The 72,089-nt window shown below is 42.7% G+C and overlaps 1 long non-coding RNA gene across 1 annotated transcript; it reads left to right on the top strand.

The window, feature by feature from the left end:
• The first annotated feature begins 32,783 nt into the window (after positions 1-32,783).
• On the top strand, positions 32,784-62,109 carry LOC143442225 (uncharacterized). The gene is made up of 3 exons (XR_013110235.1): positions 32,784-32,880; positions 39,590-39,767; positions 59,919-62,109. It is a non-coding gene; the product is annotated as an uncharacterized LOC143442225 (long non-coding RNA).
• Positions 62,110-72,089: the final 9,980 nt, after the last annotated feature.

Raw genomic sequence — 72,089 nt, 5'->3', positions numbered from 1 at the left:
ATGTATCCTTAAACAAAAAGGAGCAGGAAGAGAGCTGTAGAGGGTACCAACACTTAAAAATTGAACAGAGAGATAATTAGAAAGACTACACTTCTGACGGCCTTGGAAAACTACAGAAGAGACTGTGGAAACAGACTAGCAAACTGAGGTGTCCCAGGACAACACTCCCCTGAGGTTCTGGGTTCCCTAGGAAGCACTGAGCTAAGACTCTCACCACATATGTACAGCACACACCCTGGTTGCCCCAGGACTCACAGGTGTGTTCCTCATGGTTGATTTATAAATCTATGTTGAATGGGGTGGATGGAAGGAAAGAAGGGGTACACCCATGAGCAGAAAGAACAAAACTTCCACCTCATGGCTGCTGAACATTGGAAGAGAATACTAGCCACTACCTTCAGTTCCACCATCCTGCAGCAAGCAGTATCAGATCACTGAAGTCCTTGTCATATGGTAGCTGAGGGAGAGGATGCCAGGAACTCTGAATCTAGAAAGCTGCAGCCAGAAGGCCTCTTGCCTATTTGGTAAATGTGGTTGTGTGAGGATACAGTCACACCCACTCTCTTGGATGGAGCCTTTGGCTGCTTTCTGGAACAACAGAGACAGTTCAATGACAGGTCTAGAATATTTATTTTCTGGATCTTTATTAAAAACCATTTTATCAGGCCAGGGAGATAGTTCAGTGGGCAGACCTACCTTGAGTAGGCCTGCCAACCCAAGTCTGATCCCTAGATCCCAGGGTCAACTCCTAAGAACTGTGCTCTGAATTCTACATGTATGTAGTGGCGTGTACATTTCTGAATGTATATACAATTAATATCATTAATAACCATATTAAAAATGTTTAAATGGCAACATCTGGATGAAGAAAAAAATAATAACTCTTTCAAACTCTTTGCCTTCTGAACTTAGGGCTGATTTTAAGTGGTCAGAGTCGATGGCACCCAACTCAGCATTAATGGTAACAGGGCTAGATGGCAGAGAGGTAAGTGCTGGGTGTGTGTCTTTCTTTTAACCCTATCTGAGAGCCTCCTGGAGACGGTTTTAATGCATGCACCATGTGTTCTGTCACTTGGCAATGTCTACTCCCAAGGCAACTCCAGAATACAACATTTAGGTTAAATAATTAAATAGAGACCAGCAACAACAGGGCTTCGAGGCTTTCTAACCAAGCACACATGGATCCTGAATCTTAGAGATGGAAAGGTTAGCTAATCCCTGAAGCCCAGGGTAAGTCTCTACTAGTTGTGGCCTGAAAAAAACAGTCCTTTCTGTTGTGATCATGGGTGAAACACCACAGAAACTGCTAACATTTGGCCAGGCTTCACACATGGAGGGTATGAATGCTTCCTGCATTTTAACTCATCCCGTGTCAAATCCACCGTAGGAAGCAGGCACAGTTCTGATCCTAGCTTCCCTACAAGACTGCTGGTTTCTGTGAGGCTTGCTGCCTTTCTTGTGCTGCGGAGCCAGTGAGTAGCAATGCTGTGATCTGAACAAAGAAATCTACTTCCAGAAACAGGGCAGAAGACCCCCAGGTGGTTCTGGCTTTTATTTGAGGCAGTGGTTCTCAGCTCCACGCAGGCTTGCTTCACCTAGGGACCTTTCCAAAATGCTGACGCTCTGTTTAATTAGGAACAGAGCCTTGGTGTCAGTGTGTCGTAAATCTCCACACAGAGAGGACGATCAGAAACAGCAACGTAACGAGCTGCCTGAAGCGGGTGCAATGCCTCTCTGCTGGTGCTGTCTCCTCGAAGCCAATGTCCCACGAATCCCCACAAATAATTCCTGTGGCTCTTGTTGGCTGCTTCCAGCTTATGAAGGCAATGTTGGCTTTCACCAAAGTTTCTATGGCATCCTGGAGCCTCTGGCTTGTCTGAACTTACAGGTTCTCTTAGCACCGCATTTGGAGAGAACTAAGGAAAACAAGTCCAATACATTCCAAATCACTGTTGGTTAAGAATAGCTGTCATTTATTGTGCTAGTAACAGTACCAGGGCAACCCAGACTTTGCCATTAGATTTCCTTCCTGGTGTTTGAGGGTAGCCTGAGTAGCAGAACCCCTCTTTCTCACCTCTTTCTAAACTGATTGAGATGAGCAAACGGCTAGGGTAGATGAGGTCAACATGTCAGCTTGACTGCAGATGAAAGTTAGGGAAATTACAGGCTAAGTGTGAGCCATAAATGAGCTTCCGTGTATTTGCACCTTAGAATTAGACACTGTGCAAAGTTCAGCCAGTGGACAGATGTCCTTAAACCTGGAAGCGACATGCCACTGCTGTGGTAATCATGTTCACAAGGCATTATACAGTTGAATGGCATTATCACAAAGCAGAGACCGCAATAGCCACTTTATTCTGTGCAGGCACCATGCTTGGTGATCATTAAGGCGACTACGGTGCAAAGCCATTTACAAATTTCTCTCAATTTACATGTATCCACCATCTGCAGTATTTCTCCAAACTAATTCCCCAGAAAAGTGAAAGAATGAGATTTTGCTGTATTTCCATCTTGTAGGCTGCACTTGTGGGTACCATATGCAAGACACACATGAAAGGCACAGCTATAGGATACCTCACGTGGGGTTTGCAAGCCATTTACCTTAGGTTTTCCTGTTGCTGTAGCTTTGGGCACATAAAGTGTTTCTTACTGTTGTGATGCTGTTGTTTCTGTCCTCCATGTATCAGCTGCTGAACACATGGCTCTGTGTTGAAAAGAATGGGAACACGTTAATGATTTTTGCTGGTGTTCTAGGTCCCTCCTCCTCCTCCTCCTCATCTTCCTCTTTCTCTTCCTCCTCTGCCTCCTTCAATAGTCCCTAGCTATTCCTGCCATTCTTCTCTTGACATATTCAGAGTCTTTAATAGAGTAACCCTACAAAAAGGACTCATAGACTTAAAAGAGTCAAAGAAACAAAAGCAGGCCTTTCTAATATCTTGGCAATCACTTTCTAAAGCAGTGGTTCCCAACCTGTGGGTCACAGTTCCTTCGGGGGTTGAATGACCCTTTCACAGGGGTCACCTAAAACCATCAGAAAACACAGATATTTATACTATAATTCATAACAGTAGCAAAATTACAGTTGTGAAGTAGCAATGAAAATAATGTTATGGTTGGTATCACCACAGCATAAGGAACTGTATTAAAGGGTCACAGCATTAGGAAGGTTGAGAACCACTGCAACAGAAACAAGTAGGTGAGGTTTTCCCAAGGAGCTGGTAACTGTTCCAACATCAGTCCGTTGCGTTCCACCCAAGCTACTATACATCTCATTGGTCCTATCGCAGATGCTTCAATTGCTAGACGTTCCTCAGATGCTTAGGTCCTGAGGTACCTAATTGTTGTCTTTAGTGATTGGAAGGAAGCTGAGGTCTTTGTGTGGAATATTAATTAAGTAACAAAAATGAGATGTGAGTTGTGTCTTGAAGTCAATCAGATATTGGTATGGTTTTAATATTAAATATTTCTCAGAGTCTTGTGTCTTAAAAGCTTGTTTCCCAGCTAGTAGAACTATTTCAGGAGACATTGGATCCTTCAGGAAGTGGGGTCTCCCTAGCAGAAGTAGAATACTCAGGCACATCTTTAAAGGTTATGATCCTTGTCCCATGGTTAGTTCTCTTTTTGCTTCCTGGTTCATCTCCATGTGATCATCTCCATCAAATGCTCCCACAACCATGGACTGGTTTCTCAACACTCTTCTTGCCATAATGATGGACTTAAACTTCTCTGAGACCACGGGTCAAAATAAATAAATCTTCCCCAATTAAGTTGGGTCATAATAATGCAAAAAACAATTAATATCGATGTGAACTTGAACTTTAATGCTACTGTCTGTCACCTATGTGACTTTAAGCAACTTGAAAAAGTATTTATTGCTCTGGTGTTCTTCGGCAAAATGGAACTTGTCACAGAAGATGGCTGCCAAGAAAGCATAATGCCATTTGACTATTCCTAGGAGATACCTGTCATCAACACCAAGGGAAGACATCTCTCCAGGGGGAGTGTAGCCTCAGTGAGACTCTTGTGATCATATGCCAGCTGTCGTGTGAGTGCTGGTAAGGAGTCATCATCTCAGAATTGAGAATTCTGATAATCATACAAAATTCAGTTTTGAGAATGACTTAGAGTTGGGCAGTTGGAGGATGAAGAAGACCTGGCAAGTAAGAAAATAGCTTCAACCTGGGCAAAGAAGCAGGAGTACTCACACAATAGTTTATGACTAGTGAGGATAGACACTTGCATGGTCAAAGGGTTCACATGGGGAAAGAAGAGTGAGGTGCAGTCTGGGTGTTGTAGTCAAGTTCACTGATGAGGAGCTCAAACTCTACTGGTCCTCCTGAGGAATCTTGCACAGGAGGGCTGCTATAGTTAACAATACCACATTGCATGTCTCAGACAGATAGAATACTTTGGGTGTTCTAACATCAAAGAAATGATAAACGTGATGTTAGAGAGATGGTTCAGACATTAAAAAGCACTGGCCACTTTTCCAGAGGACCCAGGTTCAATTCCCTGGGTCCCACATGTTGACCTTCAATCTTCTGTAGCTCCAGTTCCAGGAGATTTGACAACCTCTTCTGATCTCCTGAGGCACTGCATGGATGTGGAACCCAGACAAAGATGCAAGCAAAACACCCATACACACAAAATTTTTAAAAAGGAGGAAGAGGAAGAGGAAGAGGAAGAGGAAGAGGAAGAAGAAGAAGAAGAAGAAGAAGAAGAAGAAGAAGAGGAGGAGGAGGAGGAGGAGGAGGAGGAGGAGGAGGAGGAGGAGGAGGAGGAGGAGGAGGAGGAAGAAGAGGAGGAGAAAGAAGAAGAATGAAACTAATAGACATGCCTATTTGAACAGAGGAAGGATCATGAGGCCTTAACCCTAGACAAAGAACTACAGACAACTAGGGAAGGCCGAGAGTGGGAGAAATAGTCGGCCTCAGGAAGAACACACCAACTGGTTATCCAACACCAAGTATTCAGCCCTGAAAACATATATACAAGTAATGGTATATAGACTGAGCAGGTTGTATTTATGTATTTAGAAATATATGTGTATGTGTATAGCAATAATTAAAGAAAAAAGAGGAAAAAGATCACGAGTTTGAAGGAGAGCAAGCAGAAATGGGTACATGGCAGGGTTCAGAAGAAGAAAAGGGAAGAGAGATGCTATTATAGCCTTAGAATTGTTTTTTAAAAAGGAAATTATAATAATTTAAAGTAATAAATATGTTAATTATCCTAATTTGATAATCACATTGGATACGCTGGCTATGTGTATCAATGTATCACATTATAGCCCATAAAATGTGCAATTATGGAAGCTGGAGATTTAGCTCAGCAGTTAAGAGCACTGGCTGCTCTTCTAGAAGACCTAGGTTCAATTCCCAGCACCCACATAGCAACTCACAGCATAACTCCAGTTCCAGGGGATCCAACACTCTTCCACGGACATATATACAGATAAAACACCAATGCACATAAAATAAAAGTAACTAAATGTGCAATTATAGTTTATTAAGAGGAATTCCACAAACCCTCAGTTTTCCATATGTAAAACATGGATAAAAGTTCGGTGTGACAACTACATGGTAGAAATTAGACCAGCTCAGCATTACTTTTGTCAAACATTCTGAAGTATTTCAGTGCCAGGGCTCTCTGGCCATCATTTATCCTGCACATGAATTTGTCAAGAACCCACTATGTGTCGGGGGCTTTTTGTCAAGCACTTACTATGTGTCAGGGGCTTTTCAAGGTGCAAAGGTAATTAATTGTGTTCCACTGATTCTTGAAAGCTCGGTGTTGAGAACAATGACAGGCAATTCTCAGAACTCAGTATATTTGATACAAATGAATAAAAACCAATGGCTGAGTAAATGTTTAACCTACAGAGATATGAAAGGGAATGTTGGACCCTGCCTATCAAAACTTACCTGTTCTACAAACACTGAGTCCTGTTCTCAGCATGATTCTGAATGCTGTAGAAGACACTACAATAAACTAAAATGTTTTCTACGTCAAAGAGCAGCAGGGTGTGGAAGCCTGGGGATGTGTGACGTCAGAGGATGTGCATCTACTCCTTGCTGGTTAGTCATTTTGAACAGATTTGGGGTCTTAGTGTCTCCAACCTACGAAGTGAAGGTAATACTAATTTAAGTGCATGTTGAGAAGAATTGTGTTTGTAGAAGTGCTCTGAAAGTTAGCATTCGAGGCTGCCATTTTTATGTAAGTGTGCCTCGAATGTCTACTGCTAGAGATAGCATACAGAGTCATTCAAAGATGACTGAGACTTGCCCTGATACCCAGTTTGTGCAGGCGCTGAAGACGAGGCTGATGGTAGGAAGTAATGAAACAAATGCCATTGTCATTGTCCTGTGATGCTTTCTTCTCTGGAATCCACTCAAGACAATCACAGAAGAGTTTGCTTTAAAGAGCTAGTTAAGTAAAAAGAAATGTTTGCTGATCAAATATTACGAGCCAGTAATAAGTCTGAGTCTCTCTGTCAAAAGGTCACTAGTAAGTTGTTGCTTGCTGGGCCACATTTCTATGCCTTTTTGCCTGTCTACCTCAGGGTCAAGTTAACAAAGGTTTATCAGTTACTGATGAGTTAATTTTCTTGTTGCTGGGATAAAATGTCTGAGAAGCAGCAGTATAAGGAGAGGGTTTCTTTTGGCAATTCTTTCAAGAGGACACAATTTAAGCATGGTGGGTCACGGTGTCTCTGCAGTCAGAAGGCAGAGAATGAAAGGGGGTAGATCTGGGATGCAAAACCTCAAGGCCTGGCCCCAGCGACACACCCCCAACAGACAGGTTCCACTTCTCAAAGCTTCTACAACTTTCTCAAATGGTGTCACTAGCTGGGGACAACATGTTTAAATACATGAGTCCATTGGAGAACCTGTTTCATTCAAACCACAGTAGTGACCTTCCAGGGATCAATTTAGAGGATACTCTACTATGACTTCTATGGGGAATGATACATATGTCATTGCTCCTTGACCTGAAATGAGGTCAGGTCCAGTAAACCCATCATAAACGGAAAAGGTCTAAAGTTGGAAAGATGTTAAGCCTCAAATGCACTTAATATACCCAATCCCCAAAACATCATAGCTTAGCAGCATGGTCTTCCATAAAGTCCAGTTTTTTATCATATTGATCCTGCATGTAGCTGGGAGCTGAGGTCACTGCTGCTGAGACTACTGTACACTTCTTGTTACTCTTTGCTGCCTAGGAAACAATTTAAGTTACATTTCACGTGTGGTTTCTGCTGAACACATATTGCTTTTGTACCCTTGTAAAGTCAAAAATTAGAAGTTGAACCATTGTGAAGTTGGCAGTTGTGGGTATACACAAAAGGTTTGTTATCAGAATTGGTCCACAGGTTACAAAACCTAAGAGGAGCTCTATGATCTGCTTGCTGCAAGCTGAAGAACTGGGAAAGAAAGTGATGTAATTCAATTGAAGTTCCAAAACTTAGAACTATCAGAGTGATTACAAGTTCTTGTCTGAGCACAGTTGCCTTGAAGGCAGGAGAAGATGGGTGCCTCAGAGCAGAAAAAGAGTGAGAAAGCTTCCCTCCCTCTGCTTGTTTGATCTCTTCGGGACTCCACAGGTTTGGGTGAGGGCCACTTACATCATGGAGGACAGTGTACTGACTTCATCAGTTCAAGTGTTAATCTCTACTAAAACCATTCTCATGGTTGTACTTAAAAATGTTTTATCATCAACCTGGGCCTTCCTTAGGCCAGTCAAGTTCTGAGTCAGATATAAATATAGATTGACATGCAGGCCTGGTGAGATGGCTCAGCTGGTAAAGGTGTTTGTTATCACGTCTGATGACCTGGGTTTAATGTCTGAGACTCTCACAGTGGAAGGAGAGAATATGCTATTGCTGATTATTCTCTGGTCTCCACTGTCACGGTGATATGCACATGCATACACATTTGTGCATACACACACACACACACACACACACACACAACAAATAAATGTAATAAAAATTTAGAAAATAATTCTTGTGTGGTCTGAATACTAGACAACAGAAGTATGAATGGACAGTAATGACAAAAAGAACCATGAAAGACTAGCTCTCCACAAACAGCAGGGATGGTTTTATAAGGGAGGTGACATGTGGAGAGGTTTTAACATTAGAAATTTACTAGTACAGGAAAGACAAATGGTTTCCCATTCACCCAGATGCCCAGGTCTCCAACCCTGTTGACTCAGGAAGGAGAGACACTCGGAGGAAAACAATGGATGGCATTGGGAGAGAAAGAAAAGCCAAGTTGGGGAGGTGGGGCAGAGGATGGTGCAGAAGAAACCTGAAGAAACCTTTCAAAACCTGATGGTGTGGGCTTTGTTGTTGCACACTCCGGCTTGGACCACCTTGCCTCAGCCAGCTGGGAACAAGTTTCCACAGTGGGGAGAAGGAACATCTGCAGAAGTACTTGATGAGGGGCCATGCTGGGGTGCTAGAGCAGTTTAGGTGCTGCAAGACTTGTGCACATTTTGGAAGAGCCCGAGGCCATTCAGTGAAGTTAAGGGTCCTGGGTGGAGGCTGGGGACTCACACATGGACCAGGGTCATGGAACCTCACAGAATGGAATGGCTGATTCCTGTTTCTGAGAGCAGTGGGTCTGGAGGGGCTAGAGACTCACACATGGTCTAAGGACATGGAACCTGACAGACAGGGCTGGCTGATTGTGTTTCTGAGAGCAGTGAGTCTTGCTAACACTCAAATGATTGCCATTTCCCTTGTCAGGCAGTGACAGGAGTTAGTTGACCTGAAAATTCACTAATAGTTCCATTAAAGAGGCCTTGGAATAGCCATCTTCTTACTCATCCCGGTCAATTAACAATGAATTAATGCCAGACATATTTTCAATTGAACTGAATCCTGAGTCCCTCTCATTTTGCCTAAAAATAGCCCTTAAGAAGGACTGTCAACCAGGTCTGCTTTCTTTCCAAGGCAGCACTGGAGCTTCTATGAACCAGTGTTTCCCCCTAGACATTGATAGGAAGTGCATAAAACCCTGAACTGAAGACAGGAGACCTGAGGAGGTTTCCCAGCTTCTATGCACATAGGCTTGATGTATTTGGGCAGATGACAAAAAGTCTCTGAAGTTCAGTGTTTTCACATGTACATTGGAAAGACAGATGGATGCTGAAGGGCCTTTTAATGATTAACTTAAGGTGGTTTCAGGGCTAGGGACTGGACAGACGGCTCAATGATTAAGAGTACTTGTTGCCCTTGAGAGGCCATTGGTTCCATTCTCAGCATCACATGGTGGTTCACAATGGTCTATAACTCCAGTTCCCAGAGATCTGGTGCCCTTTTTTGGCCTCTACTGGTACTCATGGTGGATGGACATATATGCAGACAAAACATTCATACACATTAAATAAAATAAGTGGATGTTTAAAGTGTTTTTAAGGAGTGTTGATAGGATGGCAAGCTGGACTGGAGACTGCAGGAGAGACACCAGGTCTTCTGTCTCTGAACCAACAAGCAGGATGCCCTTAACCCTTGTTCTTGTCCAGTGGTTCCTAACAAGGGTAGAAGATGCTAGAAAAGTGAGTGTTTTTCAAAAGACATTTTCCAATATCTGGAGACATTTTTGATCATCACTAGTGGGTGACACTATTGGAATCTAGTGACTAAAACCAGGAATTCTACTAAACACTACGCACAGGGTAAGGTGGCCCCCTCAGTGAAGGACTGTCAGAAAGACACTGACAGCCTGCATAATTCACAATATCCATAGAGTAGAAACAGCAGAGGCAATGGAGGATGCTGCTTACAGGCTTGCTCCACATGGCTTGCTCAGTCTGCTTCCTTCTAGGGCCCTCTGCCCAGGTTTGGCACTACCTGCAATGGAATGGGCCCTTCCACAGCAATCATTAATAAGAAAAAGTGTCACAGGCCAGTCTGGTGGGAGCACTTTGTCAGCTGAGGTTCCCTCTTTTCAAATGATTCTAGCTTGTGTCAAGTTGACAAAAGAATAACAGCAAAACAAAACAAACAACCCAAAACCTAACCAGGACAGGGTACTAGGGGTCAAGTTCATAGATATAAAAAATAGAATGGTAGTTGCCAAGAATGGATCTTGGAGAAGCTGGAGAATTAACTTTTCAAGGTTCATTTCAGTTTGGGAAGATGGGTTCTCGAGGTGGAAGGGACAGTGGCTGTTTTTAATGCTGCATGCTATACTTCAAATATGTCTTCCTAAAGTCCACTTGTTTAAAACTTTGTCTCCTAGCCCATGGTGCTGCTGGGAAGTAATGGGATCTTTAAAAGGTGGGGCCTGGATGGAAGTCTCCAGGCTGTTTTTCGTTGCTCATTGGTTAGAGCTGAGCATCCTTTCCTGCCCAGCACTCCTGATATGATGTGCTACCTCACTGCAATCCCCAAAGCCACAAGCCAACAACTGTGGGATAAAACCTCTCTAAATGCACAAGCCAAATAACCCCCTCCCCCTTTTAAGCTGATTATCTCAGGTATTTGTTACAGTAGTGGGAAGCTAACTCTCATGCCATAGACATGCACATAGATAGAATGATAATGGTTCCCATTTTTTATGGGTGCGGTGAACTTTATTAATGGTATTCAAGAGAGTAGGGTTCCCTAGGTCCCTCCTGTTATTATGGGGTTCCGGGATGGAAACTGTGAAGGAGATGCTTAGTGTTGGGGGCTGAGTTGGGACAGGGGCTCCACAGCAACTGAAGGCCTCTCTCTCTTGCTCTCAGGGTCCTTGCTGGGGTGGGTGGTCCAGGATTTCCTACTCCCTAAAGAACACGTAGGCCATGGGGTCCACCACCCTGTTGCTGTGGCCGTATTCATTGTCATGCCAGGAAATGAGCTTTACAAAGTTGTCATTGACAGTAATGTCACCCCAGCATCAAATGTGGAGGAGTGGGAGTTGCTGTTGAAGTCACAGGGGACAACCCGGTCCTCAATGTAGCCCAGGATGCCTTTTAGTAGGCCCTCAGATACCTGCTTCATCGCTTTCTTGATGTCATCATACTTGGCAAGTTTCTTCAGGTGGCATGTCAGATCCATGATGGAATACATTGGGGGTAGAAACACAGAAGGTCATGCCAGTGTGCTTCTCATTCAGCTCTGGGATGTCCTTGCCCACAACCTTGGCAGCACCAGTGAGTGTAAGGATGATGTTCTGGGCAGCCCCACAGCCATCACACCTCAGCTTTCCAGGGGCCATCCACAGTCTTCTGGGTGGCAGTGATGGCATGGACCGTGGTCATGAGCCCTTCCATGATGCCAAAGTTGTCATGGATGACCTTAGCCAGGGGGCTAAGCAGTTGGTGGTGCAGGATGCATTGCTGACAATCTTGAATGAGTTGTCATAATTTTCATGGTTCACATCCATCACAAACATGGGGACATCAGCAGAAGGGGAGATGATGACTCTTTGGGCCCCACCCTTTAAGTGACAAATCTGTTCACACCAACCTTCACTGTCATGTCTACAGGATGAGGCTGGCACTGCATGAGAAGATCAGCAGTCTCTGAAACAGGGTGGAGCAGAGAGAAAGTACTTTCCATTTTTAAAGTTAATTTGTTTAGCTGGTATACAAAATAATGTGTTTCATTATGATATATGCAATATATACACACATATATACATACATACACACATATATATTTGAATCTTGCTTCTCATATCACAACCTCCACACCCACTGCTTCACCAGGGTCCTCCTCTTTCCTCCTCCTGCTTTCATGTCATGTCTATGCATACATGTGTTACATCATCAAATCTAGATTGTGACAGGATATAAAGCATGTGATATTTTGTTCTTCTACCCAGTACCTCTCTTGTGCCTCTCTCTATCTACAAACTTCTTCTACTCCTTTTAAAGCCCCTCTTCTAAGTTCATGTCATTCATGGATGGATAGATAGATGATAGATAGATGAATAGATGATAGATAATAATTGATAGATGATAAATAGATGATGGATAAATGAATAGATGAGAGAGAGAGAGAGAGAAGAGAAAGGGTATTATTATCTGAGTTTGGCTTATTTTGCTTAATATGGTTGTGCTCATCAGTTCTGTCCATCTTCCAGCAAATAATATAATTTCATTCTCTTTTTACAGGTGACTAAAGCTTCATTTTGTATACATGCCACATTTTCTTTACCTGTTCATGTTTGATAGACGTATTGGCTGCTTCTAGATCTTTATTATTGTGAGCACTGCAGCAATAAACCCATGATCAGCCTCTTTAGCTGACCTAGGTAGCTCCTTTTGGGTGTATTCTAGAGTGCTCTAGCTGGGTCCTGTGACAGTGCTGTTCCTAATGTTTTGAGGATACTGAGATCCATAGTGGCTGCAGCAGTCCATGTTTCTCTCCACCACATATAAAGTCTCCTCTTCCCATATCTTCTCCCACATTTGTTGTCAGCTTCTTGACACCACTGTGACATGGCGAATCTTATGTTCTGTGAAATGTATCACTATTCATCTTTTTCTTCTTTTCTTTTTTTGGCCAATTTTACTTCAAAACACAGATGAGTGAAAGAAAGACAGGCTTCACAAGGAATGGTGGAGCTGCTAAAATGAAACAAAATGGAAGTTATTATTTTTTAAAAACTTCATTAACTTGTAAACCTATTCTCCTGCCTTAAGCTCATTCAAAAAATAAATAAAAGGATTTGTTTGTTTTCAACAGGGATGTTGAATTTTCTTGTCAGAAGGGGGAGTAGAACCATCCTTTATGGTCAGTGGGGTGGGTCATTCCCTCCCTCCCTCCCTCCCTCCCTCCCTCCCTCCCTCCCTCCCTCTTTCTCTCTCTTTCTCCTTCCCTTCCAGGCTTCATCTCTCCCGTATGTCACACCTCCGTTTCCTGTTTTAAAAGGCAGTTCTCTAATAAAAAACAACCAATCAGCAGTTCGGACATCTTTGCGCACTTTTGTATTTCAGCTTCCTCATCAGTAAGCTGAAATGGCGATGGAACTGGGAGGATTAAATGAGTCACCATGTTTGAACAGAAGGTAAGTAGGCCTGACACAAGGTGCTACACCTTCCTCTCCCTCTCCATCACGAGCCTTAGAAGCCTTTGTGAGGTACGGGAGGCCTGGCCTGGGTAGACTACACCTGGAAAGAGAACCACCCCTTTCTACGCTCACAAGCCTTCACACGAGTTCCATCCACTGGATTCAGGACATCCTATCGTGGCCAGTTTCCATTTATCCATGCATCCATCATCAACCATGCTTGAAGGCCCATAGAAGAAACAGGCAACCCGGTTGCCACTACCGTATGGTGAACACTGAGGTGGAGGAATGGAATGTCCCAGCAGATGAGGCAACTAAATGGAGAATAACGTTAGTTTGTTGAGACCTTCTCCATGCTTGATTCTTTGAGAAAATGTTCTCATTTAAACGAGGAGAAACACTACAGTTCTATTCCGGTTGCTGGATCACCATCAAGTAGGGTGTACAGGCAGAAAAAAATTCCACAAATGCCCCTTTGGGCCCTTAGACCCCTCATTACACACAGGTCTCTAGCCCCACCTAGAGCCCCACCCATGACCCCACCTCAGGCCCACTGAGTCTAACTCGCGGGAATCTGGGGAAGCCTTATTTGTAACATGTTCTTTGGGCAACAATTCTCAACCAAGCAGTGTTGGCTGGACAGCGTGGAGGACATCTTGAAAAGCTGAGAGGAGGGAGTTGTCACACAACTGAAAATTTACACTTGCTGGTCACAAATGCAACGAGCAAAGAGGGCAAGAGCCAGTATCACATGACAGTCTCTCTTGTTGCCTTCCTGGGTCTTAGGGGCCCTCGCCCTGGGCCATTATAGCCCCAGAAGTTTTCCTCTCTCTCAGGGAGGCCTGATCTACACGGCCTGAGCTTCAGTCTCTACAGCAGAATCCATGGATTACTTGGGTTGGTTCCATTTAAACCTCTTTGAGCGCGGTTCTCACGCGCTGTGACGTCACCAGATCCCCAAGCCTGAATTATAGCTTTGCATTCAATCAAGGATCATGTATTATTCTCCATGTTATCCATCACTGCTTCCCGACTGCTTGGAAGACAGAGTGACAGCAATGCACACAACGGGCAGCACCTGAGGGGCTTTAAACCTATCAGTGGTAAGCATTGTTCTCAGAAAGATTTCGCTCTGTGGAAAAGGCAGAATGGGACTGCCTTTGCAATGGCCAGCAGAGGTTTTGGACCGGTTTCCCATTAACTGCGCATATTCCGAATTCACAGAATGCAGCAACCAGCTCATTTATGTCCTAGGCATTTGGTTTGAGCTAAATTTTTAAAAATCTATTTGTATTAAATATAAAATGATCATTGGGTGCCCTGCCTGCTTCTCGCATTGCACAGCATAACGAACACTAAAATTCAATCTATGTACAATTATTTAGAGGCAACTCTCCTGTCTGTGTGTAATCAGAAAATTATATTTGGAGCCTTGAAAGCATATTAATTGGAGTTTATCATGAAGGCAGTAAGCATTTAGACACAAACACAAATATGAAATATATCAATACTCTTACCAGCAATTAGCTACCACAGCAGCCTTGGAATTCTGATGCCTTTAATAAGGAGGAAGCTCAATAAATGCTGAGGCCATTGTAGACATTAGAAACATTGGCATTTTTTTCTCTTAAACTTTGTTGAGCTGCACATAGAGAGAACACACTTGTGTTGTTCTATTGAAGAGAAACACTAGTGTTGGCATGAAACACCTCCCAGCACTAGCAGCTGGAATGAATGCAAAAACATGGTTTTAATCTAGCTTGACTCCCTGTGTAAATAATTAGAGACAAACTCCAGACAAATAGCCCCATAAATGATATTGTAATAACAGAGCATATTCACAAATCAAATAAGGAAACGTGCAACTTTGTCTTTGAACTTGTTTCCCTGCCTTTAGCCCTGAGGAAATGCCATGAGTTCAGATGATACTTATAGCACCTGAAATGTGGGAACTGGGATTCCTTAACAGTGTCTCTTCCCTACCCCACCCCCACCCCTAATGATCTGAGTTCTGTCCCTCCTTTCACATTTGAGATTTTCCCCCAGCACTCACCCAACATGGCTTAGAATAAAGCAGCAAGAAACTCAGAATGTCCAAAGTCCTGAGTGCTTGTCACTGAGGATATTTAAATACTCAGCGGTTGTGTGTTTCCTGAGCTCCCTGGACACTGGGGTAAGCAGCCCCTTCTGGGCCTGGGAGACTTACTGCCTTAGGAATTGGTAATTTGTTCTTGTTTACTAAATGAGGAGACTGGGGCATGAGAAGTGATGTCACTTGCTCCAGAGTCAGATGCAGAAGATGACTGAGATGAGGAAGGCATGGACTAGAAATGACAGAGCTGAGATCTGAACCCAGGTCCACCAGCTTCCTGACACCCTTGTGTTATATTGTGCTGTTTCTTTATGAAGATCAATGCTATGGCTTTTCCTATGGCCTGTGTGTTTAAAAAGAATCACAGATTGGCGATGAGCGCCATGGTTTTGACTTTTTAATCTTTCTTCTTGGGAGAGAATCAGCATTCTTAAAAATGGTTTGTTTCGAGGTTCTGGGCAGTGAACCTTCTCCAAGGACGCAAGTTTCTTCTTCTTAAGGACAAGTTATCACTTGTGTTGTGATTCCTCCATTTTCTTTGTAGAGGGTTTCCCACAAGTCATTGTCTAACAGTATAGCAGCTCAGTGTTTGTAACAGGAAGTCTCAAGGCAAACTGACAAGCTTCAAAAGCACGTGTTCCAATTATTATTCCATTCTGAGCAAACTGCTTGGGCTCTTTAGGTCTTCTTCAGTCAAATGAAGGTGCTAATGATGATTGTAGCTCATGGCAATGCACAATGCTTGGTAGCTGGGAACCTGAAAGCATTAGCTGCTTCCTGGTTCTTTCAGAAGCGTCAAGCTTTGACTCAAGGATACACAGGGTGGCTCACCTACTATGGGCCAAGGTCTCATCATTCTAGTTAGTTACAAAATGATTAAGATTCCTAGATCCAGAAGGAGAACAAAGTCATCTCTTACAATTAGCCAAGTAATGGAGTCATAACAAAATAGAAGCAGACGGATCTTAGTTCTGCCTCAGGCCAGCTGTGACGATCAGCTGTTCGTTGCTGCAACAAGAACATGGCCTGACCAACTTATAAAGTCAACGGGTTTATTTCGGCTCACGGCTTTGTGACTGTGGTAGTTCTGTTGCCAGCAATAAGCTAGGGGTGGCATTTGCCTTTAACCCCAGTATCTGGGAGACAGAGGCAGGTGGATCTCTGTGAGTTCAAGTTCAGCCTGGTCTACATAGCAAATTGCAGGACATCCAGAACTACATAATGAGAGCCTATCAGAAAGAATATATTCCTTTCGAGGGCCCCTCCCCCAATGACCAGAAGACTTCCTGTAGGCCCAACGTTAATGTTTCCACCACTTATTACCGCCATGCTGGTAGCTAACGCTTTAACACCTTTGGGGGAACATTTTACATTCAAATTCTAAAACTTATCATCAGCGACACTAGGCAAGGCGCTTTCTCCAACTTGGCATTCAATATTGCCTTCTATTTAACAAGGGGAAATTCATGTACATGCCTAGACAAATTCCTGCCAGTTTTGGCATCCTAGGAGGCACCCAGGCAATCATAAGTTAGCCCTGGCTCCTGAGAGCTTGTCCTTCCATGTCCCACCAGAATACCACTAACCAGTCCAGGGAGCCTGGAACCTGGGCCTTACCTGCACTTAGCACTTGAATGCCTGGAGCAGCTGCTAACACCCTCCCAACAACCCCCCACCCCCACCCCCAGTGCCCAACAGAACCCCACACCTCCTTAATCTGAACTCCTCATTAGTTCCAACTGCAAGCCATCCATTATTACCTTATGCCCATAATGAGAGTTAATTTCTGTTGGTATCAGATGGTCTTCCCCCTGGACATTTTTATTCATATTTCTTTCCTGTTTTGTGATTCTCAATTGGAGTTTTCTAATAACAGATCATTTCTTTTTGTCTAACTTTAATCTGGTCCTGCTTGACAAGTCCCATCCTTTTCATTGAAGGGTAAGACCACTTAAAGGAAGGCCAATAAGCCCTTCTGCTGCTCGGCCAGCTGGGGTGATTTGTCACCCGGTGCAGTGGTGGTCACACCAATGGATTTATCTCAAGGTAAATGGAGATGCTGAGACCCGGGACCTGGAGCTTTGATTAAGGCGCCCTTTTTGTAGTGTTGATAGATGTTGCTTGTGTTTATCTATTTGAAATGCCACTAAATCTGTGAATACAATGGGAAAAGAGAGTACTTTGCCGCGGAAAACATATTAGTGATTTATGTTTCTGTAAGAAGCACAATAAAGAGACAGAGGCTATTAAAGGCAGCGATTTCCATGAGAAATAGTTGTGCTTTAAAACATTATTAACCCCACCTTGATAAAGACTTACATGCATGCATAATCATGTTTACTTACCCCTTTAGTCTGGTGCAATGTGCTCTGGGAAGCATACGCTCTCCAAATATTGATAAGTTGGTCAGCAGAATATTTACAGCAACAGACGTCTTACCCGGGACTGTTCTGCATGCAAATTTCCTTCTCTGGAGATGGGGACACATAATAAACTTATCTCAAAAGCTCTGGGGTTTATATGGACTTCATGTTGCTCACAGCGCTCTCAAATCCTCCTCACCGTCGCCGGCGGTGTCTCCCCACCCCCGCCCTTGCGTTGTAGTGGAAATAACCAGGGGGTGACATATAAAGACTATAATGCATGGATATAACTTATAGCATGAATCAATGTCATCAAGACGCACCCATTTAAATGAATAGGGTCAGAGGAGAGCGCTGTATCACCCTGACTTGTGTGACAGTTACAAATGCATCACCTCGTATGCATAATAGGAGTGTACAAACCAGAAGAGATTTGTAAACTTGGTTCATTTCGAGCAGAACTGACCTGCAGAAGTGGAAAAAAAGCAGCCCGTGTTGGGGCTGTCTGTCAATAAGTGGGTTTTGGTTGTCTCCTACACGCGCGCGCGAATACACACACACACACAGACACACACACAGACACACACACACACACACACACACACACACACACACTGGATTTCAGATCCAAGTCAGCTCACTGTTTAAAGGGTGCAGAGCTGCCACGGTGTAGAGTAAGACTCATAACGCTGTGTGTGGGGGTGGGTGCATTACAAGCTGCGGAAGGGGGTGGTTAGAGGTGTGCGATTCATAGCAAGTCTGGGGAAAAACTGAGAAACAGAACCCGGGCGATGTGGACCTGCCAGAGTGAACCGTACACTGATAGCAGTTTGAGTGGAAGGCTCTGTGCAGTGTGCTCTGATTTACGACTTGGATTGGGGCTGATCTCTTCAGCTGCTGAGGGGTTGGGCTGAGTGGAGCAGGGCCGTGGGCGTCAGTCCCCGGCCTTGGCGCTCCGGGTGCGAGCTTGGCACTGGCTGGGTGGCGAGCTCCCCGCTTGGCAGTGGCCACACCTGCACTTCATTTGCTTGGGAGCAGCACCGCGACCCGCCTGCTGATGGGGAGCCTTCTTCGCATCCTCGCGATTATGACAAGTTATTAATTGCCACCATTAGCTGCAGCAGCCTGCCCGAGATCTCTGCTGCTCTCTGGAGGTGAGAGTCTGCGCATCTGAACGCCCAGGGAACCGGCGGCGAGTGGCGCGGGGCAAACCAAGCCACGATCTGCCCAAAAGGGATTGTGAGACGGTGAATAATTTATTAGAAAACATTTTTCTTTGTCCTTCCCACAGACCCACAAATCCTCCCCAAGCGCTCTTTAGCAGCCTTGTGGATAACGTACTTACACATCTCAGAGCCTGCTAAATAGGCTGCTGAGGCTGCGGGCTTTCACCTCCCTGCAGCTGCCAGGACCGCACACCCGCGTGGGCCTTGGGCCTGTCCACCATGCCAGGAAACCAGCCGGCTTTGCCCAGATAGACCAGGAGAGCCAGTCAGGGTTGCCCGCCTCCTCTAAGCCCTCTTCCCAGAACGACAGACCTACACACGTGCCCAGAACCCACAGTTTCCTTTCAAATCACAAACACTGAATGGGCTTTTCCTCTTATGGAATTGGGAACCAGCTCTAGAAGATCTGTCGAGCAAAGGCAAAGAGATAGAAATTAAACAGGAAATAATATGCAGATAAGTAATTGCAGTATGCAGAACCAAGCGGTGAGCGCTACACTGGGCTGCAAAGGGGCATGCAGGGATCAAGCCTAGCCTTGTGGATTAGAGAGTCTATGGGGATTCAATGATTTTTAAGATGGCAACCATCATTTGGAATCTGAGAACCTTCTGAATCACATTTTCCTCTTTAAAGATGCAGAAGCTCAGGAAGTGATGCTTTAATGTGTATATTTGTAGGGGCATGGTAGAATGACTATTCCATCATGCAACAAATCTTTAAAAAGTACTGACTATGTGACTTATCTCATAATAGGCTTGAGGATGCAATAGTGAGTTCCCTGTCCTCCTAGAGGGCTGCTCAGTCTCTGAAACAGTGGCATGAGGCTGCAGTTGCCACGTGAGCACCTTCACTGAGAGGGAATGAAGCAAAGCTGAGTGAAGACTGCTGCCCTCATTCTTTGAATGTTTTAATAACAAGCATGATAACTGGTCCAATCCTCCTGCTGTTAATGACAGCCCCAGTGTTAGGAGTGGATTGCATACATGGGAGCACAAACGTTTTGAGCCCCACCATGAGTTAGCCATCTCACATGGATTCATCTCTGATCTGTGGGTTCTCATAGATCACAATAGATGATGGTTTCATGTATAAGACAATTATAATTATATGTGGTCAGAACCTTCTTAGGGAAGTGATGAATGTTTCAGAAACTAAAGAGACGTGGCTAGTTTCAAGCTTGGAAGGGCAAAGGAGATGGCACAGCAGAGAGAGGATGCTAGCTGCCTCCTGACAGATGGATGGGCCTGGAAAGAGCACACAAGCCTAGTGTGTGGGAGAGAAGTGCAAGAGCAGAAGGAATATTGGCAGCCAATTGGAATCATTCATTTAGAAACACCGAGGTCTATTAGGCTGTGAGATACACGGTCCCTAGTTTATATGTTGAGACCCTACTGGTTTGTATGATGAAATCCTAAACTCTAGTATAGCTATCTTTGAATAAAAATATTAAAATTAAGATTAACTAAGATCAAAAGGGCAGGGCTCAGACCTGATAAGATTAGTGCCAAAGACCTCGTTCTTTAAACTGTGTGCTTGAGAAAGGACAAGGACAGGACATAGGAGGACTGTGACCATGAACAAGGACAGGACATAGGAGGACTGTGACCATGAACAAGGACAGGACATAGGAGGGCACAGCAGAAGGTAGCCAAGTGGAAGCAGAAAGAGTCCTCAGCAGAGACCAGTGGTATCCATAGCCCCAGCTTGCTCTTTCAGACTCTACAACAGTGAGAAAATAGCTTCTGCTATTCAGGCTACCCAGTAATGACATTTCACTATGGCAGACCAAACATAACTGTCGATAGCCCTGGGCAATCAAAGATGAGACCTCTTACCACCCCCAAGAAGCTCAGGACTGAGAGAGACAAATTTGGAGAGAGTGGAAAATTGTCTGCTCAAAATAATCACAGATTATTTTATTAACTAAACAGCTTTATCTGTTCTGATATAAAATACTGGCTATGCCCGGAGCAGTTGAAATTAGAGCCGGTAGTGTTGTTTACCGATGTTTCTACTTTGTATTCCCAGCTAATCCCTAGTTACACACACACACACACACACACACACACACACACACCAACACACACTCAGAAATTAGTTTGAGGATATGGTTTTTTTTTAATGTAAACATGTGTCACATGTTGATTGCAGACAGAGCCCTTTAAGAGCCATGAAGTAGGATTTGCCAAGTTCCCCTCTCCATACCAGTCCAGACAAGGGAAGCCACAAGAGGCAGAAGGACCTCTGAAGAGCAATCAGCCAAGAATGACCTGGAGTGCTTGAAGCTACTGACATGTAGAGTTTATTTGCTACAGCAGCCCAACATCCCAGGGACTATTATAAGAACCACAGGCTGCTAACATTTCCCCTGGGTGACACTATGAACACTGGCTTGGCTGTTTGAAGTCTCAAGAGCGACCTGCTCAGAGGACTAAGAGACTAAACTTGCAGCTTCCTGTCTGGGTGTTATATGTAAGATTTTACTTCTTTGACTACCTTCATCCTTCATATAAAAATCTGTGAGCAAAGGGGTTCCCGTGTGGTGTCACATCCTTTAAAGACCAAAATTATCCAAAGGTAGGCTTGCTAATCTTCCTGATGTTCCCATGTCCTATTCTTGGGCTTAAAAGTAGAAGGTTCTGAGAATCAGGCATCTGGCTTTAAACCCTCAATTCACTACTCATTAATCCTGTGGCCTTGCTAACTTCACTTAATCTCATTAAACCTCAGTTTTCTCACCCACAAAATGCAGATAAAACAGTGCCTACCTCATGAGTCTGTTTTGTGAGTTAAAGTGCATAAAGCTACCAAAAGGTAATTACTAGTGGTGGCATTATCGTTATTTCTTCGTCAAGAATAGCTTATAACCACATGCCTAAAATCCTTATCACAGAGCTAATCAGAGTTGCACATGTCTATAATCCAGCACCAACAGACTGTAGGAACCCAAGCACAGCTACAAAATTGGCCCAACACAAAACTGTAAAGTTGCACAAAAATTATGAGGTTCATTTTTAAACTCAATCGTGTGGTTCTCCAGCATGAACTTTGTCTATGACAACATCATGTCTCAAGATCCAAAGGAGGGGGGAGGGGGACACACCTGCAGTCCCTTCAGGATCAACTTCTAGACAGGACTTTGGAGTTACGGGTCCTTCAGTTTCTGCTTGAGGTTTCTTTTTCTCCAGCATCATGGAGGTTCATGAAAACATCTCAGCATCAGTCAGTGGTGCAGAAGGCCCAGGATAAAGGCTGAAGTAGAGTCAGCCATGCCTCTTCCATGAGTTCTGTGAACTAGCCTCCTTGTCTTGTGTGGCTTCTCTTTGCAGTACTCAGCAACTCACTCCTGGAGAGATTCTCTCTCTCTCTCTCTCTCTCTCTCTCTCTCTCTCTCTCTCTCTCTCTCTCTCTCTCTCTCTCTCTCTCTCTAAGTAACCTGACCACCTGTCAAAGCTGGACTTCAATGAAGAGCTGAGCAGCTAGCCCATGGCCGGGTGGCCTGGCTCTCATCTATATCTGAGTAATTATACAACGTTGGCTGCTTGCTCTCCATCAACTTGGCCTCTCATGCCAAGCCTCTTCTGAGGCTCCAATGCTGTGGCTGAAGAGCTCTGCAGTCTGCCCCACACAGCCAAGGGCACAGCAGTGTGACTGACACACAAGCTCCGTGATGGCCACTTGTGATTATGGATTATGAGTTTCTATTCAAGGGAAAGTGGTGACTGAAGAGAGGGACAATGGAGGAAGTGCCAAGTGTCTGAATTCCCTCCTGTCACGAACATAGAATTATACCTAACACTAGGCTTCAAGACAAATTATTTGAGCAGTGTGGTGGTGGTGCACGCCTTTAATCCCAGCACTTGGAAGGCAGAGCCAAGCAGATCTTTGAGTTCGAAGCCAGCCTGGTCTACAGAGTAAATTTCTGGACAGAAAAACCCTGTCTCAAAAGCCAAAACAAAAAAATAAATAATTTGATAAACTTCAAAATATCTCTCTGAAACAGAGTCTCACTCACTACATAGTTCAGACTTGAACTGTGTCGTATACAGTATAACTACGTAGTATCCCCTTGCACTTGTTATGTAGCCTAGGTTGGCCTGGAAGTCAAGGGCCTACCTCTCAGCCTCCTGAGTACTAGGATTACAGGAGTGTACTTTCATGCCCATAATCCTTTGCTCATTCAATACACATTTGCTGACACCCACCTTGTGCCAGGCATAGTTGTTCTGACTATATAATGACGAAGCAGACAGAAAGCTTCCTGCCTTCATGCTGGCAAGTACAAATAAACACGTAGAAATTGTTTTATGTCAGCAAAGAAATGCATTGGTGGGCAGAACAGAGGATGGCATGGGGCCCCAGAGTGCAGTGATGGCACAGGAAGGGGAGATTGTACAGCCATCACGCCATAGCCTATGTGCAGCAACCTTCAGAATATGAAGGTGGAACAAAGGTGGGCAGCTATTAGGTAGCATCTGTGGACCCCGGTGGTAGCTTGGTTGGCTCAGAGCTTGAGCAGCACAGGTGACTAGGCCTTCAGGTGAGACTCAGAATCCTGCCATGGCATCAGGGACACAGTAAGGCATTGATTGGGTCTAGAGCTGTGGTTCTTGGCCTGTGGGTCATGACTCCTTTGGCAAACCTCTATTCATAACAGCAGCATATTAAAGTTGTGAAGTAGCAACAGAAACATGGTTGGGGTTACCACAACATCAGAAGCTGTTCTAAAGGGTCATAGCTTTAGGAAGGTTGAGAAATGACTGGTATAGAGAAGCTGGGCACATTCCCAGAGATATTTGTCTCTGCAGAAATTGTGAGTAGAATTGCTGTGTGGAGCAAGAAGCCATTTTGAGTTCTCATGTGACCAGTTTCCATGCAACCAAATCCTGGTTTGGGAGGAGCTTCTGCCTCTGCCTTCTCAGTTGCAGGTACGAGGCTCATTTTACACACTTGCTTGGAACCAAATGAGCCGAGTGCATACTGTTTGTGCAAGATAGGTAGTAGCCATGCAACATCTTGTCTGTTGTCCTGTAGGGTCAGAAACAACCGTAAGGAAAGGCCAGAGCCTCCTTGGATCTCTCTGGACTTTTGGAAGCTCCTTCTGGTTCTTTCTGTTTAAAGGTGGCAGTGACCTCATAGTCAAGGACTGCACTTTAGCAAGAGCTTCTTGTGGCAAAACCCGTTCGTGGCCTAAACCAATAAAATAGCATTCAACGTGCCATATATCCTCAAGGGGAAGGACTCTAGGACAGCAGATGGTGATACCAATGTGCCCTTCTGTACAATGCTTGGAGCACTAAAATAGTGGAGAGGACTGCAGATTCTGGTGTCAGCTGACCCTAGTCCTGTGCCTCTGTGCCCCTGCTGGTATAGCGAGGAGGGAGGGTCGTGGCCATTCCCAGCTTCAAGTGATACTGAAAAGCAGGTCACTCTGTGGAGCCTTTTGAACAATGTCCTGCTCTTTAGATGGATCCCAGGACTCTAGCAACCAAAGACTAATTGGCTGTGGGGATTGGAATGGGGTATCAGAGAGTATGAGGAGGAAGACAAAGAGATGGGTGAAAGGGACTTCTTAGCTATTGAGCTGCTAACTCTTTTGTGAAGAACAGGTTAGAAGAAAGAAGCATGTGGCCCATGATTAGTCCTCACTACTCTCCCACATAGCCTCACACTGCAAGTTTATAGCACAGAGCGCGCATGCGCGCGCGCGCGCGCGCGCGCGCACACACACACACACACACACACACACACACACACACACTTCTCAATCCCATTGTGAATTCCTTGGTGGTAGAAAGCACAGAAAGCACGGATAGAATTTCTTTGAGTCTTCCCTAGTCACTGACACCTCCCTAGTCCCTTGTTGGCATGTGATTGGGTCCAAATGAATCATGTCTCCACATCCATTGCCTACTCTGAATCTTGAGGGTATTTCCCATCACTTGCTAGGGAACCCAAGACCCTGCCTTGCTCTCACCCAGCATTTCAACCACCAAGGACCTATTCTGTGCCTCTTACCCTACGATTATGAGCAGAACTTTCCAGAACTCTTTACTAGGGACAATTGCTTCAACTCCTCATTCTCATTCCCTACAGGACATCATCTCCACTCACCAAACCCTTCCAATCACTCCCAAACCAATTACTCTGTCTGGACCAATGGCTGGAGGATTTTATTACAATAGAGTGTGGAATGTTGATGGTCTTGGAGCCATCCAGATGTGAGCTTGAATCCCACCTGATGGCTGTGAAGTCACTCAATATCTTCATTCCTCTTGTCTAAAGAATGGAACCAATTCTAGTTATTCTGGATGGTTTTGAGGACCAAAAATGGTTACATGTTAGCACTGCTGACAACAAACACAATGTGTACAGTTTCCAAAGTACTAAGCTCTCTATGGCTACATTTTCTTTTTGTGGTAACTGATTCAGTTCCCAGAAAGTTTGTGAAATAATTCATTAGGGTAAATGGAAAGTAATTCCTTGGTACCAAGAGTTCCCTTTTCAAAACTCACCACGTGTAAGTTACTCCCATTCTAAGCTGCTACAATATTTCTCCAAATATCCTGTAGATAGCACTCCCAGACCATGGAGAAATACCAGCAGTATTATAAAGGAGAGTAAACTATGCAATGGTCCCCCCCCCCCTTTTTTTTTGGATCAACAAGTGTAGTACATCTAGATCCTGTTGAAGCCACGTTTCCATCAAGACACTGGTAAGTGTCTGGAGCATTGTTTGAGTCACTGATGGAACCCACAGCTGCTTTCAAGCCCGTGGTAGAACTAAGACCTTATAATTACATGAATCTGTTCATTATCATGGGCCAGGTATGTGCATAGGAGAGAAAAAGAGTGAGGGACATGGAAACAAATTAAGAAGTGTCAATACAAATGAAGAGAGATAAAAACCACTTAAAATTCAAGTTAATTACAGGACCTTCTTAACCACATAGCAGAGTGTGGGACACCCAAATTGATTTCAGAGACTTAATGCAGGGCCATCTCAGAAAGAGCTGTGATGCACATTAACTGTCTTCTGTCCCTTTTCTAATTATCTCTTTGTTTCCATGTTCTCACTATCTAGACATCGAAGATGGAGGACAAGAAGGAAGAGAGAGAGAGAAGAAAGAGTGTCTTAGTTACAGTATCTATTGCCATGATAAAAACACCATGACCAAAAGCAACCTGGGGTGGAAAGAGTTTGTTTCAGCTCCTGCTTCTTAGGTCATGCTCTATCACTGAGGGAATCCAGGGCAAGAACTCAATGCAGAAACCTGGAGGCAGGAACTAGAGCAGAAAGCATGGAGGAGCTGCTTACTGGCTTGTTCTCCATGGTTTGCCCAGTCTGCTTTTTTATAGAAACCACCAATCCAGGGGTTGCACTGCTCACAGTGATAAGGGCCCTCCTACATCAATCATGGGTCAAGAAAATGTCCTATAGGCTTGCTCATATGCCAATCTGATAGAGGTGTTTTCTTAATTGAGGACCACTCTTTCTAGATGACTCTAGCTGGTGTCAAGTTGACAGCAGCAACCACAACTGAAATATGTATATAGTGCCCTCTGGTAAGTGACTTACTGTTAAGAAAAAAATATATAGCCCAAGCCAACTGAGGCTCAAGCTTGATAAAGCACTCCCTATACTTGCTTACCTCGACTGGCCTGTCACCCAGAGGCTGACTCTGAACTCAGGTCTGATGGCCCCCATGCCTCCATGCTAATAGATAAGAAACAGCCATAGCTGGCAGAATTCCCAACACCCAGGGTAGATAGTGCTTTATGAAATCCTTGTGTCCTTCCATGCAGGCTAGTGACACAGAGTCATTTGGAAAGAGGAGTCCTCAATTGAGAAAATGCCTTCATCAGAGTGCCCAGTGGGCAAGCCTGTAGGACATTTTCTTAATTGATGATTAAATTGGGAGGGCCCTGCTCACTGTGGACAATGTCACCCCTGGGTTGGTAATCCTGGGTGCTATAAGAAAGCAGACTGAGCAAGCTATTGAGAGCAAGCCAGAAAGCAGCTCCTCCATGGTTTCTGCTCCATCTCCTGCCTCCAGATTCTTGTCCTGACTTCCCTCAATCATGGAGTATGATCTGAGAAGTATAAACTGAAATAAACTCTTTTTTCTCCAAGTTGCTTTTGGTCATGGTGAACAGAAACTCTAAGCCCATCAGACTTAGATTCTATTCACTCTTCCTTCACTTTTATAGCATGGTATGGAAGATAGGAGACTGATCCAGTCTGAACTAGCTTTGGGTGTATGCACAATAAGGCAAAACTGTGTCCTCAAGTGAACTTTTAGAGAAAACCTCCCATTTTCCATCTGGTACCTACTAGTAAATAGGTATACATATGACTAAAACTATATTTCTTAGTTCCCTAAGGAAAAGGGAATGTTCAGTAGAAAAATAATTATATGACCTGATCTATCAATCAAAACAGAGCACCACCGAAGCCACACCTCTTAGTAACTAGTCTGTCCTTTCTTCAGACCCTACACAAAAGGAGCCCCAGACAGTAGCCTGGGCCCTGAAGATACTCAAGCATATGGCCCTTCTGCCAGTCTTGACAGTAGACTCCTTTCTTTTTTTTAATTTATTTTTTATTGGATATTTTATTTACATTTCAGATGCTATCTCCTTTCCCCATTTCTCCTCCCTAGAAAACCTCTATCCCATACCCCCTTCTCCTTTTTGCTTTTATACAATTTTTTTTAATGTTAACCAAAGGCTTTATAAATTTGGTAATGCTCAATATCAATCAGAAGTATAACCTAATACCCAACCTAGATATATCAACTATCTTGAACTGGCGGACACATGCGAACATCTGCCTCCATGTCTGGCCCCCCTCTCTCTTTTTCTCTCATCACCTAGCTCCCCCTCTCCTTACTCCTCCCACCTTAGCTCCTCCTACATATCACCCTTCCTGTTAAAATAAAACTTTTCTCTCGAAATACAGTTAGAGCATAACTATACCAATTTATAGTGGACTCCTTTCTAATCTGTACTACCTCTTTGCTTTGAATAAAGTTCCGATGCTACTTTGCAAATGTGTAAACCTGCATTTCAACTTCTTGTTCAACAGGCCAAGAATATGGAAACATCTTGCCCAGACCCTGGACTAGCAGTGACTCACTGGCCTCGGGCACTGTAGGAGTCAGCTTTCTGTGTGTAACAAACACCTGAGATAATCAACTTTGAAAAAGAAGATGCTTATTTGACATATATCTATGGATTCTCCAGTTCATGACCCGCTGACACCATTGTGGGGAGGCAACATTGCTTAGGGATGTCAAGGAAGAGCAAACTTATTCACCTAGTAGCCAAGAGAGAAAGGAAAGGTGGTAGGCTGGGGTTCCACAACTCTCTTCAAAGAGTCCCCACTGGGCCCCGCCACCTGCCAACAGCACTACCCTAGGGACCAAGCCTTTAAACGCATGGACCTTCAGGAAGCAGAGTATTGATCCATACCACAGCTTCTTTCTATATGTAAAGCAATGTCATCATGGTGATTGGAAGCATGAGATAAGAAAATGACTATGAAGACCTTAATAAATGTTAACAGTGCTCAATAGTTCAGATTGTTTCATCCATTTAGTGGATGAAGACATTGGTGGTTGAGAACATTAAGTGAACTATAAGCTCCATAAAGGTGATGGGCACGTAAGCCCATGGAAGGATTTGTGGGATTCAAATTCCATCTGTGTGAATGTAAGACTGATCTTTTTTTTCTAATGCCATCCTAGTGCCTAAATAACTGTTTGTTCCATGGGGGTGGGAGGGGGGATAGAGAGTAGTTGTTAATGATACAATATGGAAGGTTGAAAAGCCAGGGTTCAAGTCTCAAGTTATGTATGACTACCTACCTAGCCAACTACAGACATGTGCTGTTAATTACGGGGACACACTGTGAGAGCCACATCATTAGATGGTTTCATTGTATGAACATCAGAGTACGTATGCTTCATACATGTGCACATGGGGGTGCTTCACAGTTCCTGGTGTTAACAGGACATGGAGTGGGTTCAAGATGTGTAAGACTGTCCTGTATATGGGATTTTGCTTTACAGAAAGCTCCTCAAGAGTAGATAGAAACACTACATTGTAGTGATAAAAATATAGCATAGTAAAGCTATAAACCAGCGGCAGTTATTAACTATGGATTTCCAGTTCTATGTCTAGCATGTTATTGTATGTGTTTGGGCAGCAGTTTTGTCTGTGTTCATCTCATCACAGGTACGTGAGTCAAGAAATTTGCCATGGCAGCCCAGGTTGTGAGAACTTTTCAGCTGCATTGTAAATCTTTTTAAAAAGTATTTAATTTTTACTTTATGTGTATGAATATTTGCCTGCATGCGAGCCTGTGTACCACATGCATGCCTGGTGCCCACAAGGACAAAAAAGGACATCAGATCCCTGAGTAGATGACAGATATATTGTAGTTATATAGAAGAGGGCATTACGGATAGTTGTGAGAGACCATGCCAGTGCTAGGAATTGAATCTGGGTCTTCTGCAAAAGCACAAGTGTTCTTAACCATGGAACCATCTCACTAGCCCCTCCATTATATTCTACAGATACCGTATGTTCAATCTGTCAAGTGAAGTTGTTTGGTTCATGACCATATTTGATATTTCTAGTACCCTGCATGCTCCCAGAATAGTCCTCAACTTTCTAAAATGCCTGAACAATCAAGAGGGAACTGAGGGGAAAGGCCAACTGGGAATGAGAGCTTTGGGGAGGAGTTTGACCTTGAGAACTCAATAAACCTTGAAAGCTTTCAGCACTGGGGCCTGGGATAGTATGTCTACAGTTGATGCAATGCAGAAGAGAGAGAGAGAGAGAGAGAGAGAGAGAGAGAGAGAGAGAGAGAGAGAGAGAGAGAGAGAGAGAGAGAGCGCCTGGCACCTGGATAGGGAGGTAGTGTTGGCTGAGATGGCATTCTCTGTCCCATTCAATCCCCAAGAACACTCCCATTTTACAGATAAGGAAAGTGAGGGTCAGAAAAGTTAAATACTCCAACTAGGTCAACTGTCTTAGTAAATCAACTCATTTCCTACTGGTTTTGGCTCCAAAGACAGAAGCCTGGATTCTTTTTTACAAGGACAGTTGTCTCTCTTTAAAGAGAAAATAAAATAAAAACGGGTTTCTCAAGCTTTCAAAATTCACCAAAAAGTTCCATCTTCTATTGAGTATCTTTACAGAGTGATTTATCTCTGTTTGGAAACAATAGCCACACCCCTAGTTGACTTCCTCTATCCTGCCTCTTCTTAGTGTTGTGGGTATCACCATTGTGATCTGGAGTCTGTGACACCTGGTCCCAGGGATTTTATTCCACAGTCAAGCTGCACACTCATGACTCCTTTAAAAATAATGATTTGTGCTTGACTTGAGTTTTTGTAGGTGACAAATAAGCATATTCTTTCCATTTTAAAGTAAAAACTTGACTCCATTCAGTGGGGTCAGGGGAGGGGGGAGTGAGTAGTCGGAGGGTGAACTGGCTTAAAAATTGAACCCTGTAAACTTTACAGGCAATCTACAGTGAAGCTAAATCTAACAGCCATGAAACAAAAAAATAGCTCGGTCACTTTACAGGGGTTTTCCAGGAGACTCTGGAATTTAAGTGTTCAAGTTCAGCCCATGCAATAAAATGGAGTTTATGATGGTTTTCCAATAGGCGTAGGAGATGGAGAAAAGAACACTTCTGTTCACGAGCATCCTAAAAGCAAAGCCTCCTAGGTGAACGTAAGAGGTTGGCAAAGAAACGCGGGTTAAAATTAAAGTAGCAAGATCCCGGTTAACCAAGGAAGCCCTAGAAACTTTGTTTCCTCCTTCTCTCCCTTCACTCTTTGCCTTCTTTCCTCTCTTTCTCTTTCTCTCCCTCTATCCCTCCCTCCCTCCTGACTATAGGGAAGTCTTCCTAAATACCTCTAACAAGGCTGAAACTAATGAAAGCAGGCTCCCTGAATCTTACCATCCCAGGGGTGAGACAGGCAGGTGAACAGTGACTATCTCCCAGAAGCTGTCCTGGAGATGTGACAATGTTTGTTGGGAGCTGGTAGCAATGCTGGGCTAGGCGTCAAGCACGTCTGTGTTGGTAACCCTCCCTAGCAGCTCTGTGAAGTAGGTGCTGTCAACCTCCTTTTGTAGGTTAGAGAAGGCATGGACAGCACAGGACTTGCTCAAGGTGAGACAGTACCCTGCAGAGAAGGGACCAGGAGAGTCAATTGAAACAGCTTGCTCGGCCTGGGAGTGGAAAACATGAATGTAAAGTGGGATGAGGAGTTTTCTGGAGCAAGGTGGACCCAGCAAGTACATTGTACACACAGTGGCAGTGTGTGCCCAAAGGGAGGTGCTCAGAAGCATGGCCCTTCAGAGGAGCGAGGGGGTCACGCATCAGAGAGACATGATGGGCTCGATGGGCTTGGAGGGAGGCTGTGAGTCCCAGTAGGAGTCAAATGAAAATTTTACAAAGGGCTTAAGACCTTTGCAGTGAATAGAGTCAGGAAGACCCAGAGGGGAGACTGGCTATGAGGCTAAGCTCCTGCAATGTAGGTGGTGATCTGAACCAGGCTAGTGGGTTGTCCGGATGCCAGGAGGGAACCTGAAGAGGTTATGAACAGTGTATTTGTGTATGTGCAATCATCTTTCTGTAAACAGGTAGAAATGGTTACGATTGGTGGACAAGAAAAAAAAACATCAAATGATTTTATTGAGTAAATCATCTATTTAATTTATGTATGTATGTATGTATGTATGTATGTATGTATGTATTTTTGTTTGATTTTGAGAAAGGGTCTCTCTGTGTAGCCCTGCCTGGTCTGAAACTAGCTATTTAGGCCACGCTGGCCTTGAACTCACAGAAATCCTCTATCTCTGGGGATCTGGGATTACTCACATATCCATTTTTTTTTTATCTTAAAAAAAAAGGTGACATCATTATAATTATAAAGGGCATTATGTATATAAGAAACCCAAAATCACACACACACACACACACACACACAATTACACACACACACACACACACCAGCAGTTGGGAAGGACTCTAACCTTAAAGAAGGCATATTTAACTGAGCACAGGTTTTGTTGTTGCTGTTGTTTGTTTGTGTGTTTTTCTAATCTGTAAGGAACCTTCTTATTCTAGGTTGTAGACTAAGAGTTAATTGTGTTCAGGTTTGAGGAAACTGAGTGTCAGTGTGCCTCATCCTCTGGCCTCCTTTTTATTTGCTAGGGTTATCGAACAACAGCAAGCGTGGGCTATCTGACCAAAGCCACACAGCAGGTGACAGAAAAATAAGTAAGATACCTGAACAGCATGTTATGATCCAATCTGAAGTAACTTCTTATACTTTTGGAGAAAGTTAGGAAATTTTGCTTAGGACGAGAAGGAATATTTTACATAAAAGAAAACATTTTTCAAAAATACAAATGCGACCTAATTTAATTTCCCATACATGTCTCCACTAGCTTTGGGGGAAAAAAGGTTAAAATGCAATTCTCTAAAACGAAGTTATTTGATAGAAGAATATTAACCTCCTCGCCCCTTGTACTTTGACTCGTTTTCGCTGCTTTTCATTTTTGTTTGTCGGTCTATTCATTTTGGTGAGACCAGGCACGTTGCTAGGTAACAGGCCCATGGCGGGCCAGCACGTTAGTCTGGCTGGCTGGCCCGGGTGGCAGACTTCCCTAGTGCTAGCTGGCGGCAATGCAGTCTCTCACAAAAAGCATTTATCACCGGGCAGGCACAGTAATGGCCACTCAGTGGAGGGGAAATTGAGCTGACCCGAAGGCCAAAGCTGTTAGGGAGACTGGTGGGAAGGGTAAGAGGGTCAGAGCACCCTTTTCCCACCCACTTAGTGGGCAGAAAGCGGTACAACAGCCTAGCCACTGTTTCCACTAACATATCCCGAGGCTTTGCACCTGAAATAAATGTTTGCTTGACATTAACAATAAAAAAAAAAAAAAGAAGAAGAAGAAGAAAAAAAAAATAAAATCAGTTTGTTTCGAGAACAATGAAGCAACCAAAGAAACCTTTGATTTAAAGTTAGCCCGGGGCCCCCTGGGATCTGATTTGGATAGCCATGCCAGAGGGAGATACACAGCGAAGGGGCGTTCTAAACAGTTAGGGCACTCTCGTAGTGAGCATACAAACATGTCTGTACACCGATGAATCTGAACAGAGGTAAGTGGAATTTATTTCACAGTCATCAAATACTGGTCACGGCAGAAACCATCCTCTCCAAATTCCAATTAAATTACAAGGCATTTTCCTTCAGTATTAACTCTGGGCTACCATGAGATAGATACAGTTTTTCAAAACAGGAATGTCTTAGGGTACTTTTGAAACACCAAAATGACAACACCTATTTGAATGCTCTACTTACGTACATCGTGCCTGTTACAGATTTTTCTAGAAATATCAATATTTCTTTGTGTTTTTTTTCTCAGAATTATTTTTACATGAATAACTAGAGAAGAAAATATATGCTAGAACAAAAGTCAGAAATATATGAATAATGCCTGTAAGAATTAAAGTCATCATAAATGCTATCAAAATTACACACAAAAATATTTTTATGTCAAAAACAACATTTAATGGTGGGAGAACACAGATGTTTCTTTCTTAGACTGCTTATCTTTTGCAATTAACTGTGCGTCATGCCGTTTTGTGCTAGAACTTGAAATTTTATATGAGAAATTATATAAAAGACCTTAAATGTCCGCATTAAAAAGTAAGTGCTGCATATTACCCGGATTTCATTTTTAATTATGCTCCATATTGAGCAGTATGTAGTTCCAACATGGATTTACCTGGCTGCAAGCTTGTCCTTCGTTTTTCCGATGAGGAACAGGTAACTACCTATCTGAAATTAGTACACAATCCTTGTCCGCTGTGTGAACTGAGCAAAATGGCTCTCCTCTGTGCACTGGTTTCCTGCCAAAGAAGGGAAGGAAATCCAACCTGGACTACCTACCTTTGTGGTCCCGGGGCTCATGTGTATGAAATACCACACAGACATGGAACAACAGTTGTTTTGAGAAGGAAAAAAAAAAAAATGGAAACATAGCAAGGCACTGGAAAGATGTAGGGGGCGGGTCTCAAGAGCACCCCTCCCTGCCACCTCCGGTTCTGCTAGTTTGATGATCTAACACCTTGTCTCATAAGAGGCTGATACCTGCCAGGCAGACCCAGCCACCTGTGGTCTTTTAGCCAGTGAGCCTCCTGTTGTCCACAGGCAGGGGAATGGGAACCAGTATTAGGAAACACTGAGAAGCCTGACTGTTCTTCACTCTGCTCTTCTGCTTTCAAACAACAATGTTTAACCAACAAAAGAAGAGACCAAGTCAGCCCCAGTTTAGTGATTCCCCTGAAAGTCATCAAATAAAAATGTGAACTTTAAAATTGATCAGGATTAATTTCACTGACACTGTATCATAACATATCCCTCTTCAGAGACTCATTTGTTGAGCTGCAGATGCAAAGAAAGTGAAGAAAGAAATAAATCAGAATACAATACGGCAATTAGATTTTTGCCACTGATAGAATACTAAAAACGTACGATTTATCAAAGCATTAACAAACAGAGGTAAACATAAGACTTATATTTTCTTTTGGAACACCGAGAGAGGAAGATTAAAATAATAACCAAGACCATGTGTATCGATAAATTTAATTTATAAATGTTCAGTTGCCAAAAGATGCCATTTCATCTGCTAGTTTGAAGACTGCTATAAGCAGGATGATTTATCAAAGCCAGTGCTATCCAGTACCAAACACTGCAATCACTCTCATCCTTACCGACACTTTCCTTCCCAGATGAGAGAGCTCCAGTCAATGGAAAGTACAGTGGGGTAAGTGTATCAAGCTTGGATTTGAAATTTAAAAAGTATATAGTACATTCCTTTCCATGGAGTGTCCTCTCTGGCGCCTGTGCCAGGCACTGCCCTTACATCATCATCTTATTTTACCATGACACCATCCCAGAAGTAGCTATCCATCATTACCATCCCAATGTACAGATGAGAAAAGTGAGTCTGACAGAAGAATAACAACTTTTAGGACATGGTTTCATTATGCAGCTTAAACTGGCCTTGAACTTCTAATCCTTCTGCCTCAGCCTCCCTTCTCCAGGGATTATATGGCTACATTGCCATGCACTGATGACGACTTGCTTTTAATAAGTGTTAGAGTCAGGATGTGAGCTCAGGCCTCCTTAACTTCAAGATGTGTACTCACAGGGGCTGGGGAGATTGCTCAGTGGTTAGGAGCATTTTTAGGTTTTGCAGAGAACTTGAGTTCAGTTCCCAGCACTCCCATGGTGGCTCACAACCACCCATAACTCCAGTTCTAGGGGATCAAATGTCTTCTGGCCCCAATGGGCAACAGGCATGCATGCGATGCACAAACAATACTTATAGGGCAAATACAAGCACATAGAATAAAAATAAAATTTTAAACATGAAGAGTCCTAGTCACAACTATAGATCTATTTAAATACAGGTGCTTGAAAGACAAACTAGTATCTGAAAATTAAGTTTGGATCGAAGAATTTTAAACCTTCTTTTTCTCAGATCAAGAAGCTGAGATGAACTGGTATCCAGAGACCTTGCAGGGGCATGATAATAAGGTATAAAGTCTCTGTAAACATGCTTCAGTAGCTAGTACAGTTGAAAATGTGGTGGCACACACCAGCAGGTGAGCACTCAGGAGGCTAACACAGGAAGATCACAAATTCAATGCCAATTTTGACTAAACAGTAAGATCCTGTCTCAAGAAAACCTTAAATACCAGTCAATACCAATACTTCTGTCTATATGTCTTAGTCAGGGTTTGTATTCCTGCACAAAACATCATGACTAAAAAGCAAGTTGGGGAGGAAAGGGTTTATTCAGCTTACACTTCCACATTGCTGTTTATCACCAAAGGGAGTCAGGACAGGAGTGCACACAGGGCAGACAGGAACTTAGAGGCAGAAGTTGATGCAGAGGCCTTGGAAGATTGCTGCTTACCAACTTGCTTCTCCTGGCTTGCTCAGCTTGCTTTCTTATAGAACCAGAGGCTACTAGCCCAGGAATGGCACTACCTACAATGGGCTAGGCCAGCCTCCCTTGATCATTAGTTGAGAAAATGCCTTAAAGCTGGATCTCATGGAGGCATTTCCTCAAGGGAGGCTCCTTCCTCTGTGATAACTCTAGCCTGTGTCAAGTTGACACATAAGACCAGCCAGTACACTATACAAAGGTCCAATATCATATCTGTTACAGGACTAAGTAGGGCTGGGGAAATCTGCCTATTTCATCCTGCTGACCTCGCTCATACAACTCTCTGTGGGGAACAGGACACAGATACATTGAGTTCTTAGTTCTTAGATTCATTCAAAGTATTCGAGTCATCTACCTGGCATTCAAATGCATGACACATACTGGTCCAGTCCTTGCCATTGCCATGTACCCAGAATTGATGGTGGTTGTAATAATTTCAACAGTATCCCCCTCAAATGCCCTTCCCCAAACTCCCAAATGCGATGCCTTTTGTCAATAGGGTCACTGCAGACACAGTTAGGATGGGGTCACACCAGAACAGAAAGGACTTCTACATCAGTAACTGATGTCCTTATCTTAAAGAATGGCATCTGATGACAGAGTCAGCTATTTGGAATGATGGATCCATAACCAAGGAATGTCTGAGATTTCCAGCAACTTCCAGGAACTAGGAGCCAGGCTTGGAACGGTCTCAGTGAGCATTTCAGAAGGCACGGATTTGTATTGTCTTAAGTGGTCTGGATCTGTTGCACTTTGTTATGACAACCTAGGAAATGGATGCAACAGCCATTTCCAACACCCCGATTTCCTTTTGATACTGCTAACAATCACATGTTTTAATAGTGATTCAGATATACTGTAGCTATGGATAGTGGGTACTTAGAAGCACAGTGATGTAGGAATACATGCCTCAATCTAGGAGGGAAAGAACTGTGGGGAGATATGTAGATCACACGGAAGGTGGGGACTTGGGTGGAGCATCCCATATTAGTAATAAACATTTTCAGAAAAAGACAAATGAGTAGAGTTTGGCTGGGACCAATTATTGTAAGAAGAAGAAAATAGTGGAAAGAAGCCAAGTTCTTCTTATTGAAGGCCTTTTAAAAAATGGACTTCTCTAAGGAGCTTGAGACCCTCACTAGTCAAAGCATGGTCTGTGGACCAGTAGGCATGGCATTTATGAATGTTTGCTAGAAATGCAAAGAGCATGCTGGGAAAATCTGCCTTACCACTGTGATACCAGCACCAGCACCTGGAGACTTCTTAAAAATATACCCACCTTGACCTACTGAAAATTCTGCATCTCAACCTGGTACCCAGGTGACTAAGATACACAGAAGTGAGAAGCTCTATTCCAGGGGACCTGAAGCCTCTGCTGAGCCGTGTGAGAAAAGACAGTGGATACAAAGTTGGCGGAGACAAGGTGCAGGAAGGAGTGCTGTACCGTGGCCCTCTGAAGGAACAGCATAATCACAGACAGCCATATAGCTAACATTTACTGATCAGGTATCGCATGGGGTGCTTGTGTGTCCATTTCTTAAATCATCTTAAGGGAATTGTTTTGCAATTGTAATGGAAAGTACAGAAAACATGCTACAAATTCTGAACAAAAACTCTGAAACTGACATGCATAGAAAGCAAAAGATTATTATTATAATTAATTTATTTGTATTATTTTATTATTATTATATGAGTAAGAGTATTTTGCGTACATGCATGCAGTGTCCATAGAGGTCAGAAGAGGGTTCCAGATTCCCTGGAACAGGAGTTACAGATGGTTGTGAGCCACCATGTGGGAGCTGGAAATCGAACCCAGTCCTCTGGAGCCATCTCTCCAATCCTAGGAGCATATTTTATAATTCTATCATAGTACATTATTGATTGCTCTGAGGTCCCTGTTGCTTTGTTGGTCTGGCAGTGTGGAGACTCAACTACTGTGCTACATGGTTCTGTCCTATTTCTCACTTATTGTTTTGTGACAGAGTCTCACTAAATTGCCAAGACTGGCCTTGAACTTGGAATGCCCCGCCTCAGCCTCCTGGCCAATGTGGTACTTTCATACAAGCACATACGATGTCGTGGTCACACAGGCAATTATTTCTGCCCCCTTAAATGCCTTGAAACACCACTTCTTTGTGTTTGCAGCCTGTCAGTGCGTCTGTCCGACGACTCCTTCTTCTTCTTCTTCTTCTTCTTCTTCTTCTTCTTCTTCTTCTTCTTCTTCTTCTTCTTCTTCTTCTTCTTCTTCTTTGTTTGTTTTTTGAGACAGGGTTTCTCTGTGTATCCTGGCTGTCCTGGAACTCACTCTGTAGACCAGGCTGGCCTTGAACTCAGAAATCCGCCTGCCTCTGCCTCTTAAGTGCTGGGATTAAAGGCGTGAGCCACCACCGCCCGGCCCGACTTCTTTATAAAACATAAGTTATTGTGAGCTACAGTAACTACTGTTTTGTAAAATTCTAGAACTCATCTTCCTATCAAACTGTACCTAAATATTAATTATGCAAGTACACCTGTGTGTGCAGGTCACATGTGTGTCCAAAGGTGCATGTGTTTGCAAGACACATGATCGTGCATGTGTGTGTATTGTAACAATCAGAAGCCAAAATCAGGTGTTTTCAGTTGCCATTCACCTTGGGTTTTGAGACAGGGGCTCACCAATTAGGATAGGCTAGCTGGCTAGTAAGTCCCAATAATTTTCCTGTCTTGACCTCTCCAGCATTGGGAGTACAACCATGCTCCTGGCCTATCTTTTTACTTGACTAGAGGTGCTGGACCTCTGGTTTTCATGCCTATGTGGAAATCCCTTTACAAATTTGCTTTTTAATGCCTGACTTACTTAATTTAATATAATATACTCCTGTTGCCGTAATTTTTTTGGCTGGAGAAATATTCCTTTAGGCAAAGACAGACAGATAAATAACAGACAGACATTTTCTTTAGCCATTCATCTGCCAATGGACAACTGTTGATTCTGCTCTTGTGTACTGTGATACTGCAATGCTAAACACAAGCACAGTTCTCTTTATCCCAGCAGCTGTCCCATGTTTATCATGATAAACACAAGAAAGAACCCCATACTACATGTGCAGGAAGTATTGCAGAGGGGGAAACTGCGCCTTGGCTTCTGCAGCGTTCTTCAAGAATGCCGAGACCTCATACTCTGTGTAGGACATTTCCTCTACTTGGAACACTTTGATTTCTCTATCAAACTCTCATCCATTTTTCCAGATACAGATCTGAGTTTCTTCCCATGTTATCCCACAATCCACTGCACACTATTCATGTGTCCCTAAAATCCCTTCTGTTGTAGAATCTGTCATTCCATGGCTCATTTGCTGCCCCTTTCTCTCCTCACAACAGGAAGTGGTGTTTTACCAGATAGGGGTGGAGCTAACTCCTTAATCTTCCCTCCTGGTGCTTAGCTTGGTGATAAACTTGGAATGTAGATTGATTGAAGAAAAGACATGAGATTGTTTTTTTGATAAGTAATTAACCTTGATTATTTATTAAGGCCTATAAAAATTAAGACTTTCACCTAAGTTCAAACTATGGTCCAAGTGAACCCAAAACCCATGTTTCCAGAAAAATAACCACCACCACCACCGCCACCAGAGTTTATAATATTTAATACCCTATCAGTGCAGCAGCCCATTCTTCTGCGACAACAATAACTTGTAGCCTCAGATTTGCACGAAACGCTTTAAAAAAACCGGAGCACTTTTGAAATTGCATTCCTGAATACTAGAAAAATACAGCTGTCGGTAGTCACATGAGACTTGGCTGTGCCTCATGAAACTCAAGCTGTGCTAACAGTGGCATGTGTGGCTGTTTGTTGCTCTATACCACAGGTGTGGAACCAGCACAGTGAGGAGAGCTTCCCACGTTCAGAGTGATGTTTACAGACCAGCAAGTTAGAAGGGACAGAAGCGGCATCCAAACATGACTGATATTCTTTTGATGTCGGCTACATGCAACGCTTTCTGTCATTGTAGCTAGATTCTGCCCCCCGCCCCTCGCCAAAAGGAGGTGAGACTATAAAATTAGTAATTTTCCTTTTGTGTACTGGTTTTCTGTTATAGAAGAAATGTATTTAGATTTTTTTTAAATCAAATTATTTATCTTAGTGCTCCCTCAAGTTTCCAAACCGCTGAGCAACACGATGCTGTCTGTGCTCTCCTCCCTGAGTCTATCTGGGTAAATTAATTACAAGGCAATCCTCGGGAATTAAGTGTGTTTTAAGTTCAGAGGCATCTGCTCAGAGACTTCTAATGCCGCTAAATAGTCCCTTTGGAGATGCACTCGTTAGTGTGAGTGGTATAATTTTCATTTCCGCTGGCACTGTGGCATATGACTTCTTCGGTTTCAGCTACCCTCTGATTGACCTGTCAAGGGCATAAACCACCCTGAAGATGTTCTTGCAACATTTATGCTTCTCCAGTCAGTTTGACGAACCAGACTATCTGGGCCATGGAAAGAAGAATAGATTTCTCCCAATTTCCATGTGAAATATACTCTACACACACACACACACACACACACACACACACACAGAGAGAGAGAGAGAGAGAGAGAGAGAGAGAGAGAGAGAGAGAGAGAGAGAGAGAGAGTCAGAACTTAAAATAATATAACAGGCATATTAGGCAACAGAATAAAACAAATAAACATTTTCTTAGATAACGGATATTCCATATATCTGAAGTGGGTGAGTGGAGGTGGGGATGATCTATGGTGCTGTTAATCCATTATTAAGATAGGAATGCATTTTTAAGCTGAATGCCAATACAATATTTCCAGGGGAAGGGAGGGAACACAAAAGACTGAAAATTACATTTTGGATTTTTTTTCCCTCTTCTCTTCTAAAATGAGGATGTGGTAAAGGTTTCACCAGATTTTTCCAAAGCCACTGTGTACAGGTCTGGAAGACCTTTACATCTATTTTAAGAGAGCAGCTTCCCCTGGTTCAGAATAAGCTGAAGCAGAGCCCAGTCGGCCCTATGTAACAGGGGAATCTTTGGGAACGACATAGAAAAGGCACTGAGCAGCCACTCTTCTGCCATTTTGAATTTTGAAAAGGTTGACTGTAGAAAAAAGAAAACACTAATCCTTTGAATGAAACAGTGGTTAAGTTTTGCTTGAAGCCATTAGTGCATTATCAAATTGTGACTTAAGTCATGTGTGCACCAGCAAATGCACATGAAGTTAACAACCAGCTGTCCCTGTGGGCTCCTGGCTGTGGAATCTCCTCAGTGGTCCTTACATTGAAGGTTTTGTCTTCATTCTTGGGAATAGTGGAACTTTTCAGAGGGTGAATCTTCATAAATGGAAGTTAGGTCATTGAGGGGCTAATTGGGACCATGGCCCCTTCTCCTTCTCCTTTCTCTGCTTCCCAAGCACCCAGAGGTGAACAGGCCACCTGGCCCTTAGTATATATCTGCATCTGCTCTTTCCCATCCCAACCCCTCACCCCCCACCCCCTATCCCCCACCCCTGCTCTCAGCTCAGCTGTGCCTCTGGATCCCAGTTCCTCCCTGCCTGTTCCAAGAAGCAATTACACTCACCTCATGGGAGGCAAGTCATCTCCCTTCTCCAACTGCTGTCTGACTTACAGGGTCTGCTAGGTTCATCAGTACCTTGGGGTTTGTATATTTGTTTGTGTCCTCTTATGGGAGTTTGACTATAAAGTCTCTTCCTGGGTCCCGTGCCAACTGCTGGGCCTCCCAAACAAGCCAGAGTGCTGGAACTGTTGGGTGGGCCTCAACCTTGAGCAAAAGCACTCACTATCTCTCAAATGGCAGCACAAGATCAACAGGACACTAATTTGGAGATACTAAGGTTACCTACGATCCCAGTACTCACAAGTTCAGGTCCTGGGAAATTTGATTGCTCCTAAGTATGGGAAATCTGCAACTTTTCCTTCTGAGCCACTTTGGGTAAAAATCTGGTAAGGTCAAGGACGATGTCTAAGTTTCTTTGCACTGGTCAATAAGCACAGGCCCTAGAAAGTTACACGTGGGTAAATACCAATGAATGATCATCAAAGATCCATATATTATTTTCTGCAAGATTATGGCTTTAAAATGTCCAATCATACCAACTGCACAGCCTTCAAAATATAGCTATTGTATTAATAAAATTGTAGCTGTTATATGAGAAAAAATAAATAAACTATAGCTGCATATCTTACCTTTTTCCAGCTTTTGTAATTAGTGCCTTTTGACACTGTTGCTAAGAATGTTAAGAAATTGGTCACCATATATGATGAGTAAGTTATAGGCATAAATTATTTTTTGCAACCTACTTTTAATAAGGGTTCAATCTCTCCTCTAGTCCACTACCCAACAGAGGTAGTGAAAGAGAAAAGTTATTAGGATATGAGGCATGTGGACCTGCTCATAGTTCTTTGGAGGTGAGCTTGAGCTTCTTTGTCTGCAGTTCAGTGTCAGAGCAAACACCAAATAAGACTTAGCAACTGCAGACCAGTTCTCTAGATAGGCAGACACCACACAGGAACCAGCAGCTACAGTCCAGCTCTTTCAGCAAGCAGAAACCAGGCAGCTGTAATTTAATCCTGAAGAAACTACCAGACTTGCCAACTGGCCTAAGGCAAGGCCACAGATGCAGCAAGCCTCGTGAGCCGTAGTTTTTCGGGTGAGTTTCTTTCAATGGCAGTGTTAGCACAAGTTGAGCTCAACAACACTATATAAGGAGAACATGTATGTCTTTTGCAAAGAATAGCAAGACAGAGCAAACCAAACCAAAGCTCAGTGCTTGTCTCTCACTGTCTATGGGGTCATATTTATACTCCGTCAAGCATCCTTTCTCATGTTTACTGTATCCAAACATCCTTTCACCTGTGTCTGCTTCAAAAAAAGTCTTTCACGTGTTTGCTTTAGCAAGACAGCCTTTCACCTGTGTGCCCCAGCAAACCATCATTTGACATAACTGACTTTCCAAAGAAACTAGACATTTCCAATTTAGTAAGTTTATTGGGTTCTTTGATTATAAAAAAAAAGAGTAAAAAATTAACTCTGTTAATGTAAACAGGGAAAGAATATTCTGGAAAGATTCAGTATTGTAGATAATCTCCCTGATAGCTGCCAAAGCAGTTTTGGAAAAGAAAGATCGACCCCAAGGACCTATGGCCTGAACCCCAAATAAATATGCATCAACCCTTCATATGATTTTACAGTATCCTGGCCAAGAGTCAAGAGTCCTAGTAGAGAAAGGCTGATTACCCTGATGTAGATCTATCCTCTGGTTAAGGGGGACAAGAAAGGCTGGTTTACATTGATCCTAAACACAACAATGGAATGCAACACACAAAACAAAATGGAGGGCATGCCTTTATGAAAAACGGGAGGGGAGGGGGAGATGCACATAGCTGAAACCCCAATCCCACGCCAGTGTCCAGTACAGTTAAACAGGAATTTTTTTAAAAAATTGTATATTGTGCTTATATATACCAAGCACATAGAAGGCAGATTACCTTATACAAACATATGTATCACTTCTTCTCAAACATTCTGAAAGAAAAATATTTTGTCCTCATTTTACAAATGGAGAAACCAAGGCTGACCTGGAGTAAGGTTATTTAGCCATCCATTTAATAAGCATTAAAATGGAATTTTGGACTTAAGTTTATCTGATATTTGTTGGAAAAAAATAATCATTGTGTTGCACAAAGGAACACATGAATAAAAATAATTTGATAAGGCAATTTGCTTTTTCAAAAGGGCACATCAGAGCCTAAACTGGGCTAACAAGAAGCACACCCTGCCAAAATAGCCTCCGTCTTTTATTGATGAAGTAGGTGGTGACTACTTCTCATCTTTTTAGTGAGCTCGACATCACAATCTGACATGATTGGCTAGTTTGAACAAAGGGAAAGTTTGGGAAAAAATGGACCCTTGTCAGGCTGACTAACCTTTGGTAGAAAAATACTGTCTCTCTCATATCTACACTATACTGTGTGTGCAAGCTTAAGTCACAATTATTGATGGATTGTCCACCCTGAGGTTATACTGAATGAAGCGCCAAGCATGGAAGAATGCCATTCTGGTCTTGGCTTTGGCATTTTGTAAGCATGTAACTGCAAAAGCATCTGAGATGCAGTTCCTCAGTTTCAAATGGAGAATGATTGTATCTGAGCACCAATCACAGGAAGAGGAAATAGCACAGGCTTAATCACATCTACCAAGCTTCTGAAGCAGTGTTAGACACATTACTACAAGTCTGAGACACTTAGGAAGAGAAAAGGTTCATTTTGGCTCTGAATGTTGGAAGCTCCTGAAGTGGAAATTTCTGGTTTCTTTGGGAACTCAGTTGTGTCACGTGATGTTTTTCTGGGAACTGTCTTCTGAGAGGATGCTTTCCTGGAGCAGACATTTGAGAGGGTCCATGACTGTTTGGAAAAAATATAAGTAGAACTCCACAGACAGCGAGATGATTCTCTTGCATTGCTACACCTTGCAACACTTCACTTCTTGGCTGATCTTTGCAGATCTTTGCTTGCCATGACATCTGAGAGAGAAATGTGCCAAAGAACTTCTCAGGGTGTTCCAGCTGCCTTTTGCCACTTCCACTGACTCTTACAGATTCGATGGATCCTCAAAGTTTCTGCTGGATCAAGCTGTTGCTACTGATTAGTGTTTGGTGTTTGCTATTGGACTGGACTGCTGATATCGTGACAACAAAGAATGGAATTGCACTAAAGAACTACTTCTAAAGAGATTCACAAACCTCTTATCCTATTCACCTTCTTTCTCCCCTACCTTTGGTCAGTGGGCTAGGAGGGAGGTTGAAGCACTAAAGAACCCTAAATAAAGTAAGCTTTGAAAAATCTAAGCCTACAAGCTCCAGGCTATGGTGGTGCAGATACATTACCTTCAATCCTGTGACAATAAACATGTGGCAGGATCATGTGGTCAAGGGAAAATGCTCACACAAAGGTCAAGAACCAAAAAAGAACAAAGAACTTAGGGTCTCATAATGTCTTTCTTGGAATGCCTTCATTGGCCTAAAAGACTTCCTCCTAGGCTCCATATCTTTGTGTGTGTGTCCCTGAGGGCACATATATGCTTGTAGGTGGACATGTATGTGTAGAAACCACAGGTCAACATTGGGTGTCTTACTCAAAGTTTTCCACCTTATTTTTTTTTTTAAGACAAATTCTCTCTCAGAATCAAGAGCTAAGGAGTTGATGGGTTCAGGTAAACTGGGTGGCAACAAATCCCAGAGATTTTCTGTCTCCTCCCCTGAGACTCTGAAATTACAGCCACTTGCTTCCACACCCAGTTGTCTGTTACATGAATCCTGGGAACCTCAACTCAAGTCTTCATTCTTACATAGCAAGCACTTTACTGACTGATCCATCTCCCTGGCCAGAGGCCCCTTTTCTTACAGATTCCATGACTTCCCTAAAGTGCCAAGCTGGGAACAATCCCCTAAGCATCGTGAGCAATTGGGATACAGTTCAGATGCAAGCCATGGTATGATGGTTTGTGTCCCAAAGGTGTATTTGAACCTTTGGTCCCCAGCTGATGTCTCTGTTTGGGGCGGTTTAGAAGGTGTGGTCCCAGTGAAGGAAGCATATCACTGAGTGTTTGTAGTCTCACTCCATATTTAGTTTGCTTTTTTGGCTTCATGTTTGTGCTTTAAGAAGTGAGCTCTCAGCTTCCTGACCTGCAGTCATGCCTGCTGTTATCATAAACCAAGATAAACTCTTTCTTCTATAAGTTGTTTTTTGGTCATGGAATTTTATAACACCAAAAAAAAAAAAAAAGGTAATTAGTGTACATGATCATTTCAAAGATTCATTTCTTTTATGAAAAATCAAGATTATTTATAATAGGATTTTTATAAGAAATTGAAAAGATAGTATATACATTGCTCAATAAATATTATTTTCTTGTCACTTAATGAGAATGAAAAAAATAATGAATATGAAAATTACTTTAAAGGTTGTGATATGCTATTATGCATATGTTGGTAACCAGAGCAATTAGGAAACAATTAGAAAAGACATTTTTAAAAAAACAAACGAGTTTTTAGTAGCTTGAAAGGTGACAGAATTCATTGGGAAAGAAATTACTATTTGGTGGAGAAAAACACAGAGTATGGCAGAGAATAGCTTCCAGTTCTTCCAAGCACATCTTCTCCCTCTTGGGTACACAGCTCAGTAAAAAAATTCCAGCATCTCTTGCAGCTAAGTGTGGCCATATTGAAGAGCAACAGGATAGAGAAGACTTAGGACTCTAAATTCCTGCTTGGAGAAGGCTAATCACTGATCAGGGCCATACATTTGACATACTTAAGCAAAAATTAGTTAATACCTACTGTGACAACATACCATTTTAGCATATAACATATATATGTTGATAAGTAGATCTAATGTATTGCATTTATTGGTGTGTGTGTGTGTTCGGGGGTGTGGAATCCTCACTTCCAGCATTGCTGACAATTTAAAACACTTCTTGCTGTGGGAGCTGTCCTGTGCAGTCTAGGATGCTAAGCAGAAATCCCAGATCTCTACTAAACAGATGTCAAATGCCTCCCCTCTTTTTGTGTCCCCTGAGGGCAACAATGCCCATGGTTACAGGCCTCTGCCTTAACCATATTAGGGAATTCATTCACTTTTTCAAAACTCTCCAAGCCTGAGCAATAAGCAAAGACTTTTCTAGAAGTAGCAGTTAAACGGGCAAAGGCCTGCTTTATGTTGGTCATGACTTATCATTGTCACCTCTACAAACTCAAGAGTCCCCTGGGTGATGTCTTCTGGGCCTGCCTGTTGGGGTTGCCTTTTTCTAAAAGATTTACTTATTTACTTTATGTATCTTTGTACATAAAGTACACTGGTGTCAGTGTACTTCAGACACACCAGAAGAGGGCATCAGATCCCATTACAGATGGTTGTGAGCTGCCATGTGGTAGCTGGGAATTGAACTCAGGCTCTTCGAAAGAACAGTCAGTGCTCTTAACCACTGAACCATCTCCTCCCCAGGAATTATCTTGATTAAATTAACTAATGTGGAAAGATGGTCTTACTGTGGTAAGGCCATTTCCTGAAAGAGAGGGACCTGAGCAGTGGCTCCTCCCTCACACATCACTCTGTCTCCTGATTATGAGTTCTACAATGACCATCAGCTTCGTGCTTCTAATGACCGCCCTGTCATGATGCACTGAACTTTGAATGGTGGGCTAAAATAAACAGGGGGAAAACCTAAGAGAGCAGAATATATGCTAAGTCTGTGTCTATGAGTGTGGTACTTTGAATAAAAATGGCCCCCATAGACCCATAGAGAGTGGCACTGTTAGGAAGTGTGACCTTGTTGGTGTGGTGCGGCCTTATTGGAGGAAGTGTGTGGTGGCAGGGAGGGTTGAGGGTGGACTCTGAGGTTTCCGATGCTCAGGCTAGGCCCAGTGTGAGTTACTGTCTCTTCCTGCTTCCTGCATCAAGATGTAGAACTTTCAGCTCCTCCTCAGCACTGTGTCTGCCTAGATGACACCATGTTTCCTGTCATGACAATTACGAGCTAAATCTCTGATCTATAAGCCAGCCGCTATTAAATGTTTCCCTTACTAAGAGTTGCCATGGTCATGGCGTCACGTCACAGCTGTAGAAACCCTAACTAAGACAATGAGCAAATCTGCTGAGTTATTTTTGTGTTGGTTAGGTTTTTTGTCAGTTTGATACACGCTACCATTATTTGAGAGGAAGCACTCTCAACTGATATAACGCTTTGTAAGAGTGGCCTGTAAGAGTCTGCTAGGTGTTGACCTGTTAATGCTTGATGGGGTAGGGCCCAACCCATTGTGGACGATGCCATCCCTAGGCAGGTAGTCCTGGGTTGTATGGGAAAGCTGCTAAGCAAGCCACAAAGAGCAAATCAGTAAGTCGTGCTCCTCCATGGGCCCTGCTTTCATGTTTCTGCCTTGAGTTCCTGCCCTGACTTCTCTCTCGATGAATTGTGACCTGGAAATGTAAGATGAGATAATCCCTTTCCTCCTCAAGTTGTTTTGATCATGGTGAGGTAGCACAATAGAAAGGCAACTAAGACCATTTCTAATTATTACAATTTGTAAATATGATTAGATTTTAAGCCACTGTTGCTCTATGGCTGTGTCAGTGAGGGGCCCAGCACCCTGCTCAGATCTCCGGCCTCTGCAGCCCTGTTTCCTGATGCTCTGGTCCCAGGTGTGGCAGTAGGTCAGATGTGTCTGGGCCTTCATCAGTTTCATTCTCTGCTTGCCCTCTTGTACAGGATCAGAAGGATCTGATAGGGTAGACACTTTAGCATAAAACTCCTCCCACTGCACAGCTTCCAAGACCCATCTGTAGAGTATGCAGCAAGTGCTGGTATGTGAGCTCTCTCCTGATCGTGGCACTTCTCATCCTGAGAAACGCAAAGCTTTTCATTTTTCTAAAATGTTCACAAGATAATTTTTTTCTTTGTTCCAATGGATTCCTTTCTCTAGCACTATGCTAAATGCATAACAGAGAATCCAGGGTATCTACTGGCCAGGGTTCGTCTTGGGGTATTTCTATTGCAAATCACAGAATGTGCTCATTTATAGCTTTTCCTCCTCAACTTTTGAAACATACAACATTTTAATGTTAAAAACAAAGTGCAAAAATACAGACAAAAAAACTTTCGAGGAAGATATTGCCTTTTCCTGCCTTTTCTCTGCTCTGAAGGCTGCACAGCTGGGATGCTTCACAGTGCCTATAACTCACACCAACTATAACCCACATAGGCCAGAACTTGCAAGGGCCAAAGTCATACATACTTACATTGAGCAAAATACATTTTTTTCACAAATTTCTTCCATATTTTCCTTTTAGGATTAAAGATTTATACATATTCATAATTCTACTCATGTGATTCATTTGTTGGTTTTTTGTATGTTTATAAATAGTTTTTGTGTACTACACAAACATTAAAATGGGGATTGGAATAAGAGGAAAATCTGTATGAAATTTAGAATCTTAAAAAAGTAAAAAATGGGCCAATAATATGGCTAAGTAGCTAACAGTGCTTGCTGTTAAGCGTGATGGCCTGAGTTTGACTCCCCTGAACCCATGTGGTAGAAGAAGAGAACCGACTCTAGAAAGTTGTCATCTGACCTCACAAATGTGCTGTAGCACATGTGTGTTCCCATGGATGACAGAGGTAGATAGAGAGATGATAGATAGATAGATAATATAGATAGGTAGATAGATAGATAGATAGATAGATGATTGATAAGTAGATAGATGATAGATATAGATAGATGATAGATAGATGATAGGTGATAGATAGATGATAGATGACAGATAGATAACAGATTTAAAACTTTTAAGCTAAATATAAGACAAAATTAAGAATCAAGGCATCCTAAGTTGCACATTAATTTGCTACTGCCCTAACAGCATAGGCAGCTATGACCTTACTCTTTCTAATCTCATCTGGAGTTCTCAAAAGAAAAACACCAATTTAAGAAGAACAGGTCGTGTGTGTGTGTGTGTGTGTGTGTGTGTGTGTGTGTGTGTGTGTGTGTTCCGTCTAGAGACTTACTGTTCTTAACAGTGAACACTCCTGGGAAACAAGAGCACAATCACTATTTCTGAACAGCTCTCCATTAAACTTCCACGCAAACTTGGCCTGCTATTACATGCAACTTCTTAGGGGACAGGTGGAAGCAGCCAACACCCCTGAGTTATCAGCACATATAACATTATGTATGTATGTACGTATGTATGTATATGTGTATGCATATGTGTATATGTGTATTATTCTGTGCCTACACTGGAAACACATGTTCTTCAACTGCATTCATACTTGGCTTGGGCATGCTAAGCTAGCAACAGAACAGCATCATTCATACAGAAAGTCCAGAGTAATGAAAGAAACATTAACAGGAACTGGGCCTACTGAGGAAAGGGAGGGGCAACGTCTCTAAGAACTCAGATTATCCTACTGTGTTCACTGGAACCAGGAAAAAGTGTTTGCCAGCTTGCCAAACTGCATACATTGCTATAGAGCTAGTGGAAGAAGGAATTCCAGGACCTGCTGCCGGAGAGGAGTCTCCAGCTAGAACTTGGGGATGGTCTGAGAACGTTCCATCCCTGAAAGATGGATCCCATTGATCATTTTTTCCTAGACATAGTGCACTTCAGGCTCATTTTGCTTTGTAATTAAGAAGAAAGCCAGAAACATCATTTACACATTAAGAATTTAATAGATATATTTTTCTAGCTTTATGCATTAGCACAGGACAGCCCATTAATGAAATAAGTCTTCCTTCAGGGTCAATTTAGATGGCTGTAATCTTCTGCAAATATATTGCAAATGAGGATCATTTAATGATCTTAAAACTAACTGCCAGGAGAGGATTGTTATAACTCTCCAGACAACAAGAAGAGACCAGCTATGGGGGCAGTGTCCTATCTTTAACTTAAAGACATGTTTGATTTCCGGTTACTACATCTTCAGATTTGCAGATACCAACTTCTGTTTTGGCTTGTCTCCACTGGCTGGCTGGCTGGCTTAGTTCAAATTAGGGAAATCTTAGGGAAGTGTTAAATTAACATTTTGCATTGTTGGTAGGAGGCTGTCTGGGGGACCCTGCTCAGCTCCCCATAATCTAACCTAGCCCACTGCCTGCTGGAAAACTTCTCTGCCTGACTGTTCTGTCTGATATAGTACCTACTATCATAACAACACTTAGCATGTGTGCAGCAGCCATGATTTTGAAAATTCATTCACATTTTAGACCTTATTTACTCCAGGAACCAGCATCAGATGACAAGCATGGAATGGGTCACATCCTTTTCCTAACTACAGAAGAATCTTAAGGCCAAGGGACCAAGTGCTGGTCTCCCCCTCACACTCACATTTTCTCTCCCCAGTAAAGAAACATTGAGTCAGGCCTTCAGACTCTTGATCCAGTCTCTGTTGTGTTCCCTTGGTAGCCCAGGCACCTTTTTAAAACACATTTACATTATGTAAATGCTATGTAAGTTTGGAGGGAAATGTGTTTCCTCAGAAAATGTATAGCCTAGCTAAAGAAAGCAAAAGACACCCCCACACACACCCAAAAATAGATCAGAATTGATATGTCTGTGGGAATTATTGAATCAATGGGATGCACAGAGTATTTGCAGGGAAGGCTGTGGTACACGGCAGTGATGGATTGCATGCTGTGCCCAACTCCCAGACGTCAACTCCAGCACACACATATAAGAAAAGGTTCATGACATAAAGAAATGAGGCCACTGGAGAGATGGCTCAGTAGTTGAGGGAAGACCCAAGTTCAGTTCCTGGCACCAGCATCAGGTTGCTCATAACCACCTGCAAGTCCAACTCTGAAGATCCAGTGTCCTCTTCTGGACTTCAAAAGCATGGTTGTACATAGACATAGACATGTCCCATATACATATGTATATAACAGCAAACCACCAGTTTTTCAGCACGTTACAAGTGGAGCCACAAAGGGTTTTGAGAGGTTAGAGGACATTCCAGAGAGCTGATGCTATTTAACTAGCAGAACCAGAACACAAGCTCAGATCCTCCCAGAACCTGGCTCTGTGCACACACACACACTGGACCAGTGGGACTCACTGCAGAGGACTTGAGCCTCAGAAGATTCAGCATCTTTTCCTCCCCTTTGATGAGTCTCTGAAAACACCCGAGTCTGCACCACAAAAAGCACAGAAGGAAACAAGCACTTGCTATGCCGCCCCACCACCTCTGCCTGGCAGGGAGGCTCCTGCCTAGAGGTGTCTGGGGACTTTTCAGACGAAAGATCCTCACGTGTCTTGGGTTATCTTTGTTAATAACTGTATCTTAGCACAGCATTGCCACCCCATGAACACCCTCCTTCATCTTCTTCAGAGAATCCACGCTTGTCGTGTGGGGTTTACCGGAAGCTAACCTTCAAAGGCAGGCACTCGAGCTAAGTGTATTTTAAACCATGCAGTGTCACATTAAAGAGAAATGGCAGTCGTTCTGCCTTGGAAACTGCTCCCTGGCATGGCATTACTTTAATTCACTGGCTCCTTGTAATCAAGGCCTAATACACAGCCCCTTTAAGTAAGTCTTACACACAGCCTGCATTGTTCCAATCAATTGAACTACTTAAATCAGAGAGCTGGGAGGCTAACTGGAGGCGCTCCGAGCTTCCCTCTGTTTTATGGCGCGACCTCAGATAAGATGTGTGGAAAGGTCAAGGCAGCATGTAGGCTTTTGCATTAAACAGCAGAACACTAATTAGTTTTAGTGACAATGGGGCTCTGTTACTGTGTTCTAATATTTTGATGCTTAGTTTTGTTTGAAACCCCCAACAACAATATACAAAAGCTCTTCTATCTTCCTGCTCGGGCTGTGTCCCCGGCGTTTTCAACCCGGCATCTGTTTGAACGAAGCATATATGTTTTCCAAGACTTAATTTCAAAACAGACCTTTGGAAAGGAGAAATCAAAAGACCGATGTGTGGGGCATACTGTTCCATGAAGAGTCTACTATATTTGTCTCAAGCAGGGTTTCAAGTCTCAAATGCAAACTGTGTTAAAATCCACCATCAATGGTTACTTTACATTATGTGTGTTAAGTTTACTGCAAAATAGTAAATACTAACTTTTTAGTGTTGAATTTTTTTTTTTAGAAAGGATTTCCTCATTTCTGAGTTTAAAATTTTATTTAAGAGGGCAAATAATACAGTTTTTCAAAACCAGACCTATAATACGGTTCTTCAAAAGCTGACCTAATTTTTTATTTTTTGTCACTATATATGTGTCTGTACTCTTACCCTTTTTCTACATTCTGAAACATTTTCTAAGGAACAACAAATGCAATTGAAGAAAATAATAGTATTTGAGATATTGTTGTCAAAATGACATGTGTTTAGAAACACTAACAATTATAAATAGTTTAGAATGTCCTAACTACTTTTCTTTTATTGAATATTTTCTTTATTTACATTTCAAATGTTATCCCCTTTCCAGGTCTCCCCTCCGGAAACCCCCTATCTGATCCCCCTCCCCCTGCTTCTATGAGGGTGCTCCCCCACCCACCCACTCCTGTCTTCCCACCCTGGCATTCCCCTCCACTGGGGCATCGAACCCCAAAAGCCGATCCTCCCACTGATGTCCAACAAGGCCATCCTCTGCCACATACTTGGCTGGAGCTGTAGGGTCAGTCACTCCATGTGTACTCTTTGGTTAGTGGTTCAGTCCTGGGAGCTTTGGAGAGTCTGGCTGGCTGACACTGTTGCTCACCACACAGGGTTGCAAACCATTTCAACTCCTTCAGTCCCTTCTTCTGCTCCTCCATTGGGGACCCTGTGCTCAGTCCAATGGTTGGCTGCAAGCATCTGCTTCTGTATTTGTCAGGCTCTAGCAGAGCCTCTCAGGAGACAGCAGAATAACCTTTTATAAAATAAACGATGAACCAAATGAATTTTCTCAGCTAACTTTGATGAAGTTGCTGGTTACTGGTAGAAGAGCATGGCCTGGGAACACAGATACTCCATCCCACTTCCTGGTGTCACTTTTTAAGCTTAGTTGGAGGGCAGAACTTAAAGTGCCTGACTATTCAGAGAATACTGGCCTGTTTCTCTCATGATATCTTCTGGAGCAAGTGAGATTCCAGTGCACAGCCCCTTCCAGAAGGTGTGAGATGCTAGGCCCATCACCACCACCACCAGCAGCAGCAACAGCAACACACACACACACACACACACACACACTCATATACATCTCTTTAATGCTGTTCTCTCATGGCATTACAAAGCATTTAATCTGTAGAAGGGAACAGTACCACCACATTCATCTCTGCTCTCTTTTGTAGTCAACATAAACTGAATTTTCAACCAAATCTATAGTTTCCCACCCAAAACCTATAAAGACTGTCTCCGTCAGCATTTTATCATACACAAGGAAGGCCTCATGAAGCCTCACCAGACTGAGGAACTGACGATAGGTTTAAAAAAAAAAAAAAGGGATCAAATTCAGAGAAGGCCATTGAGAAGAAGAGACGCTAAGAAGAGAGGGTAGATGAGGGTGGGTGGCAAAACCTGATTATACAAGTATGAAACTGTGAAAGAAAAAAAAAAATAAAGTCTCATTGACACAAAAACACAGCTCTCACTTCAAAGGGAACAAGACTGAGTGACCTTGGCCCAGAAACACAAATGCGCTTTGCTCCAAATCAGTGTTCCAACGTGGGGATAGTTTTACTAAGTTTTTAGTTACAGAAAAAGGAAAGTCACAAGGCAAGGTGAGTTAAATCACACTAGTGGGAGGCGCGGAAGTCGTTGCTGAATGTTGCAGATGTTATCTGATGGCATTCTTGATCTTTGGGGTGGTAGAAGCTATTTGTTGACACATGCTTACATTACAGTTCCATGTGCTAGTTAGGTTAGGTACGGAGATGGGCAATGAATAAGTTATGACCTGGGCTAAAGCTAGCCCCAGATAATCTGACTTAATGTAACATTCCAACTTTGAGCAATCATGGACGTTTGAGCGTCCATGATTGACGTTTGAGCAATCCATGAACCTTGTAGAGACTTTAACACAGGTGTGGATATTCTTTTTTTTTTTCTGGAAATGTGAGAGTTTTTAGCCGTTCACCTTGTGAAGATATTTTTCTAGATAACTCAGTGCACTGCCGTTTGGTTTGCTCTGGTCTAGACAAATCAAAGCAATAATGGATGTCAGGAGAGGTGGAAGTGTTCCTCCTGTATGCTGTCTTGATGGAGTACCTTCTTCACAATTCGCCTCACGGCTTTGCAACGCCATTTTGAGTGAACCAGATCTGAAGAAACAAATCCAACAGGAAAGCCAATTTGTTTGTAAAATTTATTTCATTTTTTATTTATGTATTTATGCACATATGTAGGATACTCTCACTGGATCCCATAAAGTTAAAGGTCCAGGCAATTGTGAGTTGTCCAACATTGATACTAGGAACTGAACTCTGGTCCTCTGTAAGAACAGCAAGCCTTCTAAACTGCCGAGCCATCAGTCCAGCCCCAGCAAAGCCAGTCAGTTCTTTATCACCAACAGTAGGAATGCCATAGGCTATTCACCATGAGCCAGGCACCATAATAAACAAAGAGGCCAATTACTTAGTTTTAGCCTATTAAATGTTTACTGGTTTTAGTCTCCATTTTGTAGAGGAGAAACCTAAGGCTCAGACTTAAGGTTGCACTGCTCATTGGGTAAGGCAGCTGGGACTCGAACGAAATCTGTCCAGTCTCTTTGCCACAACATCATGTTACCTAGCAGAACCAGTGACTTGACTATTTTCATTTGCTTTCTGAACTATTTCTGAACATTTCTGAACATTTTCAAGTATTTGTCCTGTGATGACTCCTATCAAAAGAAGATTAAGTGGCTTTTTTTTTTTTTTTTTTTTTTTTTCGTGTAATTTCAACACTTAGAAGAAGTAAGACTTACATCTTGTGGAATCTTTCCCTCAAAGACCAGGATTGAACACAGAGCATGTATCATCAAGGGAGCTGTGTAATTTTAGCATGTTATCTAAATTGAGTCCTATGTTCTCTTCGGTAAAATGACAGTAACACTAGCTACCTTCCAGGCCACTGGTGAAGAAAACAGCTGGCGATTTATCAAACACTAGGTGTGATGGGACACATCTGTAATCCTAGCACTCAGGGTATGAAAACTGGAAAATCAGGTTCTCAAGGACAGGGCTATGTAGTGACTTTGAGGCCAGCCTGGGCTACATGAGAGTCTGTCTCAAAAAAACCCCAAGCAAACTGAAACACTAAATTTCTGCTAAGTGCTATACAAGAAGCTATATTATCTCATTTATGTTACCTTAGTTGTATTTTTTTTTAAGACTAATAAACTGAGCGTGGTGGCACAGCCTATAATACCAGATACTCGAGAGGCCTAGGAAGAAAGATTAAAAAGTCCAAGACCTACATGGGCTACAGGGCCAGCCTGGGTACCTTGGAGAGAATGAAGATCTTATTTCACAATAATGATTTTTTTTAAGGGATGGAGATATAGCTCAATGGTAAAGAGTTTGTCTCACATGTGTGGGTGTAATATGTTTAATAGGTTTAATCCCAGCACCACTGCTACCCAAAATAAATAAAATGAAAAGGCACTTCATTTAATCCTTCAATAATCATCTGTGGGTTTTCTTACCCTGACATATATTTACCTATTCATTAGCTGAGTTAGCTTCAGCTGACTGTGAAGGCTTTCTCGGTGGCTGCATCCTAACTGCTACACGAATGTCAATGCTGTTCTTGGGTTTGCAATGGATGGGAAGCTACCTGGTGGCTGGTGGCTTTAGTTTAGCCTTTGATGCTGGTGGCACAGATACAGGTCATGTTTTTAAAAGTATTCAATGATATTACCATCACCTAAAATCCTTCATGAGCAACAAGCAGCCCTTCCTGATCCAAGTCTTTGGGACTGGAGAGATGGCTCATCCTTTAAGAGCATGTTTGGCTCTTGCAGAGGTTCTCAGTTCAGGTCTCAGCATCTATGTCTGGCCACTCACAACCACCTGAAACTCTAAGTCTTCTGCTCTCTGCAGGCACCTGTGCCCAAGTACATACACACCAAAAAGCATATGTTTATACACATGGTGGTTTGAATGGGATTGGCCTTCTGGGTTCTTTTATTTAAATTGCTTGGTCACCAGGGAGCAGAACTGTTTGAAAGAATTAGAAGGATTGGGAGGTGTGGCCTAGTTGGATATATATATATATATATATATATATATATATATATATATATATATATATATAGCCTTGGAAGAAGCGTGTCACTGGGGATGGATTTTGAGGCTTCCGAAGCCCATGCCATACCCAGTATCACTCTCTGCTGGCTGCCTGCCGATCAGAGTGTATAAAGCGCTCAGCTACTTCTCAGCACGGTGTGCCCGGCATGCTCCCTGCTATGATGAAAATGAACTAAAACCTCTGAAATTGTAAACAGACCCCGATGACATGCTTTCTTTTATAAGAGTTGCCTTGGTCATGGTGTCTCTTCACAGCAATAGAACAGTGACAAAGACAACATAAATAATAATTTTTTTAAAACCCTGAAAAACAAAATATTGTACGGATAAAGTCTTTGTCAATAACTGGGCAGAGGAGACTCCTTGCTGTCCCTTGGACACACAGTCTAATCCCAGAACTTGTTAACTGTGTATATTTTTCCCCCAAGTTCTTCCTCCTTTTTCCTCAAAACATTCATATCTATTTATCATTATTCATTAGTTCATACAACACGTATTCATCATATCTTCCAGGATCTGCTCTGGGTGCTCACACTCAGCAGCAACATAAAAAAAAACAAAAACAAACAAACAAACAAACAAACAAAAAACAGTGACAGAGAAAGCCCTGAGCCAGAGGACCTGTCCTTCTAGAGCAGTAGTCTGTCACTTCTTACACCATCAGTGTAGACTGACACATTGTGCATGTGGACTGAAGACTGGAATGGCCAATGCCACAAGGCTTCAAACAGACACAGGGTTTCCTCCGAGCCTCACCTCACTGGGAAGCCACACACAGACCTCTGCTTTCTGAGTAACAGCTTTGTGTAGTGGGTAGGAACACTGAGCCGCTCTGCTTAGGGTTTCATCAAGGACACTGGGAGATAGAAACTACAGACTGTCCCAGGGGCCACCCAGCTCACCAACTCTATGGTTCAGTCTGTGGCTGTTTGGTCTTGAGTCATCAGACCCTTAGGCCAGCATCTCAGCTGTCCTCCTTCTGCCCAGGAAGGAGACCATGAAGATGGCACACAAAAGCATTTCTGGCTCCAAAGACCTGGGCTGGTTTTCAGAATAGTCTAGACTGACAACTTAGAGGAAAAAAAAAAACAAAACCCAAGCTGTATTTTAATCGTGAGTAAATTATTTTTCAAGAACACAGCAACTAGAGCATCTCGACCCCCAATATATCTTGGTTCCCAACTCAATATTTTTAATTACTTGCCTTTATTGGTCAGACAAAATGTAAAGTCAAGTTTCAAGCAATTCCTTTTATTGGACTAATGGGAGAATATTGACAGATAGGCTTTGGGGATACAGAAAACGCACCTCAAGGTCGGTGAGGGATTGACTCCAAGGAAAGGATTTCTGTAGGCAGAGAAGCCTCTGTGTCAATACAGTACAGTTTGCCCGATAAAAGGTATTACTCAAAACACGGCTTAGCCCCTGCTTTGACATCTCAAAGCCACAGTGCACTAAGGACATTGTTATGTGGGGCAGAGCTTCTGCAGAAAGATCGTGGAGTGATCTTTCTGAACTTCCATTTCTTCACCTTTCCTGTCTGGGTTAGCACATTGTTAATATTGGTTAGAACACTTCCATAGCTGAGAAGTAGGATAAAATATGTGATATAATTACTATTGATTGTTAATATGCCCAAACTATTAGTGGCAATAAACTGAAGCTAACAGATAACAAAGGCACCGACACCAATAATCACCCTGGGGAGTCCTTTGAATTCCTACCCCCATACTGATTATTTACAGTATCAATTTAGATAAGTGATCCTGAGTGCCCACTGAAGGTGGTGCCCCACTTTCAAGACAGATCTACGCTCACCCAATGCCTTTCATAAGAGTCCTGCATTCTGTTCTAGAAAAACTGTTAGGTTCCAAGGTGGCTCCTAGTTGATTGTGGAGCAGTTCTCTTTATGGCATTTGTGATAAAAACCAGAAAAATATAAAAGAACCCATGCTTTCTGAGTTCTAGGAATATAGACTTGTCAAAGTAAATGGATATTAATGCCTCATAATTGAAAGCCCATCATCTTCAGTAATATAGATTAACCTTTTCACGACAGTTTACTGTATTTGATTAAATTATAACCCCCCCCAGTAACAGAAATTGAATAAGTTATCATTTCTTTTAAAAGCTGCTCATTCTTAAAATTTTATTTACATATATGTATGGCACACACACACACACACACACACACACACATATATATATATATATATATATATATACATGCTTTGTATGTATATTTGTATTGTGTAGGTGCATGTGAATGTGTGTGTGTGCATGCTGTCTGCCTGCCTGCCTGCCTGCCTGCCTGCCTGCCTGCCTGCCTGCCTGCCTGCCTGCCTGTGGAGGTTCAAAGGTGATATTGGGTACTTTCTCAATTACTCTCTGCTTTATATATTAAAGCAGGGTCTCTCCCAGAACCTGCTTACCCCAGGTATCCCTTCTTAGGCTTCAGAGAGCTGGGATTACAGCTATGCCTATAAAGCTTTTGTGTGAGCTCTGGAGGTCTGAACTCCTGCCCTCATGCTTGCTAGGTAAAGCACTTTATCTCCTGAGCTACCTCCCCATCCAGAGCTGCTCATTTAAAGACAACACACTGGACAGTGCATTTGGCAACAGCTATCTCCTTTTTGACAGTGTTCTTCCTAATAAAGGAAGTAACTTGCAAGGCTGGGTTTTCAAAGGAACTTCACAGCACTGAATTGGACATTACTGAGAGTTGTTCTTGAAATCCTTGTCAACAGGAGACCGTTTAGACCAAATCAACCACGGGCTTCAATAAAACAACTGGTTTCAGGAATTCTTTTCACTAATGGAATCTGTACACTCAAGTATGTTGATGTCTCACATTCATTATAAAGCTAGAATCTCCACCCCCAGCCCACTCCTTCCAACAGACTACATAACACCTTCCAATACTGTGAGAGCCAGCCACCAGGGAGGAAGCTTGCTGATCGGGCCTAACTTGACTTCCCCACGCCCTGGGACCACTCTGTGTGATGTTTAGTAATAGGGTCTTACTACCTATTACTGTTCTGGGGGCAACCAAGAACAATGGCTATAGCCCATATGGTTTCAAGGGTAGGATCTTCATGATCAACAACCCTTGATCAACAACTCAAGGAGAAGTTTCCTACACACCTCAGATGACTTCACACTTCAGTCAAGCCTCCCCTGGAAGAAGGAAGGATGCCCTCCGCTTGTCAGGTCTGTAGAAGCAAAAGCATATTCCAAAAGGACTTTGGCATCTAGGAGAGGGGTGTTGGGGAGATAGGGTAGGGAAAGGATTGGGGAGGCAGACTAATAATTCTCTTCAGGTTTGCTATTATAATCAAGCCAAAACTTAGTTTTGGCAAAATTGCTATCATTCCCCTCACACTGAAAACAACTTGGCTTCTCTCTTCTTTTGTAGTGTCTCTGCAGCTGATGACAGGATTCTCCGCCGCACAACTGCGAGTTCATCCAAACGAAAAGGAAATGGAGTTAAGTGAAGCAAAGCTACGGGCAAGAACTTGGACTTCGCTTTAACAGAGAGAAGAGTTTCAAAGCTGAAATATTAAGAAATCAATACTTCTACACACAAGACTCAATAGCACTCTTTTGTACTCAGGCCATTTACACCCTCTGGCCACTGTTTCATTTGAGATGCAAAGAGAGAGAGAAAAAAAAAAGCAATGATAAAGAGAAACCACAGTTTGCCTTTCTCATTCTTACCCAGCCACCACGGCCCGCTGAGCTTGGCTGGTTTGTGTTCACAGGCAAATACCCTGGGTGCCAAAGGGAGTCAGGTACCTCTAGATGTAGGATTTTTATTAACGTTGTAAAATTCAAGTGCAGCCTTAATCACTGAGACAATATATTAAATACACTTTTCTCTTGTTGTGATAAAGCACCGTGACCAAAAGCAACTTGGGGAAAAAGGGTTTATCTCATCTTACAGTTCCAGGTAACATTCCTTCACTGAGGGAAGTCAGGGCGGGAACTCAAGGCAGGATCTGAAGTGGAGACCATGGAGGAACCCTGCTTATTGGCTTACCCCTCACGACTCTGTCAACTTGCTTTTTTAAACTGTGTAGGACCACCTGGCCAGGTCTGGTCCCTTCCACGGTGAGCTGGTCCCTCCCACGTCAATCACTAATTAAGAAAATGTTCCACAGCCCTGCCTGAGGGTCAATCTTAGGAAAGCATTTTGTCAGTCGTGGTTTTCTCAGATAACTCTAGGTTGTGTCAGGTTGACCTATGAACCAAGTATGACATATGTGGCTCTCACCTTCCTCTGCGCAGTTCTCATCTGTTCAGAACATATACACGTATGACTGACCAGGCTCAAGAAAATCATTCACTTCAATCATACATCCCGTTTTCCACTCACCTTGTAGCTAGGATTTCTAAAGTTGTGATGTGTGTAACTCCGAGCACCATTACTCTTTTTTATGAAGCTAATGGGTTTACCTTTTTTGTTTTTAACCAGTTCTGCTTTTCCTAAGCAAATGGTAATAACAGGACCAATGTACAGCTGTAGCCCTGAGCAATAATTGTCAACAATTAAGAAGCATTTCATCAGTGAACAAGCTGTCCTTCATGAGGCAGGTTACAAGGCTTGCTCTGCATCTGAGAATCAGCATAGGTATAATACATTCCTTTTCAAGACTGGCCCTACTCGCACCCTGTAGAGGATGCCTTCATAGAATATACAAAACAACTCTTCCTACAACCTCCTTCGGGACCTCTCCTGATTTTACATAGAGACACTTCCCTCTCCTGTTGTTATTTATTCTTTCCAACAAATATTTGCTAAATGTCTGCTTGTGTCAGGCTTTGTGATAAATTCTTGGCTCACAGCAGTGGATTTAATAACTTATCTACTGCCCTTACTCTGTGTGTGGTTCAGTAGTTGGAATTACAGGTAAGGGCAGGTACACTTGCACCACGGAAGGACAGCATACGGGGATGGGAGTGGGGAGGATGAGTAGGAGTGTCTGAGAATGCATAGGGACACTTAATCTTGTCTGGAGAGTCAAAGAACTTGCTTGGAGGTCATAGGTGAGAGCTGAGCCAAGACAAAACAGATGTGAGTGCAAAGACCAAAAACAAGATGTGGCCTCAGGCATGTGTGTAATGGTTTTAAGAAGTGTTGTGGGCAATTTCATGTGTCATCATGTATGTGCTAACTGATGAAGCTTTGTTTCTAGTGTGTCTGTAAGGATATTTCCAGAAGAGATTTCTATGGAGATCAGTATACTGATTCAAAGAGATCTACCACTCCTAATGTGGGTAGACATGTAGAACAACACGAAGAGCCAATTGGGTCTCTCTTTGTGAGCTGGGGCTTCCAGCTTCTCCTGCCCTCAGGCATCAATCTTTCCACCCCAGCCCCTCAGGGTGGAGTCAGGACTTAAACCTTTGGCCTCCTGGCTCATGAGTCTTCAGTTTTGAACTACAATCAGTTTTCCTGTGTCTACAGCTTACAGAGTAAGCCTCGACCTTCATAAACACTCAACATAATCCCTTATTATAGATATCTACTCATCTGCCTAATTTACCTGCCTTCTCATTTTCCTAGAGAATTCTGATTACTAAAGATGGATTTCAACAATGCCATTAAAAAAATGGAAAAGAATCAGGCTGACCTTTGAAGTAGATCATTGAAAACTCTCATGGGAAATGCCTATCCCGATATATAGTGTGGAACGTGGGAAACATCCTGGAATGAGAAAACCAGGTTCAAGACCAACAAACACTCTGATCCCCATAAGTCTGATCCCCAACAGGAATCACTTAGTCTGAGGACATAGTTGGGTGTTTTCCCCTTTGGTTAAATTAGAATTAAAATGCACTTGCTTATTTCACAGTGGTGTTAGGCTCAAAAGTACCTAGGAATATAGTTTTAAAATCATAGAACATTACACAAACATTAGCTACTGTTCTTAAAACTAAAGCAGAAATGGGCTAGGAGAGTTAATAGGATTTAGATACAAGAAAAAAAAACATAGATTATGAATATAAAGTGAAAGATAGCTCTCTTCCGTGCTAAGGTAATAGCCAAAATTAATTTCTCAAGGCCTGGGAAATTTGCCAGAAATATATAAAAGAGGTACAAAATCTTCCTTAAAAAAAAAAAAGAAAGAAAGAAATTTAAAATGTGATTAAAAAAATAATAAAAAAGCATTGCTCCAAAGGAGGAACATCCGACTCCCTATTTAAGATGTCAAGAGGGAATATAATATCCAGAGCCTTCTTCAGAGCACACACGAGCAGAGCACACGGACACTCGGTGGCTAAAGCATTTATCTGGTGCCTAGATTTACAGAAGGAACCAAAGCTTGTCAGATTATTAATGAAAATGCAAAGTGAAGATGTCAGATAACAGGGAGATGACCAGGTAGAGGAGGGTGGCTGATGGGAAAGAAAACTTGAGCGAGGACACAGAGGCTATCCCAAACTGCAGGTAGACTGACCATCTCCTCTTTGGCTCACTCAAGCTATACAGGGCATTTGAATTTTTTTAGGTTCTTTTTGTGTATGATATGTGTGCTGAGATGGGTTTGTGTGTGTGTGTGTGTGTGTGTGTGTTTGTGTACATGGATGTGGTCATGTGCTTGTGGAGGTCAGAGGACAACCTCAGCTGCTGTCCTCATCTTCCACCTTGCTCTGGATGGGAACTTTGTGTTGATTGCTGAGCAACCAGATAAGCCAGCCCAAGAGCCTCTGGGATCCTCCTGTCTCCATCTCCCATTTTGTCACAGCAGCTCTGGGATTATAGACCCCTTACCTAAGTCTGGCTTTTACATGCTTTTGGGAGATTTGAACTCAGGTCTTCATTCTTACTCAAGAAATGCTTTGCCACTGTGTCATCTCTCCAGTCTATGTAGAAACAAAGGAAGGGGGGTAACATTGGCTTTGAGACCTAACAACAGTTGTGTAATGTGTACTAAAAGAGAGGTCACAGATATTGGAGTCATTTGTAGAACTGTTTGATGTAAGGGGGGGGGGCACTGACTTGCACCATGGACTGTGGTCACAAGTAAAGAGGGGCAGAGTGAGGTTGTCTTGGGTCTGAGAATCACACTTTTGAGCTCCCATGTCCCCCAGTGTTGCTGTGAGGCTACTATAGGAATACAGGTGTAGGCGGAAGTGTTAATTAAGACATAATTCAAAGGAGACATTCAGTACTTTGGAGGCTGGCATTCCAGTATCACTATCATGAGACTCTTCATCACAAAACTAACTTCCATGTGTATCACGTGAGTATCAGAGACTATTCTGTTCTGTGTACACAATGCCATTCACAACCTTTCCAGTATCAATATGTTACATATACCTTTCTATTATCTGTATCTATCTATATTTCATATATATATAGCTTTCCTATTTCTATATGTATATAATCTTTCTGTTATTGATATGGTGTGTGCATGTGTGTGTGTATGTGTGTGTGTGTGTGTATCCTAGGTTACAGTGAAGAAGATCCTGTGGGTCAGAGAAACAAAGTAATTCCTTCAAGCTTCTGAGTTTCTGAGTCACTGAAAAGATCATGACCTTTTCATAGAAACCAGAAACAGAAGGAGGGCAGTTGTGACTATTAGAGGGATTTCCCAACATGCCAGTGTGGAAAGATGAGGAAGAACAAGGATTCCTTGGGATTAAGGAAAAATGTTTGGTGGAATGAGCCATAGATTGTCTTGAAGAGCACACCCAGGTGGAGTGCCTGAGGACTGAAATGATGGGAAGATATCTGTGAGGATGGTGTAAGCCTGTGTTCGCGGTCTCTGTGTCCATATGAGAGGCCAAAGCAGACTAGGTGACCACACTGCACAAGGAAGAGGCAGCAAGAACAATGCATGGTTTGTCCAGGACTCCTGAAATGGCAGAGCCAATAGAGAAGCAGGGTCCATAGGGATCTGGGGGCACTGTGGTAGGCATATAAACGCTGAACTAGCATGTATTGAGACTGCAGGGGACAGATGCTGAGCTAAGTGCTTTGCATAGAATTAGGAGCTAGTGTGTGCTTGTGCTTAAGAGCTATCTGCAAACAGTGAGAGTGTCCTCAGTGCCCCCCCCCCCCCAAGCTTCCCACCTGGCTTACAGGCTTAAAGAGAGTGGGCCAGGTGCCACTGCTGACTTATGGGCAGACAGGATAAACCCTGAGATGCAAGCAAGCTTGTCAGTCATGACTGTGGTATTGTGTGGTTGATGAGCTCTGCAAGAGTACAGTTTATGCTCTAGTTGGGGGGAGGTGGGGGAGGAGCACCAAAATGGAACATTCAAATGAAAGATGCAAATGGGCAGGAAGAGGAAATTGTAGATGCTAAGTTCTACCCAGCTTTGGAAGTTTGGTTCCAATAGAACCTCCTCCCTGCCCAGATACAGTGTCCCAGCTTCTCATCTTGGGCAGGTAGGTAACAAGGCTGAGACTGCTTCTTCCTTCTTCCATTCAGTCAACATCTCATGTCTTCCTGGCACTGTCCTAGGCATTGGGGATGAGTCAGGGGAGGAAGAAGTAGACACAAGCCCTGTGCTTAGGAAACTCTGATATTTTTTAAAGATTTATTTTATTATTTACTATATGATTTATCTGTGTATGTGTACTTGTATGTATACATATATGAATTAGTATGAACACATGTGTGCTGGCGCCTGAAGGTGTTAGAAGATGTTGGATCCCATGGAGCTGGAGTTACATGCAGTTATGAGCTGCCCTATATATGTCTTGGGAACTGAATTTCAATCCTCTGAAAGAGCATCAAGTGTTCTTAATCATTGAGCTATCTCTCTAGCCCAGGAAGATGTGCTTTTTAGCTGGGTTTGAGAGACAATATAACAAAGGTATGAGGTTTGAAGTGATTTGCGCAACCCAAAAATGATGTCAGGATAGAGATCAGAGTGACAAGGGAAACTATTTCATTTGTAATTGCCAGAGAAGCCTCTATTAATGAATCAAAATTTGAGCAGAGATCCAGATGAAATAAGAGAGCAACTGTTCAAACCTTTGTGGGAAAAAAAAAAAAACATTCCAGGGAAATAGGATGCCATATAAAAAGGCCTGAGGTGGGAATGTACCTCTTGTATATAAGAAAGCAGGCTCAGGATGGTGAGCATGTGCTAAGGGCAGTGGGGAGGTCTGAGGGTAACTGGGGCCACTAGGTATGTTGGGTCTTTGTAGCCATGGTATGCACTAGAGAGAAAGGGTCTCATCTACACTAGCTGTTCAGAAACTAGGACTTACTAATTACTGTTATTTCTCAGACATCATGACAGTGAGATAAAAAAGGGCATTAAGATTGTTATTATATGTGTGTGTGTATATATATATTCTAGATAGATGGATAGATAGATGATAGATAAATAGATAGATAGATAGATAGATAGATAGATAGATAGATAGATAGATGTGGACTGTGAGCATACAGTGCCATTAAAAGCCAAAGAAGGGTTGCATCCCCAGCACCCAGAGTTATAGATACTTGGAAACTGAACCCTGAGAAGCTCCTTGTGAGAGCAGCCAGTGCTCCTAACTGCTGAGTGTCTCTCCAGTTCTGGGATTGGTTCACTGAAGAGGAGAGAAAATGTCATCAATTCTCAAAAGCAGAATTATCTCACTCTTTTGATTTCACTGCACACTATTTGTTTGTGGCCATATTTGGACCATATCCAGTTAGAACCAGAGAGACACAAGAATAATAGACAGCCATTGGGTTTCTTAAATCTCTTTGAGAAAAGAAAATATTCCAAATAGATCTGGCTAACAACGCCAGCTGACAATGTGGATATGGGAAAAAAAATCTCACAAGGCCACACCCTAGATGAAGTTTTCTCCAGGGATAAGGCCTTGGAAGGTTATCCAGACCCAAGAAGTAAGCTTTAATAACCTGTACATAGGAGCCTCACTAAACGGACTTAGTAGGTAGTGAGTAAGAGTGATGAGTCCATGCCTAACGTTTCCTCTGGTTCTTGCTCATGTGTTCCCCATTCAGAACCGGCCAGTGAAACTCATACAGTAGACTGGGCTAGAGCAAGGATTCCTTCTACAAGTCTCTAAACTGACCAGGCTCATTGTGACTCAGAACTTGGTGGGCTCTTACTCTCAAATACCTCTGTATCTGCACAAACTTCCCTTAGCCTGCAGCCGCTCCCGGAATCCAACACTTACACATGGGTGTTGGGTAGAATATACTGAACAAAAAGTATACAAAGGCTCAATTTTTCTACTGCCTACAAAGATCTCCAAATCTTTACTATTCTGCACAGCTGCCTAGAATAGACAACAGTAAAGCTATTGTCCAGGACTCAAACTGAAGAGGAGAGAAAATGTCATAAACCCTCAAAAACAGAACTATCTTATTCTTTTGATTTCACTGCACACTATGATGTGTTTTGTGGCCATATTTGGATCATATCCGGTTAGAACCAGAGGGGCACAGGAATAATAGATAGCATTCAGATAATAATTAGCCATGTACTTTCAATAGCTGGATATAGAGTCAAAGGAAAACACTAAAAATGTTGTTTTTTTTGGACCATGACAAAGAGCTTTTAAGGCAGTTCAAACATTTTTTGTGGCTGACTCATGTCTGGAGGCCTTGCTGTGGTCACTAATGCTTCAACTTTTGTGCTTTTCATTTCTATCTTTGACGTTTTGAAATGCTAAATCACACGAGGCTTCTTCTTGTCAGCAAGTGCATACAGCTTCCTTTTGTCTCCTGTTTTCTTTTTGTAACAAATGCTGCAGTTTTAGTCATTATTGCTGATCAAAGAGAATTAGAACAATTTTGCAATTTGGGGACAGTGGACTTCATAGTCTTGCCACTGGTGATTAACTTATAAAACCAATCCCATAAATCCGGCCTTTTTTTTTTTTTTTTTTTTTTTTTTTTTTTTTTTTTTTTTTTTTGACACAGGATCTGACTATGCAGCTCAGAATTTTTGACCCAGAATATGCTAGGTAGACCAGGCTGGCTTCAAACCCAAAGAGATCTGCCTGTTTCTTCTTCCAAAGATTAAAAACATGTGTCATCATGCTTCATAGGCCTACATGTTTTTATTTTGATGTGTGTGTGTGTGTGTGTGTGTGTGTGTGTGAGATTTGGTAAACTAAATCTCCAATGTTTGGAAAATAAATTTAAAAAATTATGATGGTGGGATTATTTATGTATTAAAAAAACTAGAAGGAAATAAAAAAACACTATCAGTGGTTATTTTAGGAAGGTAGAAATAGAATTAATAATGTATTCTCTGTACTTTCACATCTTTTCTGTACTTTACTTGATAGTCATAGATTATTATTTTAGTTGTAAAATAATTATTTTAGTTGTAAAAGAATTGCAAAGCTTTCAATAGCTTTTATACATCAAGATCACCTACAAAAAACAAAGCAAACAAACAAATAAAGACCTTACTGAATGAAAGTAACTGGTTTCAAACTTTTTTGCCCTCAGAGGAACACAACTCTGAATTTGTTGCACAGAAGCCAGCTCTGTGGGGACAGCCAGCTCTGTGGGGACAGCCACCTCTGTGTGGACAGCGGATTCCCAGGAGTTCCGCATAGGGCATTTTTTCATGTGTGCTGAGAAAAGGAACTGGGAAATTCATATTTAGCTTCAGCTTCTCCACCTTAGTTAAGATGTCTTAAAATATCCACCCATTCTTCACTGTTCACGAACCATCTGGGCGCCTAAGTCAGAAGGGGAGGTGGGGAGGACATTGGACTATTTTGTGGCAAAATCTATCTGCATGATTGATACTGGCTGCACAGAATCAATCTGCCGGGCTACGTTTTGGCATTTTAAGCATGGAGTCTTTCCCTCCTCCTAGCCAGCTCTCCAAAGATAAATTTCTAGACCTAGCACTTTACTGATTTTTAAAAAGAACCATTCACACTCCCCCCCACCCAGCTCTCCCATTCACCCTTCTGCTAAGTAGCCAGCTTTCCATCTAATGTGGCTTGTGACCACTGAGACCCTGCCACTGGTCCCTGGCAGGCTGGACTTTCCAGTGCTAACTCCTCCCTGCTTTATGTCCTGAGGCCCAGGCTCTGTTTAACTTCAAAGACAAATACTGGGCACAGGGAGGACTCAGAGGGCAGAGGGCATGAGAACTGGCTTCAAGCCCCCAACACGGAAACAGATCCTCTCTACTCCAGCCAGAGGCTGGCTAATTGCTGGCACTTCGCAAATGTGAAATGATAAAACATGTTACTGTTAACAAAATATAGGTTTGTAAGTTGGAAAGAGTTGGGGAACCACTGAATATGAGGCCACGGGAAGGATCCAGTATCTTACCTTTTGTCTCCTCATTGTGCCAGTTTGAAGAACACATTAGAATGTGTCTCCCTTCTGGTGAGGGGCAGGGGTATGGGGGATCAAAGAGAAAACAGGTTCAACAAAATGCAGGCCATTGGACATCAAACAGGAATGTGGCAACCCAAGTTCCTACAGCTAATAGTCCCAGTCTCAGACTGCCTTCCTTTGCCTGCCTTGGCCTGAATGGGGATTATCACTAAGGGTGGAGTATCTACCAGTCAGTAGCTACACGGATGAACGAAGAGAGTGTAGTGTGTATATTATGGAATACTAGTTAGCCTTAAGGCCAAAATCCTGTCACTCTCATCCTGCTAAGCAGAGTAAGCGCCACGAAACAACAATCACTGCATGTCCTCACTTACATGTGGAGCCCAGTAGCCAAGCTCACAGAAGCAAAAGTGAAGTCCTGGTTATAAAGGTGGGGATTAGGAAAAACAGGAAAATGTTCTTCAAAGTTTATGAAAATCTCAGGCAAGGAGAGTATTTGCATTTTTATTTTTTAATGTACTACATTATATGGTGACTCTTCTTAATAATAGTGAATCATTGGTCTCAAAGTCACTGAAAGTAAATTTCAAAGGTTCCCAACACACACACACACACACACACACACACACACACACACACACACAGTAAGTGTGTTTGGGGCTGGAAAGATGACTCAGCAGTTAAAAGTGCCTGCTGCTCTCAGAGAGGACCTGAGTTCAATTCCCAGCACCCATGTTAGGTGACTCACAACTGTCCATAAATCCAGCTCTAGGAGATCCAATACCTTCTTCTGGCCCCTGCCACAAACCCCCACACAAACATATACACATAATTACATAATAAGATAAATATTTTTTAATAAAAGATAAGACATTGAAGTGATGGATTTGGCATTTGGTTTGAGTTAATTATTCCATATTGAATTAATCATAACATTACTTTGTATCCTGTAAATACATACAATTATAAATCATCAATTTATAACATAGTAAAAACAGATGCTAAACATAATAAAAACAAACTACACCGAATAATAGACTTGTATGCCCTTATTTAGCCAGAGTCTAAAGCAGAATAATCTCTAGAAAATTCGTGAACTAAGTACTGAGAAAGTGTTGCTCAGTTTGCATAGTCTTCAGAGTTCGTCTTCTAACTCCTGACTTCAATTTCTCTCTTTGCTGAATTTCTTAGAGCAGTCACTAAATCTTACCAATTCCATGTTTGGAGATCTGGGGGAGACCCAAGAAATCAAAGTCAGGAAAACCCAGGCTTGGAATACAGGTCTCCTATTCTCTGGCTTTGAACAAGTCACTCAAACTATCAGAGGCTTAGTTTTCTCCTAGAAAACTAATAGAGGACACAGGATTTATCTCATCAGGAGCTAAAGCCTGGGTACGTGGGGTTCATGCACACAAGGCTTGGCTGGCATCTGGTATGCACTCAGTAATTATAAGCCAGAGCCGTTGTCATGGTTCTTCTGTCGTGACCATTTCCTTACTGCTTAGAAACAGCTGCTGGAGCAGAGTGTTCTTTCTAACTGAAGGGACAGTAAACCACCAACAAACAATGAGACAGAGTTAGAGGCAGAGGCAGGGGGGTCTTGCAATTGCTGGGTTTTGTTGCGAGGTGGTAGAGGCCTCGTGTAAGTCACCGAGAAGTCAAAGCATGGTGCTCTACTCTACACGAGTCAAACACCAGTGCCAACAGGAGCTTTCAGGATGATGAACTTTCTATCTGATAGATGCTTATATTGTGGGAATTGTTGTGTTACTAGTACAGCCATGAAAACAGAACTCTGAACGCAGATTTCCTAGTTTAATTAGTGCTTTCTCATTGGAGGTCTGAGCAGTGGTCCCAAGAATGTAAAGGGTCTAGATATTTAGACCAGATGACCAGTTAACTAACAGCTGTCCTGACTTCAGATGAATGATAAACTCATAGTCTGTACAAAAATCACTTCAGGGAAAAAAAAAAAAACTTTGTATCAATTTATTTAGAAAATAAATAAGAGAAATCCAATCATGGTAAGAATTAGAACCATGATAAGAATTCAAGGGGCTGGAGTGATGTCTCAACTGTAAGAAATGCAAGCCATTCTCGTAGAGACTAAAGTTCCCAGCATCACATTGGGCCTGCCTGTAAGGCCAGCTCCCTGAGGATCCATGGCCTCTGGTCTCCATGGCTACCTGCACATACATGCATATAGCCTTAAACAGACGACACACTCAGTTAAAAATAGTAAAATTAAATCATTTTTTAAATGATTCAAATGTATTACCTCTATGTTTCAGAAGGCCGTGAGTAATAGTCCCATTTTGCAGATGAGAAAATAGAGATTTGACAGGGTTTAATAACTGTGTGCTTCTGTAAGAGGTAACTTACAGAAGAACATAAATCTTATCAAACCTATAGTTAGAAACATAATGAATTATCATCATTTTTCGGGAGAAAAGAAAGAGGCTCATGTTACCTGTTACAACCTGCACTCTTCTCCAGCCTCCAGTGTTCACTGTGTGACACGGTGTCACAAGTGTGATTTATACCCTGGTTCCAAAAAATTGACCTAGTTTGGTTGGACTTGGTTAAATAAAGGCTCTAATTGTATAAGATGATAGGAGAGACCTAATCCTTAATGTCAGTGTTGAAGGCAAGACTCTTCTTAGGGAGGTTAAATTGCCTCTGACCACTATCTGGAGGCTTCCCAATAAAGCTGGCAGAGTGATTCGGTCAAGGAGCTGCCTGGTGGTGTAGAAAACTTCTCATTCTTTGGGGAGGCACAAAAGACATGGTGCATCTAACCTTTGCTGTTTGCTCCTTACACCATGACTTTGACCTGGGTAGAACACAATAGAAGAGACACTGTCATGCTAATGGGGGTGTAAATTTATACAACTGGGAAATTATTGTAGTGTACCAGCAGCAAATCCCTTTAAAAACGTGCTATTGCCCCCTGGCCTTGAATCTATAGCAGAGAAACTGTTAGAACTATGGGAAAAACTTATACTGGAACATGTTTATCACAGTCATGTTTGCAGAGAAAATTTTCAAAAATATCCAAACGACTGTCATCATGCCAACAGCTAAGCGTGTTAAGACCTCACTACTCAGCGAATGTATGCAGCCATTAGAACACGTGTGCAAAGCCAGTACAGACTACACCTGAGCGCTCACTGGAAAATACACCTCTCTGGGATGCTAACGTGACTGATACCGTCTTTGCAGGATTGTTATGGGGAGTAAATGTCAGCGTGAAAGTACTTAAAGCAAAGAATTGCTGAGTTTGGGGAATATGGTAG

Source organism: Arvicanthis niloticus, chromosome 5, assembly GCF_011762505.2.
Source record: "Arvicanthis niloticus isolate mArvNil1 chromosome 5, mArvNil1.pat.X, whole genome shotgun sequence".
NCBI classification, from domain to species: Eukaryota; Metazoa; Chordata; class Mammalia; order Rodentia; family Muridae; genus Arvicanthis; species Arvicanthis niloticus.
This window is presented reverse-complemented; position numbering and strand designations above follow the sequence as displayed.